This window comes from Nothobranchius furzeri, chromosome 13, assembly GCF_043380555.1.
Source record: "Nothobranchius furzeri strain GRZ-AD chromosome 13, NfurGRZ-RIMD1, whole genome shotgun sequence".
Taxonomy (NCBI): domain Eukaryota; kingdom Metazoa; phylum Chordata; class Actinopteri; order Cyprinodontiformes; family Nothobranchiidae; genus Nothobranchius; species Nothobranchius furzeri.
In genome coordinates, this window is record NC_091753.1 from 21,224,827 (window position 1) to 21,296,915 (window position 72,089).

At 42.7% G+C, this 72,089-nt stretch overlaps 2 protein-coding genes and 1 long non-coding RNA gene across 3 annotated transcripts; 1 reads left to right on the forward strand and 2 right to left on the reverse strand.

Annotated features, from left to right (window-relative positions):
- Positions 1–18,581: 18,581 nt before the first annotated feature.
- On the reverse strand, positions 18,582–20,186 carry linc.pou2af1 (lnc RNA pou2af1). The gene is made up of 2 exons (XM_054742915.2): positions 20,022–20,186; positions 18,582–19,557 (listed from the first exon to the last, which is right to left on the reverse strand). The coding sequence occupies exons 1-2, from the start codon at positions 20,184–20,186 to the stop codon at positions 19,216–19,218; spliced, it is 507 nt and encodes a 168-aa protein (XP_054598890.2). The 3' UTR covers positions 18,582–19,215.
- Positions 20,187–21,215: 1,029 nt separating this feature from the next.
- LOC139062471 (uncharacterized) lies at positions 21,216–23,616 on the forward strand. The gene is made up of 2 exons (XR_011516013.1): positions 21,216–21,346; positions 22,470–23,616. It is a non-coding gene; the product is annotated as an uncharacterized lncRNA (long non-coding RNA).
- Positions 23,617–24,100: 484 nt separating this feature from the next.
- On the reverse strand, positions 24,101–44,030 carry pou2af2 (POU class 2 homeobox associating factor 2). The gene is made up of 5 exons (XM_070543390.1): positions 43,845–44,030; positions 42,789–42,889; positions 35,262–35,301; positions 34,650–34,954; positions 24,101–25,461 (listed from the first exon to the last, which is right to left on the reverse strand). The coding sequence occupies exons 1-5, from the start codon at positions 43,852–43,854 to the stop codon at positions 25,024–25,026; spliced, it is 894 nt and encodes a 297-aa protein (XP_070399491.1). The 5' UTR covers positions 43,855–44,030; the 3' UTR covers positions 24,101–25,023.
- Between the last annotated feature and the right edge of the window lie 28,059 nt (positions 44,031–72,089).

The following is a 72,089-nucleotide window of genomic DNA, read 5'->3' on the forward strand; positions in this document are numbered from 1 at the left end:
CACCTCCAGGCTCTGAAGAGGACCTCTCCTGCCCCTGCTCTGAAGAGGACCTCTCCTGCCCCTGCTCTGAAGAGGACCTCTCCTGCCCCTGCTCTGAAGAGGACCTCTCCTGCCCCTGCACTGAAGAGGACCTCTCCTGCCCCTGCTCTGAAGAGGACATCTCCTGCCCCTGCTCTGAAGAGGACCTCTCCTGCCCCTGCTCTGAAGAGGACCCCTCCTGCTCTGAAGAGGACCCCTCCTGCTCTCAAGTTCCCCAGTCTCAAGTTCTCCAGTCTCAAGTTCCCCAGTCTCAAGTTCCCCAGTCTGTGTCCCCTCAAGTCCCAGAGTCTGTGTCCCCTCAAGTCCCAGAGTCTGTGTGCCCTCGTAGTCTTAGTCGTGGTCCAGTGTCCCCTCGTAGTCTTAGTCGTGGTCCAGTGTCCCCTCGTAGTCTTAGTCGTGGTCCAGTGTCCCCTCGTAGTCTTAGTCGTGGTCCAGTGTCCCCTCGTAGTCTTAGTCTTAGTCTTGGTCCAGTGTCCTCTGTCACCACACTCCCACAGTCCCGGCTCCTGGTTCCCCGTCGCCGGTCCCCCAGACCCTTCCGGCCCTCTTTCCTGGTCCCCCTCCTCCCGCCCTTCTCTGGCCCTCCTTCCTGGTCCCCCTCCTCCCACCCTGCTCTGGTTTCCTGTGGGCGTCTGGTATCCGCCCTTGAGGGGGGGGGGGTTCTGTCATGACTCCCATCCTTCACCCTCCTCCACTTCCTCATTATACCTTCATTCAGCTCACCTGGTTCCTCTCACCAAGCTCCAGCCAAGCCCTGCTTTCCCCAGCAACCTGTCAGCTTCAATCAGCTCCATTCATTCCACCTGCTCCTGTAATCAGCCTCATCCCATTCACCTGCTTCCCCTGCTATAAAAGAACCAGCCATCCAGTCAACAGAGGCCAGATTATTACAGCCTTGCCAGTAGTTCTCCAGCCATCCACCCTGCCTGATCTTTGCCTCTGGAGCTTGTTTTTTGCCTGACCCCTGCCTTACTCTCTGCCTGCCACTTTGACCTTAGCCTGCCTCTGAACCTGCCTCAGCCTTGCCCTCCAGGTACCTCTGCTTTCAATAAAGACTTTTTAATATATATTTTTACTGTGTTGGCGTCTTCACGGGTCTTCTGAACTCTGTTCTTGACATTGGGTGCCACAGTCTCCCACTAAAGGAGCTGCTCATAGCTGTCAAAGTCACCTGCATGGGATGGGAGATATTATCCAACATGGATGACAGTTTAGCTGTCATTCTCCTGTCACTCACCACCTCCACAGGGTCCAGGGGGCATCCTAGAACAGAACTGGCCCTGCGGATCAGTCTGTTCAGTCTCTTCCTATCCCCCGCAGAGATGCTGCTGCCCCAGCAGACCACACCATGAAAGATGGCCGAGGCCACCACAGAGTCATAAAAGGTCTTCAGGAGAGGGCCCACAACTCCAAATGACCTCAGTCTCCGTAGTAGGTACAGCCTACTCTGCCCTTTTCTATACAGGGCATCTGAATTATGAGTCCAGTCCAGTTTATTGTTCAGATCGACCCCAAGGTACCTGTAACTGTCCACAGTCTCAATGTCCATGCCCTGTATGCTCAATGGTTGAAGCGAGGAAAGCTCATGCCTACGAAAGTCTACCACCAGCTCCTTAGTTTTGCTGGCATTAATCTGTAGATAGTTCAACTGGCACCAGTCCACAAAATCCTGAGTCAGTCTCCTGTACTCCTTGTCATCCCTATCCTTGATAAGACCTACAATCGCAGAGTCATCCGAGATCTTCTGCAAGAAGCACTGAGTAGAGTTATAGGAGAAGTCCGCAGTATAGATGGTAAAAAGGAACGGAGCCAGAACCGTTCCCTGGGGGGCCCCCGTGCTGCAGGTGACACTATCTGACACACAGCCCTGAGTCCTCACATACTGTGGTCAGTCAGAAAGGTAGTCCAGAATCCAGGTAGCGAAGTGATGATCCACTCCAGCGTTCACCAGTTTGTCCTTCAGAACCGAGGGAAGAATGGTATTGAAGCCACTGGAGAAGTCAAAAAACATGATCCTCACAGTACTCCCAACAGTCTCCAGGTGAGCGAGCGAGCGATGCAGGAGGTGGATGACCGCATCATCAGCACCAATGCCAGTTTGATAGGCAAACTGAAGCGGGTCCAGTGAAGAGCCCACTAGGCGCCGAAGTCAAACCAGAACCAACCGCTCCAGAGTCTTCATCAGATGGGATGTTAGAGCCACCAGCCTGTAGCTGTTAAAATCCTTGGGGCGTGAAGTCTTTGGCACCGGAACTACACAAGATGTTTTCCAGAGCTTTGGGAATCTTCCCAGCCTCAGGGTCAGGTTGAAAAGGTGCCCGATTACCTCACACAGTTGGTCCGCGCAGGACCTGACCACCCATGCGCTGATACCATCTGGAGTTGCAGTAATCAAGCCTAGAAATTACAAAAGCATGGAGTACCTGCTCCAGGTGGGCTATTGACAGCATAGGCTTGATTTACAGACATACAGTCCACGAACTTTGCAACAGTTTCTGCATCCAGGGCTCTGAGCCTAGTAGCTGGAGCTTCACGTACAGGGACAGGACATGGCAACGTAACATCACAGAGTATAGGAGAGTGGTCAGAGAACACAGGAGGCAAAGTCTCAAAGTTCATGACAGGGAGACCAAAAGAGAAAACCCAGGTCCAGGGTGTGACCCCTGGCACGAGTTTAGGACGATACCCATTGAGTTAATTTGAATAAATCTAGCAAATTCAGAAAACCTTTAGCAAGCACATTGTCAGGACAGTAGATATGGATGTTAAAATCACCAAAAAATAGGACATAGTCATATTTTAGGATACAGTCTGCCACAAGATCACATAAATCATTAAGGAAGTTAGTCTGTGTTTGGAGGGCGATAAATCAGCACGACGAGCAGGCGGGGGGAGATGCAGAGTTCAAACAGGCACATTTCAAAGGAAGAAAATGACATGGTGGGTGTAAGCTGTTTACAAGGAAAGCTGGATTTTAACACAACAACCAGCCACCACCTCTGCCCGATCTAGGGATATTAAAACAGGAGCAGCCAGGTGGTACCAGCTCCAGCAGGGCGCTTGAGTCACCAAACGGGATCCAGGACTCACAGATGCACAAAAAACTCAAACCATGTTGAATAAAAAATCCCGAAAAATAAAAGTTTTGTTGGGACCTGGCACTGACCAGACCAAACCGGGTCTGCGGCAGGGCCGTAGCTCCGGGATCGCGCACGGGCACCATCTCCTCCAACTCAGAGCCCATAACCAAGCGCAGATTCTCCCAGCAAACCCCACTCTGGTGAGGTCCTCAAGCTGAATGGCCGTGGCGTGGTGCCAGCTCACCCTCAGAGCTGGCCAAGTTCACAAGGCAGGGTGTAGAGTAATCCATCAGACGTCTCTGAGCCCCCGGGTCACAAGCTGGGCCGAATCGGACCAGTCGCTTCTTCAGGGATCCAGGAAGTCCAGCCCGACGTCTCCCGTGCCGGCTACCTTGCTTTCCCTGTCTTCTACGATGCTTCCTTCTCAAGCTGGGGCGGACAGAAGGCCAACACATCACGGCCGGGGGGGGGGGGGGGGCACGGGCAGTCCAAACAGCAATGCCATCCATTAGGTTCCCAGCACGCAGGGCCCGCTACATCAATAGGAGGACGAAGCCTCAGCAGCGCAGCTCAATCATAAGTCACCAAAGAAGCCACACCATTCAGAAAAAGCATCAGAAACAACAAAAGTGCATAAAAGCCATCATAAAAGCCAGTAAAACGCAAGGTTCCAGTACGCGAAGAGGACGAGCAGCTCACTGCGTGCACCCGCGCGAGCACCATCTGAACTCTCTGGCAGCTGCTTGGACCTGCCTGATGAGAGACTGCTGTGAGGGGAGCAGCAGCGCTGCTCCCGCTGCTCAGTGAGAGAGCAGGAAGCTGTGCGCTTCATGTCAGAGTCTCCAAAAGCAGCGATGCTCACGGCCGCCTTTGTTTACTAATTAAAGGAGGATACCACAAGCTTCTCTGCATGTCATTTGCCCCACCAAAATGTTATGGTCTCTGGAAATATTACCACCTTCTGCCTCTCACTAGGGGGTGTGATCTCTGTCCATGCATGTGGCTGGCCAGATGGTATGTCCCGTCCATCACTGCATGAGAGCTGAGCAGGTCCTACTGTTGAGTGGATCAGCGTTCAACAGGGCACAATCAACAACCTAATCATGTCCATGCTGAGGACATGTAATGCACTGTGTGAGGAAGATGATGGCTTCACCAGTTTCTGACCCTCATTAACTCATTTGACTTGAGGTGCTTTTCCAGAACACTACTCAGAGTAACTCAAACCGATGCAGCTCAGCCGGACCACTGTTCCCAAGGGCACGGTTCGATATTTTCTCTCTACTTTCTCCTCTATGTTGAAGTACATGACATGGCTGAGTTGGGCTGGCATCGTGATTCTGGCCGCTGATTGGCTAGGGGGCGGAGACACTGGTTGCTCCAGAATTTTTTGCCTTCTGCTTCACTGCCTGCAGCCATTTCCTGGTTCAGGGTCCGACAAAAAGGCATAAAACTGAACAAAATGTCCAGCAGCACTACCGTTTTTCAGCTGAGATGTTTCTGTGGAGCATACAAGTTACCTTACACTGTTCACATCATGTTATTTTGTCGTGAGTAAAAATCGTCCGCCCCCCACTCTCACAACTGCCGCGGGACCCCTTCTCCCTTCCCCCTAGACCTATGGGGGTCGGCACCCCGCGGCTCTAGAGCCGCATGCGGCTCTTTAGTGCTCTCTAGTGGCTCCCTGGAGCTTTTTCAAAAAGGTTTGAACATGGAAAAAGATGGCGGAAGGAAATAAATTTTTTGTTTTAATATAGTTTCTGTAGGAGGACAAACATGACACAAACATTCTTAACGTTTTTCAGTGCTGTAAAAATGTGTAGAAAAATATTAAATTTCAACATTTCTGTCAACGAAGATTTGCGTCATAGCCTGCGACACACGTTTCTATCAGCCGGGTGGGATGCCAGGCAGGTGGCTGTTGTAAACAAATCGGCAGCTGTGTAATGGGCCATGGATCCCAAAGGGAAAAAGAGAAAAATAACTGAGGAGAACAGAGGATTCAACGTTTCTTGGACCGAATTATTTGCATTCATTGCCAATGCGGAAGGATTGCCTGAATGTTTGCTCTGTAACGAGAAGTTGTCAAATAACAAAAAGAGTAATGTGGAAAGACATTTCCAGGGAAGGCACGCTACATTTGCAGCCGAGTATCCAGTTGGGAGTAAGAGAAAAAGTGCGATTGCATTACTTCTGGAGAAATTACAGGAGCGCAAAAATAGATTTAAGAAGTGGATTGCATCTCCAAACTCCACTACTGCTGCAAGTTTTGTTGCAACCCGGGAGATAATAAAGCGTGGAAAACTGTTCACAGATGGTGTCTACATGAAGGAGTCGTTTTTATAAATGCAGGCTGCGTTTTATTGAACTGTTTGTTGCCCCGATGAGGAGCACGTTATGCACGTTCCATTTTGTTGTTTTTTGGAATCCTAAAAATGAAAATGACATCAAAAATCGGATGTCTTTATTGCATTTCTTTAATTTCATCAAAGCAATGAAACATGATTCATTAATATTGTAATGAAGTTAAACTTGAGGCGGCATCGTACAACAGAGTAGTCACGTGGTGCGTCATTCTCTACAGGATGCGCTACAGGGAAGATAAACATTTATTCATGAAGGCCCATTTTGTATTTGTAGCCAACTTAGTCATTTTGATAGTAGGCCAATATAGATACATACAGCATGTGTTACCTTCATTATAAGGCTTATATAAGGCTTTAAATTATTTGTGGCTCCAGACATATTTGTTTTTTTGTTTTTTTGGTCCAATATGGCTCTTTCAACATTTTGGGTTGCCAGCCCCTGCCCTAGACCTATGGGGGGCGCACCCACTTACTGTCGTGGAGCTGGCATGGAATCAAAACTACACTCAGATGGACTGACTCAAACTACGCTGTACCAGGCTGAGTAGTGCTCCTGGAAAACCAGCTTTAGTTGTCCTGCTTATTTTGTTGTGATTTGCAGATTTGGCTCCTCTTATCTATCGGCGTCCTTGGTGAGGCAGGTAGAAGAACGACACAGGATATGTAAAAGGTTTGAAATAAAAAGTTTCAGTCCAGATTTGGTCAGGTGAATCCCATCTGTCCATCTGTTGTGTTCTGAAAGATTTTTCATTTTGCTTCTTACAATGGTTCTAAAATACGTACATATTTGTGCTCTATTTGTTTTTATCTTTGTGCATCCCTTTGGGTATACGTGGCTGGTGGCTGGGAAGTGCTTTATCAACAAACAATTGATTGGCTGATTGATCTGTGTCACGGTGTGGAGGGAAGGTGAGGGAGGAAGAGCGTATCCTTCAGACAGGTAAATCAACCCAGGCCAGACAGCAGCAGACATTTGGTTCCTCTTTAATGGTCAGGAGTGCAGACGCGACAGGGTAGACAGATGTGAACACAAACTGACATGTAACGAGTACGAACCGACAAAACCACAAGCAACACACGAGGCTTATGTACACACTGGGATGGGTAATCAGGTAACAAGAGGCAGGTGGACACAATTAAGGAAAAACCCAAGATACAGGGGAGCAATAATGTGACAATCCTTGGACTCCGTCATTCTACAGGGGAACTTTATAGCAACAATAAGTTTAATTCACTTGAAGCTATTCCTTTAAAAGTGAGTTTTGATGATTCTGTGGGCAGAAACTTTACCAACTTCACCTTCGACAGCACTCAGCAGCCCTCTGCTGACCAGAAGCTGCACGTAACAGTTTTCTGGAAGAGGTAGGTTCACTAGAGAGAGCTGTCTGCTTTACGGGTATTTACTCTGTCAGTAGTTCATATAAAGGCTAGCAATTAGCTTTTTCAGTTTGCAGACAATAAAAAAGCACAAGAAAAAAAATAGAAATTTTGTTATTTGTTGGCATCATGGAAGTAAATGTAAGAGAGTCGTGTCTTTAGAGGTAAAGCAAAGACCTAAATGCAGAGTGAACATCAGTGCAACCTACACTTTACAGTTTGAAGGAGATGAAGGATGCTATGAAAGCAAAAACTGATGGTGACCTGGCTTTGTTAATACAGGGATTCTAAGTAAAAGCTGTTTTTTTACAGTGGTGTTTTTACTTTGTAGCTTATTTAGTATCAGTTAGCTTGTAGCTCATCGATGGTGCTAGCTACAGCAGGCTGTGGCAGGTTTGTTAGCGACAGTAATTCATTTTTCAACCAGTAGGATGGAGAAGCAGCAAACTGTTTAATGCTGCTTTAATGGCGTAAAGAACACATTAGCTGGAATAAGGGGAACAGCTTCTCAGACCCAAATCAGGGTTTTGTTTTACAGCTGGACTTCTGTTCAAGACATGCATTTGTCCTTAAGGCACCCCTTACTACATTTGCCAACATTTAGAAATAATTTTTTGCATTAGTCTTAATTCTAATCTTCAGAAATACTGAATTTGGGACGTTCATGAGTAGTCATAAAAATCAACATTAAAAGAAATTTACTTTTTAAAATACTTTATTCCAAATGAATGCCACGTTTTGAATTGAATTACTGAAATAAACCAACTTTGTCATGATATTCTAATTTTATGACGAGCACCTGTAGTGGCATATGTAAAGTCACAGGTAAGGTTGGTATATTCATTCAATACGCTGTCATTAAACAGAATTGAAATTATGCAAAAACATTTCAGCCTTTTCACCCAAAGGCCTTCCTTTATGCATTTGATGCCTAGAATTTGATCATAAACTTGAAAAGGAAATAATAAAACTGATCTGTGCAGGAGAAGAAACATCAGCAGCAGGAGTGGTGCTGGAACGAGTTGTGTCAAGCTGAGGCCTGTTCCTTCAGCTCCCAGGAAAAAAAAATTCAAGTTTATCCCCAAACAGTAGAAGACAGAACAGATCAAGATAGCAAACTGAAGTTCAAGTGTTTCAAGGGAACAAAAATGTCCTTTTTTTAATAATTTCTGTCATATTTTTCTGTCATATCTCTACAGCTATCTAATTGGGGTGAAGCAGGTAAAGTTACAATCCCAGGAAGGCTGTAGACAAAACTGGGACAATGACAACTCACCCTGATTCACGTACATTTTGGGAACTACAGGTAACAATAAAACATCACATAAGGATGTCTTTATGTCAATAATGATTTCAGGATCTCTTTCTTGCACACACACACACACACACACACACACACACACACACACACACACACACACACACACACACACACACACACACACACACACACACACAAAACTGACAGCATCATTAGCATCAGAGGTGTCTTACCCTTACCCATCTTGTGTTTGGTATGTATACAAGGTTTCCTGTCACTTTCTCGGTAGATTCACATGGTGTGTGACCTGCAAGCTCCCCTGTTCTTATCAGGACTGATTGTGTGTTGGGGTTATGTGCTGAAAATGAGTAAACGTTCCTTTTATTGATGCAATAAAAACACAAAGCCTACATTCACTCAACTGAAGACCTCGCTTATCAGTTGTTGCATTGCTCAAGTCAACTTTTCTGAAATTGTGATAACGTTACATCAAAGTACAGTGTAAGGAAACTTCACCCAGATATGAAACGTGTTTTTATCTCTGCTTTATTCAACAACTGCAATATTGTTGATGCAGCCTGTCAATATTTCTGGAACGTTTGAAAAGGCGTTGGTTAAAATATTAACAAGTACAAACGTAAGCTGCCTCTAGACTCTAGACACAAACGACATGATAGATAAAACCTTTTTTTCAAAACTTCAATGAGTTTCGTGACTATGTCCAGCATCTGACAGCAACACCATGAATGGATTTCTATTGTTTTCTTTGTTGGAGCTTTAAGTAGACGTATTGTTCTCAGTGTTATTTTGTCTGAAGATCCAAAGATGTGGTCTAAAGTTCACTGGACAAGACACTTCACATAATTCAATTCAATTCAAAGATACTTTATTAATGCCAGAGGGAAATTAGAGTTTCAGCACACACAATTCTGAGATCAGACATACACACATAGGCAAGGACACATGACAAGAAATGGTGACTGCGGTCATTCGCAACCCGAGTCGCGCTACCTTAATAGAGATAAGAGGGTTTATATGAGGATTGGGTCTGGTGGAGAAAAACAGGCACTTCAGAGTTACTCCCCACAGGGAGGGCAGCTTTTCTATGCAAAAAACACCTCAGACAGAAATGCAACAGACTTCAGACATTACACAACATAAGTGTCCACTAGGTGGGGAGGTAGGATTGTGGACTATCCTCGCATCAGTGCATGCAGCCGCGATAAGCAGCGCTCGTCACCTCCGTTTGGACAGGGGAGGGAGGTATTTGGGTTAGAGAGCACAGTGACTCCTAGAAATGATTCAATGGCCTTCACCGGTCGCAGTCCCACCCAGGCTGGGATAAGGAGACAGAGTTACCATAGCGACAGCAGCATTCCACATTTCTTCTGAGGGGGAGTAATCACTTCAGCCTCACAGGTTCAAGGGCACCAGATTCAGATAAGAACTTGTTTTGGGGCCAGACAGAGATAATTTCCTCTCTGTCTTAAAGTTCTGTTGATCTCCAACCCTTCTGCATCCAATAATGGCATAATTAATCTATCCCAATCCGTGCTGATCCGTCAACTCTATCCTTGATGGCATCAATCTTCTGTGCCAGAACCTGAATCTCAGCCAAAATTCCAAGCTTACAAATCATCTCGACAATTATATGAGTTTGTGCATTCACAGCGCGGTGTAACCCATCCCTGAGCTCCGGGATTGAGCCAATATTCCTCGACAGCTCATTAATTTTCCGGTAAGCCAGGTAACAGCTCAGGCCAGACAGCACAAAACCTGACACCAACACCACGAATATCCAGATGTCTTCAGAATCCTCTACAGACAGTTGAGAGAGGCAGATCAGGTTCCACTGTTTCCAGGAGTCCATGATATACCCAGCTGGTTCTGTCCCAGAGGGGCATCCGGGAGCCCCTTCTCCCGTTCTCATTGTTGAAAAAATGTTGTCGTTGAGAAACCAACTAACCAGGTCCATTTGAATAATTTCCGGTTTCCAGAAAAAATGCAGAAGCGCTGTACACCCAAAGACAGACAAAGAGCCTTGGGATAAGATAGGGAGGAGAGGAGGAAAAAAGCATCTGAATTCTCCAAGAGCCGGAAGAAGAAGTTGTGAATGGTGGTGGTCAGAGCAGCCTTGCGTCTGTCAGTGCACCCAAGGGCTGCTGTGGCTACGATGTAGCTCATAGTGCATGAATAGGTGAATCTGTTATGAACCGCCTCACTTTTGGGTAGTGAGAGCTTTAACCCTCCCACTGTCCTAATGGGTGTGACCCCGTGAGAAAAGTTGACCATTGAGCAGGGTTGATGGTTTTTCCCCTGGGTCCATGTGGCAGGGGTGAGGTGGTGCTCACTCTTCAGCCCTGCCACGTGGACCTCAAGGGATAAACCATCAATCCTGCTCAATGGTCAGCTTTCCTCGCGGGGTCATCCATAAAGACAGTGGGAGGGTTAAAGCTGCTTATTTTCTTTTCCTTCCCTTCGTCTTCGGCAGCAGCTCTTCTAATTTCACAAATGGTGGTAGTTTTGGTGACATCTACCAAAATAGTTTTCTCTGTTACAACCAATCAGGACCGCAAGTCCCGCACAACGACTCTACTGGGCTGTTTACGAGTACATACCTCATATCTCATTTCAGGTTGGTCCCTGAAATGGACCAAAAAAAGGGTTCTCTCGGGCCAGTCCGGTGAACTTTAGTTACGTGTATGCCGTGAAGGTCTAGTAAAATTACCCAGAAGATACTATAATCATCAAGACCTGCCTACAAACTATGAATATTCTGAAACGTGTTGGCTTGTAAGGTACATTAATCAGTTATCCATAATATTATTTTGGTTCACCATAAATAGTTAAAGTCTCGTCAGTCACCATCCAACACTGGTGAAATTACATCTCCCTGTTTGACCCATCCCTGTGGGGAGTGGGGAGCTGCAGCTGTGGCTGCGCTCAGGGCCCATAGTGACCAGGAAGTTGGTGTATTTGCTGCTAAAGCATCTTGAAAACTGACTTCAAAAAAAGCTATGATTCAGCAACACTTAGACCTGATTAAATGCATCAGACACCAATGAACTCACCATGAAGTCAGCAGACAACAAAGCTCATCCAGCAGCTCTTCTGGTGAAAATGTGATGCTTGTTCCTCCATGTGAATAACAAGCTGCGATAAACTAGAGGAACTGAACTGCCAGAGTTTACTGGTTTATTTTCTCAGACACATTATATATAAAATACCCATCTCACCCTCCACTGGTGGTCTCATTCATCCAAGCTCGGTCCTCCACCGGAGGCCTGGGAGCTTGATGGTTCTGCAGTATCATAGCTGTTCCCTGAGCTGCACTTTTCTGGACTGAGATGTCTGATGTTTTTCTGGCATCTGCTTCAGCCACTCCTCCAGTTTGGGGGCTACTGCCCCGATGACCACTCATGTCTTCACTCTCCAGTTTTTCTCAAGACCTTAAAGACCTGCACAAGTCGTTGATTGTGATCAAACCTAAATACCAGTAAGTAATGAACCAGCGTTTGCCTGCAGGACAGAAATGTAACAGAGTAAATGCATCAGTGTGAAACTTTGTCTCTCCCCTCTGGCAGAGAGAGTGATTACAACAAAAAAAGGTTCCTTTCCTTTAAACTTAAAGAGCATTTCTGTAATCTTTACTTTTACCTCTGACAACGTTCTTTCTATCTTCTTCTGTCTTCTGATTCTTAGAAACGTTGTTCCTTGATGCTTGTTCCTCGAACCTGTTTCCTCGCCATTCTATTGGTTAATCCTCTCCAGTTTATGCAATGATTTCTGCCTGGATTACAAAAATTTTACTACTGAGAAACAAAGACACGCAGTCACTGGTGCCTAACTCCAACAGACAGCAGGCGAGAGGTGGGGACACCCCGGACAGTTCTCCAGTTCATCACAGAGATAAACCACCAGTCACCTTTAGACCATTTAGTTTTCAGTTAACCAGCTGTGCATGCTTTTGTCTGTGGGAGGAAGCTGGAGAACCAGTAGAGAACACATTATCTCCAAGCAAAAAGGCTGGAGCTGGGATTCAAACCTGCAACCTTCTTGCTGCAAGGCAACAGTGCTACCAACTGTGCCACGTAGCCTGAAAATAATGACCCCACATTTAAAAATATTTGTTACTCTTTTATTGAACATGCAAATCAATAGACAATTTAAAGTATTCTAAAAGTATTCAAAAAGAAACCTATACATATGTATGTGCATATATATATATATATATATATATATATATATATATATATGTGTGTGTGTGTGTGTGTGTGTGTGTGTGTGTGTGTGTGTGTGTGTGTGTGTGTGTGTGTAGAACATGTTCAATAGGAAGGGAAAGAAGCTCTGGTAGCTTATATAACCCCCCCCCCCCCCCCCCCCCCCGATCAAATTTCAAGAAAGATAAAACAAAAATATATATATTTTCCCTACACTGAGTGTCATTGCCATTTTCTTATAACATGTTTTATCCTCAATTACACAAACAAAATTTACATTTTTAACCCCCCCCCCCCCCCCCCCCCCCATCCAATATTCACAGCTCCCAGTTCACCAACACTAGACGATTACAATCAAATGCAACCCCCCCCCTGCAAATATGAACAAATCTGTCTGTGACTTTTAATGGTGTTTTTCTTTTTTGGACTCTGATAGTTTGTCCTAAAGTTGAAATGGTAGCAGCAACAACCACCTTATTCACTTTTTAATTTATTTTATCTCCACAATATATTTATAGCTAAATGTTAGAACGTTGTTTAAAAGTTTTAGTCTTGTTTGTTTCCAAAGCTAATATAACAGCTTCTTGGGGGGGTATGGTGGAAGGTGCACCTGAGTGCTGTGGTTTCAGGAAACATCACAATCCTAATCGTTGATGAAAGTGTAAAAAAGGCGTGTTTTATTCTGTAAAAAGTGTAAAGCAGACAATCTGAGTAATATGCAAGTCTGCAGATTTGGTTTGCTCCGTGTTGTGGAGTGTTGCTGATCTTGTGATCATTTGATTTTAGTGTGTAAACAATCATAAATAAACTGTAATAAAGATAACAGTGTCTGGCTCTTCACACAGTCGAGCAGCGAGAGGGGGGATGTTTTGCCATCTTCTGATAACCGGTGACTATTTAGCATGTTCACACTTGTATGTGAAATTGTTTTAAAATTTAAAATAAATGTTGCAGCAAAATGAAAAGTGATTCATGAATGTGTCAGTGATCGTCTTATAGGACAAAAGATCAGCCTTTTTCACATTTTCATTTTTTTCTCTGCAAGTGTCACAAATTCATCATCATTTTGAATGGCTGGTTACCATGGTGACTCCAACAGGTTTTATCTGCCTAACGCTTTCACTGCTGATTGTGTGTGTGTGTGTGTGTGTGTGTGTGTGTGTGTGTGTGTGTGTGTGTGTGTGTGTGTGTGTGTGTGTGTGTGTGTGTGTGTGTGTGTGTGTGTGTGTGTGTGTGTGTGTGTGTGTGTGTGTGTGTGTGTGTGTGAGACCCATCCATTAGGATGCGGACAAATGTAACACCAGGATCTATGGAAATACAGGATAAGACAAATGAAGAAGAAGAAGAAGAAGAAGAAGAAGAAGAAGAAGAAGAAGAAGAATTCTTTTCTGTAGCGCCTCTCAAGATAAAAATCATTGAATCTTTCACTTTCACAGTTTGAACTTAAAACAAACAAAACTTTTCGTGCTGTTTTTGCATCAATTACAGATAAGAGCTGATGTTCCAGAATATGAACCATTTATAAATTGATCCCATGTTCCTTCGGTTGGGAAACCAGGAGCAAAAACACTGTAACGGCTTAGCGAGAGGCCTTGGTGGGCCAAAAAGAACTGGAGACCACTAGTAAGAAGTTATAGGGCTTTTATTTTTGTATGTTTTCTTTTTGGTCAGAAAACAATAACGTGGTTTTATGTGCTAACAACAGATTACGTCAGAATCAATTAACTCCATGAAAATAAAAAAATCCCCCTTCTGCAACATCCGATGCAGCAAACCTGGTTGAACGAGTAAATAAATGAATGAATCATTTATTCTGATACGTCAAAACAGTCAGTAGAGGACACGTGAAGGTCCAACAAGGCTACTCAGAAAATGCCACTAAATTCTGTTTAATTATTCACTTTTTTGTTGCACAGACTCCATTACTCCCACATTGGCAGAGGATGAGTCACATAACTTTATGATTACTTCAGTTCTGTGCCTCCTGTAGATTTTCTTTTGAAAGTGCAAAAACAAGTTGGTGAAGTTTGGTTTGTGGTTTTGCTCGGATGCCAAAAGGAGCAGAAACTATTTAACCATAACGTTGAATCAAAGATGAATCTAAAGATGCACCACCCAGAGCTAATACAGAAGAAATAGTTTGTTAATATTTGTTCTTTTTTTTCTGTGGTCTGCTAGAAAGATGAGAAAAGAAAATCACAATCCACTCATAGTTTGGTTCTTCTGAAAACGTTTTGAACAATTCTCACAATCACACACACTTTTAACACATCTAACAAGCATGCAGTCAGCTGCCTTACAAATCCAGCTCTCACAGACCGCAGGTCAATAACTCAGCGAACAAAGGTCTGTTGGACTGTTCCTGTAAATGAATTAGCAGTTTTTATGGGGATGTTTTTTCTCTTTTTTTCAAATGCAGGTCGATAAAAAACGACCCATTAAACATGTGTTGGGCGGCCCACTGAAAATGTCCCAACCAGGAAATAAAAGCTGATTCAGGCGCTTTGTTCTCCCTGGTGTGGGACTTTCTTCTGCCTGAGCCTCCAGTGGGGGATTTCCACAAATTCTGGCTTAACTGGTACCTGTGGGATGGATGCCAACAGGATTTTCTGTACACATGCTCATTATTCAAGCGCAATGCCCAACATCACAGCATGTGTTTGACCTTTGTACATTTGTTTCCCTCACACTTACTTATAAAGATCAGCCAACCTGACACCCAGGGTCAGTCACACCATTAAAAAACTGTTTAAGGTGTCCGTTTTCCAAACGAGATGCAACTTGTTCTTATAAAACAAGAACGATGTTTCGGTCTCAGCTGTTCCCGCTTTTCCGTTTCAGTATGAGCATCGATCCATATGAAGCTGTAAACAGAACTAGCAAAACCAAACTGCTCTGTGTGGAGCAAAAGATTACAACCAATATGATCTTTTCTGCACTTTACTCCTTATAAATATCCAAGATTCTGCTTTTTTCTGACTAAACGTGTATTTAAACGAAAAACTCTTTTGTAAAATTGACTGGCTGTATGTACTCTCACCACCCCTCCAGCACCCTAACAAGAGAACGGCTGATCCACGGTTCAGCCAGGGCAAAAACCGCCTTCTGGCCCCTGGCTGGGGAACTCCTCCTCAATCTGAGATGCATCTATCGACTGGACCCTCCGCTTCTCCAGTGCATGAAGTACACCTCTCCAGGGAAGCTGAGGAATAATTGTTGCAATAACAGTAATAACGATTGGTTGCTCCAGCTTTTAAAAGTGTAACCATCATCTACGGCATCAGGGAGAAGAAACTGGAGGCACAGATCCTAACGGTCCCCACAACTACAGGACCAACAGTGATCCCATTGGGCCAATGTGCTTAGTTACACATGAATAGAGGTGTGGACTCGAGTCACGTGACTTGGACTCGAGTCAGACTTGAGTCATTATTTTAATGACTTCTGACTTGACTTGATAAAATCTATAAAGATCTTAGGTGTGTTCTTGCTGTGTCGTTCTTTTTTAAAACACAGAAACGGTTTTGTTACCTGTTGACGCTACGTTTCACCGACGGCTGCCGTCTTCTTCAGGCTGACGCTGATGGCGGCGCGTCCCTTCCTTCTCCGTTTATCTGCGGGCAGCAGAGGTCCTCTGACCACCATCAGCGTCAGCCTGAAGAAGCCGGCAGCCGTCGGCGAAACGTAGCGTCAACAGGTAACAAAACCGTTTCTGTGTTTTAAAAAAGAAAGACAACATGGAAAATCTATAAAGACTTACGACTTGACTCGGACTTGAATGCCAATGACTTGCAACTTGAATCTACTTGCATCTGCTGACTTGATGATGACTTGAGCATATTTGATATTTTAGCACAAAAGTGACCCGACATGGACAAAAATCATAAATCATTCTTGGTTCTGGGTTTGATCTTGTGCTGCTAAATGCAGCAGCACTTTGTTTATAATCAGTTTCAGTTGCTCTTTCTGCTTGTTGGAGCAAATAAATGAAGCTTTAAGAAGCTTTATTTCTGGAATTTATTTATTATCATTGTCATTAAATTGAAGTTGGACAGATGACTTGATTATGACTTGAAAATTCAAAGTTAAGGACTTGGACTTGACTTGGACTTCCACATCATTGACTTTGGAATCGACCTGGACTTGGTTGTTTTTGACTTGGACTAGACTCAAGACTTAATTGGAAAGACTTGTGACTTACTTGTGACTTGCAAAGCAGTGACTTGGTCACACCTCTTTACATTAATGTGATCTTTCTTTTCTGTGTATTCAAACATGGAAAAGTGTCTGCATGTCTTCTACTCAGAGGGTTATCAGCATAACCAAATAGCTCATTTCTGGAAGGTAAATGAGCGGAGAAGGATGCGGAACCAGCAGGTTAGGATCCGACTTGGGCCTGTATGTGTCATGATCCACAAGCCGAGGTGAGTGCTCCTCCTCACTGAACCATCTTTGAGGTTCTTTTCCACAGGTGAGGAGCGGAGGGGACACCAGCGGTGCTGCATTCGTAATCAGAGGCTCTGGTATAAAAGGAGGATGGAGACACCACTCGACGCCGGATGATTGCTACCGTTTTGGTTAGCTCCAGCCACTTTGCTTGTTCACTTGTTTGACTTCTCGTGTTTGGATTATTGGATTTTTGACCTCGGACTGTTTTCTTGGATTACGACTTTGGATTGCCCTCTGAACCCCTGTCTGCTTGCCCTGTTTAGGATTACCATCATCTCCTTCACCTACTCCGCCGAGAACCCCGGATCTTCAGGACCACGTCCCATCCTCCTCCACGGCTCATGCTCCTCTCCTCTCCGCTTCCTCACCATCCCCGCTCCGCTGGACCCCCGCCCTCGCTCACCTCAGCTCATCACCTGCCCCGCTGCTCGCTGAGCTCAAACTCCGGACTAACGCCTCACGGCATCCTACTCGCTGGACGTTCAGTGCACCTTTAGTTCCCGTTCTCCAAATAAAATACTTTATTTTTACTTACCTCCTGAGTCCCGTGTTGATTATGCTTGTCTTGGGTTAGACGCCTCCCGCAAGTCATGACAGTATGATAGTAGCTGCTGGCTAGAAGGCCTTGCTCTCAAGCTCCTGAGAGTCCTGACCTTTCTGATGATCCCACTCTGTTTGGTTGCAGGTTTGACCCCCCACAATACCTCTCCGTTAGTTTAGGCTTAAAAACATAAGCACTATCATTTAGCCTGTGGCGGTTTCATCGTTTTGAATCAACATTCAAAGCAAAATTTCGTTTAGTGATCATGGTGTTGACAGTTTAATCCATGTCTGAGACTGAACACCATGATTGTGTTATTTCTTCAGAAAGAGACCGTTCCAGCTGTGTAAACTGCTAATTATTATTTTCATTTAAGTCCTTTCAGCATTAATCTCCAGTGCCTTGTTTCATTTTATTAAACAGCTCAAGTACAGACATGATCTGATCGTGTTGAGAGCCCTTGGCGTCTTTCACCTGAGCCGTCGCCGCTGCTGTCAGGTGATCTGTTCTCAACCATGTTGAAACGCTTCGAATTGAATCCTCCAGAGCAGCTGATCCAACATTTGGCTTTTAAATGAAACAATGAGGAATGAAAATGGAATGTTTCCGCGCATTTTTAACATTCCGGAAACTTTAGGAGCAAAAATAAATGTAATAAAGAAATCTTAAAAGTCAGAATTTTATGACAGTTTCATAAAGAAAGCTGAGAATAAAACTAACAAAATATTGAAACAGGTCTAAATCACATAAACATTCTCTTAAACTTTTTAGTCAAACATCAGGCTTTGATTATTTCTTCATTCTGACTTTTTTCTAGGTTCAACAAATCCGGGTTTGATCGTGTTTCTATGAATCAACCCAAAAGTTCAGCTGAGCTCCCTCAAACAAAACCTAAAGTAAGGCATCAGTGTTCAGTGAGAGGGAACTTTATGTCCATCAGAGTCTGGGAACATGACCGTGAGGGAACTAATGATAAAACTATTTCCACAGATGCCACCACTTTTTGTTTTACCAGCTCCTGTTTTATCTGTGCAGGTCAACGCCAACTGTTAAAATATCAGTTTGGTATCCTTTAAGGTTTTTAAGACAAGACAGAACAAGAAAACACACACCTGGTAGATAAGAAAACATGGTTTTTATACAGCGCCCGGTAGAGTCCCAATGTCTCATCAAAGCATGCAATGATTTAATTAAAAATGTCTATAAAATATGGAGCTGTTTCAAAAAAGGCTCAACATGATTTGCATATAATTGTATTAACTTTAATATTAAGTTAATTATTTTTACATTATGATTGCCCTGCATTATAACGCGACATTTGTTGAAACTGAACAAAAAAATAAATAAACATGCCAAAGGAATGTTTTATTTTTCTTTTCTTGGAGCTTAGGGGTTTGTTCAAAAAGCAAAGTGAGTCTATTATTAGACTAAATACAGCCTTAATCTTGGTATTTTATGCTTCCTGAAGCAGTTAAAGAGTGAAGGTGATGAAGTATTTTCATTTGTTTACCTTTTCAGACAGAATGGGAGGAAGGCATCTCCATGAGGACGCCTGGCACTTGTCACCCTGGACATGCAGGAGTCGATTCATTTATTAATATTTCCACCACACAGACAGAAACACAAACTTTTACCTGCCTGTGCTTTTAATCACACACTTTTGTTTTGAACATCAGCAAACATTGATATGAAAATAAATCTAGGTTGTAAAAAATCATACAAAAATACTTTTCTGTGCATTCCTGAAACAACAACGAGGTCCTCAAAATCAGCAGAAGTCAGTCAGAGCACAAACTGAAATGCCAAGCAGACCTTAGGAAATGCTGCAAAATCATATTTACAGTCAGGACACAACGTAATACTGCAGCTGTAATATTGTGTATCATAGCACATTATAACACATCTCAGGGCTCCCTGGGAAATCCTTCCTATAGCTCTCCATCACAGGGTAGGCGCTGGGATAGTCCGAGGTGTTGTAGTAAGGTGTGTATTCAGGGCCAGAGAGGCTCTCCTGCTGGCAGCTGGACATATAGTTCTGATGGGGGTTGTAGAGCTGCTGGTGGTGGTGGTAGGGGTCTGAGGGGAAGCTGTGGTAGCTGGACTCCATCCTGGTGGGTGAGTCGTAGCACGAGGAAGAGGAGGAGGAGAACGAGTCCTGTGGAGAGTAGCTGTTGGGATCCATGGGGTTGCAGAGAGTCAGAGACTCCGATGAGGAGCAGACAGCCTGGAGGAAGAAGAGTAATTAAAAGGACATGTCTGCAGATGTCCTATCAGCAAAATAGAGCTCTTTGATGTTTCTGTGTTGTTCTATGAGTGGTTGTAGCCTCTGGTTGGGTTCAATAATAAAGAAAAAAGACAAAATGTTATTTTAATACAGATTTTCAAATTTATGCAATCAAGTCAAGATTTTTTTTGTTCTCTAATCATTTAAATCAGTAAAGTAATATTTTATTTTTTGACAGGAAAATAAATGGAAGTTTGGAGGAATTTTAGTTAATATAAAAGTTGCACCAAGGGACCACATTCGTCCACTTTCTTAACAAAATAAATAAATAAATAAATAAAATACATAGGTAAATAAAATAAAATAAAATAAAATAAAATAAAATAAAATAAAATAAAATAAAATTAAATTAAATTAAATTAAATTAAATTAAAGGACATTTTTACAGTGGAGCTGGAACCTACCATGCCGTGTCCGTAGAAGTCTGCATCTGAGGAGAGCCCTTGGCTCCAGGGCAGCGGGGAGGACGTGGGGAGCGAAGGCAGGGAGGTGTTGTAGCTGGGATTGTAACTGGGACACACCACGTCCCCGAACTGCTGCTGCACGTCGTTAAACGTGTCAACCTGCATCTGAAGGCTGCACGAGACGTCAGGAGTTTGGAAGGGGGGTCGTGAGCCTCCGCTGCACGTGCTGGTGGGGGTCACGGTGAAAGAGGGGTCCTCGTTCCGACCTGGCAGGAAGAGATTTAAAATATTATTGCAGATTTGAGTAAATGACAGAGATAAGCAGATTTCTTCCGGTTTGGGACAAACAGGTAGTTAGTGAGCTCTGGGTTGGTGTGAGAATGTGTTTTGGCTCGGAGCTGTTAATGAGAAACCACGGCTGCATTCCTGGAGCCTTTCTTTCTGTTGTCGCGATGGGATCTTGTTGCAGAGGTCAGGGCAGGTTGCAGCCTGTCTCCTCGCTGGGATGCGTTTCAGCAGGGCTCTGCTTGGTTTTGGGTGAATTGGTTGTTGGAGATGACTGCAGCTTTAATTTGGATCGGTGAATGGGTCATGCAAATTCTGAAATGGTGTTTGCAAATCGTGCATCGCAGACATGCAGCCGCGTGTGATTTGCTTAGGTCAGACTGGCTGGAGATGCGGATATTCTGGTGATAATGAGGCTGGACTTACTGGAAAAAGTGGACGCGCAAAGCTCCTTGAGCTCCAGATAAACCTGAGGATGGATCAGAGAATAAAGCTGGTTATGATTTGATTTGTTATTTTTACAAGGGCAGTGAAACAGTTTGCGTCAACAGGGTAAAAGTGGGGGGACTGGTTACCGTTTGGAGTTTCTTGCTGCTTGCCTCCCGGGCTCGGTGCCTCTGCAGTAGCTCTTTGACCGTGGTCTTCACTCGGACGCCCTGGTACACTCTTGGTTTTTCTGCATAGACAGGAGAATTCCTGTTCCGTTCACCAAACACCCAGAGAACAAAGGTCCCGGCTGCACCACACCCCGAAAATCACACATATTTGATGTTATGGGAATAAATCTCGTCATCCAGTAAAAGAAATTAGCTACGAAAAAGTTATTTCATCATGAAATGTTCAGAAACTGCACGGAGCGTTCAGAGCCCGCCGTGCGTAAAGGCTCTCCGGCGCTCCTTGCGCACTGCGGCTATTTCCTGACCGCGTTTACGAGCGGCATCACAGAGCTCCGCGATTCCTTCCACACATCTGCTTTCTTTCGCTCCAACGATCTCCCGAATCCAGGTCAGGGCGACAAGGAATAAGAGAAATGCGCGACAGTAAGTATACTTCTGATCACAAACGTGCGCGGAACGTTTTTAACGATGACGAGTTTAAACGCGTCTAGGGTTGTTTGGTGGAGCTGGATTATCCCCCTGCAGCCGCGTAAATCTCACTAACACATTATCTGAAGGCTTCCGTCATTCAGAACTAAGATGGGCTCATAAAAAGAAGTCAAACCTGCAGAGGTGTTGGGTTTTACCGTCAGTGAAGTTTGGGCAGAGCAGCGTACGTTTTTATTTATTTATTATTTTAGCACCAGATCCGACTTTAAAAACATCAGATTAGTGATCAAAAGTTGTTGCCATTGTTTCATGTCTGGATTATTTACAGTCAAAGCCCCAAACTATTCTCTTCTGTCAATCTAACCAAATCACCCTGCCCCGATCTTTAAATGAGCGACAGTCATCAGAGCAGCGAAATTATTCGGAAAACAATTAGGTGGGTTTTTATTCATGAAACTGTTAAAGAGTCCACAAGAGCGCTCCGCATTGGTGCGCGTAATTTGGGCCTAAAGGCGTAAATTAGTGTGGACTCAGGAGTGGAAAATACGATTTGATTAGAGGAGAAGGCTCGGCTCTGAAAGCCTTATCTGATAAATATTCATATAGTTAAATGCTTCAGTGTAGTTTGTGTTAAATGTGGAGAATGGTGGGCTAAAATCCCAAACAGACACATCCCACTCAAACGCCCTGTTACGCACAAGCAGTCCGGGCAGAGCGCCTAAGTCTTAAATCTTACCACCAGTGGCAAAACACCTGATCAAAAAATGTCTGCGAAACGAACATCTACAAGTCCTGAGGTGCGTCAGTTCATAAGAACTAAACGTACTGTAAACCCAGTAATAGTCAGTAAATCTCAACAAGAAAGTTCCACAAACCCGAGTGGCCAGAGGCTCCTATCAGCAGGAAAAGATTATAAATAAATAAAAATAGTTTTAGTTTAAATAAAAAGCTTATAAGAAATCCGTAAGTGATTCTATAAATGTTTTAAAAGTGCAAGACAAGCGGGCATCTGAAGGGAAATAGACCCAGCACGTCCATGCTGACTCCAGCAAGTCTAGTCACAATCTCCAAACATTATATTTATAATACTTTTCTTTTTTCTCTCTCTGTTTAACAGGACAAAAATGTCAAAAAATATTATCTGAAGAAAATCCGGGATTAAACTTACCAGACATGTTGGCTAAGAAGAGAAGAAGATCCCTGAAGAGGACTTCTGGAACTCACAACGTTCTTTTCTGCCTCAGCAAAATGGCCAAGAATGAAATTTGAGCAAAAGTCTCCAAAAACTTCAACACAAATGTGTTTCAGTGGGGTCAGAGTCTCCAACAATATTGTAAAATAGCTGGGGACATATTAGTTTGAGATTTTCTTCCTCCATCCCTACTATTTAAAACCCCTAGAACTCAATGATTTGACAATGATTTGATTGCGCGTTACTTACAATTTGAATATTCAGAAGCAACTCTCACAAATCAATTTTTTTGTAAAATTTACTACGCATAGACATTGTATAAGCCCTACTTTAATGATATATGTTAGTATTTTATAGTTTGCCCTTAAAAAATCACACTTTTATCAGTTTTATCCTCCTTTTGCCACATCACAGCATCACAGCCCATAATAAACCCTGCAGCTCCGGATGCGTCGTTTACGCAGCTTTAGGAGCGATTTTCACCCTAAATCTACTATTAGACGGTTATGGGTAAAGTATAGACATTAACCATTCAGGCTATAATATATAGTAACTTTTAAAAACGGATAAAACGCATTAAAGTGGGTTAGAAGGGGGCGTGGCAAAGATCGGCGGCCATCTTTGCAGGCCTTCAGCAGGTCCCAGGTGCTCTCACCTGCTGCAGCAGGCTGCAGGTAAATCAGTAGCACAGCGCAGGAATAAAGCTTTAAAGTTGTTTAAAAGGAAAATAATAATTAATAATTTCTCATCCTCACCACTGAGAACATTCAGCTGTGCTTTATGAATTTAGCTATTTATATTTTTTTAATCAGATTATTAATTCCTTTAGATTTGGTTCTAACTTTTTTAAATAATAGTTATTTATAATGAATAACTTTGTATTGACCCCTTTAGAGAATATTTTTAATGATATAAATAAAATCTGATGAAATAATAATGTGAATAAACTAAACGTGTGATTTATGTTTAACTCTTATGTCACCGAGTCATCTTAAAGTCTTCTTGTAACCCGAAATGCAGAATTAACTCCCACTTATTAATTAAAACATTTTAATAAACGTTATTAAAGAACTATTAGTTGTTTATTATTTTTTCCACTCAGCAAAAGAACATTTTTTTATATATTTGTGTTTATTCCTGCCATGTTATTATATTTTTGCACACGACTAGCTTATTACGTTTGATTCAGATTATTCCATGTATATGTTTCTTTGTCTCCTGTCCTCCCGAAGTTTTCCCGACTCGCGGCTGCTCCTCCTGGGCGCAGGCTCCTCTGGCAGCTCAGCGGCGCCATCTGCTGGACAAAAACATCTCCTGGATTCTGAAGCTGATTTTACCCAAAAGAGGCTTTACTTGGTCAATTAAAGTTCCAGGTTAAAATGTGTTTTACTTATTTTATTTAAAAAATGAAATCCAATAAACAATGAGATTAAAACATGGTAATGCACGAGTACCAGGGATCAACAGACCGCTCTACATAAGACCAGACTTTGGACGTTTGCCCCTGTCTAACATTGTTAAGACATGCAGCGTTTGTTGTGATGTTTAAACCCGTTATGCTGCAGAGACCAGACAAAACAGACTTTGATCAAAGAAACATGCCTCAAATATTTAGGTGACAACTTGATATAAAGAAGGGAAAAGAAACTCCACACAATATAAATGCACAAGAACTCAGAGAACACACAAATCTTTAAATAAATATCAGCGTATAGTTAAGAGCTGTGGAGGTCTGAGATCTAAATGCTTAATGTGTTAAACCACCAAAGGGGTTATTGATGTTATTAGAGGTTAAATTAGAATATTAAAGTCATTTTCTTTAACTTTTTATAATTTAAAACCAAACGAATGATCAAACTTCTCCCGTTCCCCTTTAATCGTGTCCACAACAAAATGCTGACCTGCAGTTCCAGTATAAAGGATAAAATCTGTTTTATTCCGTTTTTCTAAACACTAACAGCATTTTGTCCTGATTCTGGAGAATCTGTTACAGGATCTGTCTGTAGGTCACGGATAAAGTGAGATTTTAAAAACGAGAGACCAAAAACTCTATTCAGTATCAGATTTCTGTCTATGTGTTACAATAAAAAGCAGATATAAAATAGAGTTTGTCTTCAAAAGGCAGCATAGTCACATGACCTTTAACCCTCAGTTCAGACACGATAATAGTGGATTGTTTACTTCATTCTTTAATATTTTTGTTTTAGTTTCAGTCTTTTATTCAATCTTGAGTACTTTTGGTTGTGTTTCAGCGCCACGGTGTCCGTGTCTTTCAAAACCGACTCATCTCCGTGTCTTTGCTCTATCACCAGCTGGTGGTGTTGGTCAGCTGGTGATGCTGTTTTATCAACACACCAAAGAATAGACTCATGAGGAAAAAAGCAAAGCTTTGTCCACCAAAGGGCCTCTCAGAGAGCGGGTGTGTGCTGCCTTTGTTTTAATGTCTGTGAAGTTTTCTCTTCTCTGTCGTTTGAAGCAGTCAGTAAGCCCTCCGGATCTCATAGGGTGACCATGCGCTCACTCCGTCCTCCTTGCCCCAGGACGAGTGGGCCTCGGTGCTGGTAGGGAGGCTGCCGTGGCCTTCGGACACCTCCTCCGCCACCATCTTGGACACCAGGTCACTGACAGGACTGCTCATGTAGGGGGGGCAGGGGAAGGAGGAGGAAGGCACAGAGTAGGGGCTGCTGGAGGTTAGAGGGTGGTAGTGGACATCCTCCAGGGGGTGAAGAGTGTAGGACTGGCTGCTGGCTGAGGGGACCATGGAGGAACCACGGCTGGGTGAGGGGTACTGGGAGGGGCTGCCTGGGGGTTCCGGGCTGGGCATCGAGGGGGGGACGCTGACAGGGGCCAGGCCTTCTGGACAAAGAGCTTCAACCTGGGACACTGGCTCAGGACCAGACTGCTCCCACGAGTCCCTCTGAAGCAGAAAAAAATGAGCAGAGAGGAAACATTATTCACTTGTTCGTTTCCTCATTAGATGACACAACACTCACCCACAGGAGATCTTTTATGACCAGATTATTTACTTTTATGATGCATGTCTGGTTTTCACAGCGTGCAGTTTTATGGGCATTCTGTCTAGTTATTATGAACTTTTCCACAGAAGACAGACATGTCTGTTTGCATTTACCCACTGAACTGCTGAGACTCTGTTTATCATCTTTGCTGTGTTTGTGTGGCTCAAGAACAGTGGGTATCTGGTTGTGTTCACCATTTGCCTCACACCGAGCATCACACATCCTTAGATCAGACACGGTCAGGTTATTGATGGTGGTTGCTGGTTATGAACACGCTGTCGTACATATGCCGACCCTGAACTTCTCAAACATGCTCAAAGGGTAACATGACCAGTGTGTAGGCTGGCCATGCAAGAGCTGGGATGTTTCCAGGAACTGGGTACAGATCCTTACAATATGGAGCTGTGCATTATCCTGCTGCAACATGGGGTGATGGTTGTGGATGAATGGCACAACAATGAGTCTCAGGATCACTGCGGAGGCCACGGACAGCTCCATTAGCTGCAGAGCGACACTTTCGAGATGTAAAACAATGCTTTCGTAGGTCATTTCCTCCCCTCTGCATTAAGAATGTATAACTTCACAGTTTAACTAGTACTGGCATTATCCTGTTACATACTAACATGCAATTTTATGTCTGTGTTCAATACTTGTACAGTACCAGGTGCATATTAGTATGTCTGTGTCCCTTACAGTATGTCGCGAAGTTCTGGAAACCCAAGTTTCCTTTTTTATGTGTTGTTTTTAGGGGTTGAAGGTTACATTAATAGTTTAGTGTGTGTTTACCTATAAACTTATTATTATTTATCTCTTCCTTTTGTGTAAGTGCTGCTGTAACAAGTGAATTTCCCCACTGTGGGATTAGTAAAGTCTATTCTATTCTATTCTATTCTATTCTATTCTATTCTATTCTATTTCTGTGCATTCAAAATGTTTTTGTGTAAAATGCATCCTGCACATACCATAACCCCACATCAGCAAACCAGCACAACTAAGAATGACTTAATATTACGACCAGTCTAGGACATGTACGGTCATTCTGTCTAATCAGCATCTTGGTGGATTATCTCAGTGAGGGGGTTCTGATTAACCCAGACTGTAAACAACATTTGAGAGAAAGAGGCCTTTTGAGCACATAGAAGCAGTCAGAGATCTTTCACTTCAGCTCGTATCAATGGAGGCAAAAACAAAAGGTATCTGTGATTATTCAGTTTTATAAACTCGTAAGGACAGTACAGCAGTTGAAATGTAAAAGAACCTAAATAAAATTGTTTTCTGGAAAATAATTTGTAATAGTCTTTATTCATTGTTTTCACACATAGATTACATATAAAACAGTCTGATGCAGGATGAGTCCTGAGTCTCTGAGTGCAACAGCAGCAGCTCACACTGACAGTTTCAGTCCACATAGAGACGATCTGCTCTATCTCTCAATTGCTGCACACAAACATTCCATGTTTTAGTTAGGCTTTTTAAACAAACACACACACACACACACACACACACACACACACACACACACACACACACACACTCGCACTCGCACTCGCACACGCTCTCACACTCGCACTCGCACACACACACACACACACACACACACACACACACACACTCGCACTCGCACACGCTCTCACACTCGCACTCGCACACACACACACACACACACACACACACACACACACACACTCGCACTCGCACACGCTCTCACACTCGCACTCGCACACACACACACACACACACACACACACACACACACACACACACACACACACACACACTCACTCACACACACACACACACACACACACACACACACACACACACACACACACACACACACACACTCACTCACACACACACACACACACACACACACACACACACACACACACACACACAAACAGTGTCCTTGTTCATAAAGGTGAGCACGATTGTCAACACAGAGTTAGTCTGTTGATGTGCTGTTTCTAGGAAATAATGGGAAGTACCTGTCAACAATATATCTATCTATATCCATATCTGTATCTCTCTCTATATATAATAAAAAAAAAATCCCATCTCACCATCCACGGGCGGTCTCATCTTTCCAAGCTCGAGTCCTCTGCTAGAGGCCTGGGAGCTTGAGGGTTCTGCGGTTTCTTAGCTGTTCCTAGAGCTGCATAATTCTGGACTGAGATGTCTGATGTTTTTCCTGGGATCTGTTTTAGCCACTCCTCCAGTTTCAGGGTTACTGCCCCAAGTGCCCCAGTGTCCACGGGCACCACTGATGTCTTCACTCTCCAGGATTTCTCAAGTTCTTCTTTGAGACTCTAGTTTCTCGTGTTCCCTTTTCTCTATGTTTTATCACTTGGTATTGCCACATCAACCACAACAGCTTTTCTCTGTTGTTTGTTCACCACCACAATGTCCGCTTGGTTCGCCATCACCATTTGGTTGGTCTGGATCTGGAAGTCCCACAGAAGCTTGGCTCCCTCGTTCTCAACCACCTCGGGGTGTTACCCACTTTGACCTTGTGGCTTCCAGTCCATAGATGTTTCTGTACACGGTGCCAGCCACTTGGTTGCTACACCTTGCAGTTATGTGATGGATTGTCTCAGGGGCCTCTCTGCATAGCCTACACCTTGGCCCTTGTCTGGTGTGGTAGATCTTGGCCTCTGTTGCTCTGGTGTCCAGGGCCTGTTCCTGTGCTGCCATGATGAGCGCCTCTGTGCTGTCCTTCAAACCAGGGGCCTCATTTATCAAGTTTGCTTACGCACAAAACGGGGTCGGAAAACTGCGTGAGCAACTTTCCACGCAAACTTTGGGATTTATGAAAAAAAAGTAGCAGAAAAATGTGCGGAAAAATGTGCGCAACTTTAAGTTGACTTACGCACATGCTGGACATGGAGAGTACCTGCAGTGCTGCAGCTGAGAAGGATACAATTGTGAAATCCTGCAGCATTATCACTTGTACCGCTTCATTTTCACACAAAACAAGACCCCCCACATGCACACACACACGCACACACACGCACACTCACACAGCCTGAAGCGCAGAATACGGAATGCAGAATATCAGCAGGGGGACAGATTGAGACAGACTGTCATGTGACAGTGTGTGTCCTGTCACTTTGACCCAATTGATCATGCGCCCTGCCTACTTGGACCAGGGAGATCTCCGTTTGGCTGACTGGTTAGCGCGCCTGACTTTCATCTGGGAGTCTGGGGATTGAATCCCGATTGGACCATTTTTTTAATATCCGCCACAGATCTCTGAAGAACTCAGCATTGACGGCTTCAGCAACGCTGTGCCCCTCCGGATTTTCTCTTATTTGTGTTGCAAAAGCACTTCCTTTAATTTCTCCACCTCACCCACAAGTACCTCAACTTCTGCTTTTGAAATAGCGCTTCCTTGATCTGCGGTCGTGACCGAAATGCTGCAAGGAGCTGGCTTATGAATATGCATGAGATCTACAAGGCAGTTTGCATTGACCATTTATGGCAGTAAGTGGGCGTGGTGAGGGCGGGATGTGACTAAAAAGCAGCTGAGAAACATTCTCGTTCGTCTCTGATTTATGAAGCAGAGATTGCGTGCAGCTGTGCGTACTCCCTGTTTGATAGATCACAAACCTACCTGGAGTAAGTAATTTTTTTTTGCTGAGCTTAAGTAGGGTTTTAGTAAAGATTCTATGCAATGTTTGATTAATGAGACCCCAGCTCTTTCTAGCCATTGGTAGGATTCCTTGATATCAGCCACTTCAGTTATATGTCGGTGGTACGTCCCATGTAGGGGTTTGTCTTCCCACGATGGTATATCCAGCACCTCCTCCTCTGTTGGCCGTTGTCTGAGACATTCACTAAGCATTTCATCTGATGGACAATTATCCTTGATGTACTTATGGATCTTTGATGTTTAATCTTAGACAGTGGCTCTCACAATCACTAGTCCTCAGCCTCCTTCCTTACGCTTAGGGTGCTGGACTTGGGATGGAACCCTCCATGCATGGTTAGGAGCTTCCATGTCTTAAAATCTGGGGTATGTGTTTCTAGCTTATTGCCAGACTCCTCCTCTGTTTAATTCTGCACAGAGAAAGGGTCTGGGAACTCTCCTATTCAAAAAGCCCCACCCCCTGAGAATTCTAGCTGAACCAATCAGCGCTGAGTAGAGTACGTCACACACCACAACACTGAGTTTCTCTTAAACATGGCGACTGAAGTGGAGTTCGCTGCGGATCTTTCCTTTGTTCTAAGTGACTTGAACATGTTTTTAAAACCACAACAAGTAGAAGCGCTAAAAGCTTTTCTTCTAAAGAAAGATGTTTGCGCTGTCGCCAGATGCCATTTTTGACTACAGCTAAAAAATACAGCGTTGCACGATACAGTCGGCATTTCCGTCTTTTTTCTGACTGGTTATTTTTGAGCTGGCTAGTCCTGCCCCTCAAGTGCCTCTCTGCCTTTGAGTAACCAAATGTACTCTGCGCATGGTGCTGATTGGCTCGGTTAGAATTCTCAGGGGGTGGAGTTATTTGAATAGGAGAATTACCAGACTCTTTCTCTGTGCAGAATTAAACAGAGGAGGAGTGGTGGTTGTAGTAATCAGGCCCGGCGTCAAGGCCGGGCCTGGGTGGGCCCAGCCCGCCCATTTGCCGATCTGGCCCGCCCAGGACAGATTACAGCACCGCATGCAAATGTATTGGCTCGAGACGATCAACAGAGGGCGCTCTAGGTTACTAATCGACAGTTTTAGATGCAGTAGAAGAAGACGCTTTGGTACAGTAGCTTGCTAAAATGGATATCAGAGCTTGGTTTAGCAAACAGATAAACAATGCTAGCACAAGCAGGGATGACGCATCATCAAAAAGGCCAGTGCAGTCAGAAGTTGCAGCTACAAGCACTTCTGTTCCTCCTCTCTCCGTGCCTCCAGCACAGTCTCAGCAGGCAATTGCGCCACCGAGTGGCAGCAGCACCAACATAAATCGCTGTTCAGATGACCTCGGGGTGGATAAGCCTAATCAGGTGCGCCTGGAAAATTATCCAGTTCGACTTTTCTCTGGGAAAAAATGCAGTTTTTCTTCATCATGGTACCAAAATAGAACATGGTTGGAGTATTCAGTGAAAACAGATGCAGCATACTGTTTCCCCTGCAGACAGTTTAGTTCTCATTCCTCATCAAACTCTTTGTTACCATTTTGAATTCAGAGGTGTCTGCTGTCCTTTTTATTCAAATGTTTTAAAACGCATATTAAAGTTGAAACTGTTTTTGAACCATCTTAAATACAGGGTTGTCTGTTCTCTTTTTTAGAAAGAAAACACTAGATTTTCTAAATATTGTTTAGAAGACCTAGGTTACACTTCTTACCAGCTGGTAGCAGTAACGCACCAAGTCAATGTTTACCCAGAAGAAGAAGCACGCAGCCAAGAAGTAGCATGCTAACCTGATGCTAACTAGTATTTGTGATGTAAACATTATGAGAAATACGTGCAAAAAAAAGAATTTACTAAGGTATCAAGCTGCAGGGCAGGATTTGGAAGAAGACATTTGGACTAAGTACGTTATTGGAGAACATTAACTGGACATTAGGATTGTTTTGAGATGGTGACTGTGGTGCGCAGGCGCAGCTAAGAACGGTGAGTTGCAAGTATTGGTTCAGTAAAATTGGTTACTTTGTCTTAAGTTTTGATTGCATCTTTGATTGGCATACATAATCGGAATAAAACAATGAAGAATCTTAGCTTTTCAGTTAGTTATGTAGAACAAGTTGGTGACACAAAATGACGGATTTGACCCGGAAGTATATGTATGTAATGTCCACCAGACAGATTATAAACATGCAAAGGGGTTGAAAAAAACACGGTTTATTACTGGGCCCCCCCCAGAAAAACCCACTGCCCCTCCAGGTGAAGTCCTTGGCGCCGGGTCTGGTTAGTAATCATTCTCAGTGCTTCGTCAGGATCTGGCTAGGACTGAGCAGACAGTAGCGTGAGTTTGGATATGGAGTGGTGTTATGACCCAAGCGCAGAGTGAATGGCACTGGGTGTGAATATAGTAATCGTGGCGCGCAGCTTGAAAGGAGACGAGAGCGTGCTGCGGTTCCAGAATAAAGGAACAGACTTACAGGAAGTAGACAGGCTGAATGATTCAGTTGGTCTGGTCAGGAAACAGATGTGGTCAGATAAATCCGGACAAGGTTCCAGGAAGAAACAATGACTGAGCCCTGATTAGTGATTTAGACTTCCTGAAAAAGCCCGGGAAATGTTAAGTGGACCAGAAGTCCGGGGATGTACATGGTGGGAACTGGAGTCTGGAAGGTGGAGTGAGGGGAATGAAGGCTGGAATTGGAGTTATGAGGCTGGATTGGGACTGAGGTGGGCGAGAATTGAGGAGATCAGAACAGGGCCGTGACACCATCCACAAAGGATGATGGTACATCACTCAGCAATTGTAGTTGGCGTCGGGGTTGCTTGGTGGTTATTCGCGCCATTATTCTATCTCTCAGGTCAGTTGCTGCCTCATTCAGAGTTTCACTTATTGGTGCTTTGTACTCAATCTCTGTATGGGGAGTTGATGTTAACTCCCCTCTGACCTTGTGTCCTGGCTTCCCTTGAGACACTGTTCTACAGCCAGAATCAAGTCACTACTGGATCGCCTAGATGAAGTTAGATCATGGATGGCCTCCATCTTCTTACTTTTTAATGAGGGCCAAACAGAGGTAATTGTTTTAAGTCCAAGCGCAAGTTATGCTTCTAATCAGGATGTTGACTTCTCTTTGTCCCCCCATTTAAAAAGGAGCCAGTCACTGATCTGTGTGTAAAGATCGTTGGATCTCTAAAGCTAGACTGATATAAATGAAGTAGTGTGCTCTTGCTTTTTCCATCTTCGCCGCAAATCAAAGATCAAGCCGTTAGTGTCACAAGCTCATCTGGAGACCGTAGTCCATGCTTTTATTACTTATCTTCTAGACTATTGCAACTCCCTTTACTCTGGAGTTAGCAAGGCTGCACTTGCTCGGCTTCAGCTTGCACAAAACGCTGCTGCTAGATTCCTGATCAGCACCAGAAACAGGGAACACATCACACCTGCATTGGCCAATCTGCACTGGCTTCCATTATAGTTCAGAGTTCAGTTCAAGATACTTGTTTTTGTTTTTAAGTCTCTGCAGTACTGTACTCCAAGTTATCTGTCTGACTTACTCACCCGATACAAACCATCTCGTGTGCTTAGGTCATCACAGCAAAACTTACTATTTGTTCCAAGAGTAAAATGCTCGACTAGAGGAGGATGGGCTTTCTCAGTTTTGGCCCCCAAGCTATGGAATGGCCAAACAAGCACCCTCACTGCTGGTGTTTAAGAGTCGGAAGAAGACTCACTTCTATACAGTGGCGGGGGGCTCAGCATATGAGCTAGCCATATTTTTAGACAATTTAGCTAATTTTTATCAAGTTATATTTTACTTATTTTATCTTGTTCTTTTAGCCACACACACACACACACACACACACACACACACACACACACACACACACGCACACACACACACACACACACACACACACACACACACACACACACACACACACACACACACACACTGCCCAGCCCAGTAAAAGTCTCCACCTAGATTTAACTAAGCAATTAGGTACACGCGTCATATTGGATAATTAGTTAATTTCAGCTGTTATTTAACCCAGCTGGTGCAATGAGCTGCTTCTCATTTCTTAAACAACTATGTGGAAAGACACATCTGGTGGTCGTGGAAAAGATGTTAGTCTGTTTCAGAAGGGTCAGATCATTGGCATGTATCAAGCAGAGAAAACATCTAAGGAGATGCAGAAACGACTAAAACTGGGTTAAGAACTGTCCAACGCATTATTAAAAACTGGTCTAATGAGTCCAGATGGACCCTGTTCCAGATTAATGGGAGCATCAGGGTAAGAAGAGAGGCAGATGAAGTGATGCACCCATCATGCCTAGTGCCTACTGTACAAGCCTGTGGGGGCAGTACTATGATCTGGGCTTGCTGCATTTGGTTCAGCAACAGGATGTGCTCCAAGAATGAGGTCAGCTGACTACCTGAATACACTGAATGACCAGGTTATTCCATCTTCTCTGATGGAACGGCCATATTCTAAGATGACAATGTCAGGATTCATCGAGCTCAGACAGTGAAAGAGTGGTTCAGGGAGCATGAGACGTCATTTTCACACATGGATTGGCCACCACAGAGTACAGACCTTAACCCCATTGAGAATCTTTGGGATGTGCTGGAGAAGGCTTTGTGCGGCGGTCAGACTCCACCATCATCAATGCAAGATCTTGGTGGAACATTAATGCAACACTGGATGGAGATAAGTCTGGTGACATTGCAGAAGCTTATCGAAACAACGCCACAGAGAATGTGTGTGTAATCAAAGGTAAAGATGGTTGGTTCATATTAATAAAATATTAGAAATTGTAAAAATATGAGAGTATGTGAACTTTTATTTGGTGAGTTTTCTTTTGGCCATGCAGTGTGTATACGACTGACACGTTCCACCAATTAGTCTATTTGACAGTGAAGTTGAGTGAAGCAGGACTCACTGCTGCTGTGTTCATTTCTTTTTACTAGTGCGGGGTGGAGAGTGTCCGAACATTACAGTCTGGTGTGTGAGCTGGTCTGACGGCCTCTTACACAAGCAGAACTAGAACAAGGAACTTAATAATGGACTCTACTCTATTCGTGCCCCTTTCCTCAGGCAGAAGGTTGAGCAGCCTTAGAGCCCACACTGAGTATCATGACCTCTGACCTCTGTACTTAACTCACTTCTGCAAGATTTTCATTATTTAACTCTTTGTTCTAAATCCACATTAGACCACATCAAGCCTTAAAGGATTCACACGAAGTATCAGGATTAGTGTCTTCATCAGAAACCTGCCACATCTAGTACATGTCCACTGCCCTCTGGTGGGGTTCTACAAGTGGAAATGGCCAATTTTATTTATGTTTTTTAACTATATAGTAAAATAAAACACATTCACTTAGCCAATACATAAACACCAGATGCTAAAGGTTACTAGATTTTAAAATATATATATTTTTCAGGCTTTAAAGGGAGTTTTCTTGAGCCCTACCAGATATAAATGTGATGATTCTCCACTGAAAGGTGGCAACAGGGACGATATGGCCGACGAGGGCAGAAATGAACTTCCAGAGCTGGAAAAGGTGGCGGCGCTGCGGTAATCCCCAAAGGTTTCTGGGTAGTAGCTGTCGATGAGGGAGGAGTAGCTAGTCATGGCAGAAGATTCACAGCCCAGAGGTTTCCCTCCAAGAGTGGAAGAATAAACATCAGGGGGGAACTGCTTAGTGGACGGGCAGAAGTCTGTGTCGGATAAGAAGGAACGTCTCATGCTGTAGTAGCTGGGTAGCACGTGTGTTCCTGTTGGATAACATGAGACAGTAAGGATTACTGACAACCTACATTTTCACTTCATCCATGCTCCTTCAGCGTGTCCTCAACCTTTTAAAGATCGGGTTCTTTTTTAGAAGTTGTAAAAAATGTAAATATCTGATTTTCTGGCTTTAGTGTGACCTGTTTCAATTCAGTCCAAATACCAAAGCTAAGATTTTAAAACCATGATGCAACTTTTCAACAGAGAAATTTAACAAAGTGTAACCAATGACAAAACCAGTTTGGATTTAAACGTGTTTTAACAATAATGAGTCTTTGTTCTTCTGAAACTCACCTGGCATCTGAACAAATGAAGGTGGGGTGGTAGATCCTCCCTGTTAGGAAGACACAACAATTCAGATTCATTCAATTTTAAGTCAGTTGGATTTTAGCATATAGACGTAAACCCAGCAGCCAGAATGTCACAATATTCTGGAGGAAATGTTCAAGTTTCAATGCTTGGATCACGGTTATGGTTCCTTCTACATCAGGGGTATTCCATTCCAGTCCTGGAGGTCCAGTATCCAGCACGTTTTGGTGGTTTCTCTGATTCAACACACTTGAATCGCCTGTGCAGCAGCTCGTCAGGCTCTGTAGAAGCCTGTTAACCACCTACTGATTGAAATCAGGTGTGTTGAAACACAGTTAAAACTAAAACGTGCTGGTTACCAGACCTCCAGGACCGGAACTGAATACCCCTGTTCTACACCATATGACTTTATTAACTGAGATATGTTTTTTTTATTCTTTCTAAACCTGTTGTCTACACGATCTCTTTTCATCTTGCGGTGTGTTTATTATGTGAAGTGCCTTGAGATGACTCTTGTCGTGATTTGGCGCTGTATAAATAAAATTGAATTGAATCTTCATAACTTCAGACTCAGACTGACTTTATTAATCCCTTAGGCACTGTTGGTTCTAGGGACGAGGCCACAGAGGCATTGGCCCCTTGCTGAAATCTGATTGGCCCTCTGAAGTGCTCTTGTCCTGTCACTCATCTGTCCTTTGGTGATAATCAGGTAGATGCAATTCCAAGTCCAAACACTAGTGGTGCTAATGAGCCAAATAGGAATATCCAGCATTAAACCGTATGTAAGAATGTTGGACTAATTGATAGATTCTTAACTAAAAATGAGCTTTTAGAGTTCAGACAGAACAAACTTAACAGTGGCCCTCAAAGTCTCATTCACTCTGGCTTCCTGTTATTTCTGGGGGACAACAAGTTGAGACCATTATTAAAAGGTTGGGTTGGTCACTGGATCAGGCTGCAGAAGCCCTAATGATCCTCACCAGAACAAAGCAGAAAGAGATTCGTGCAAAGTGGCGGTGACCTGTGTGCAGACATCCTGCAGGACACACACACGGTCCTGCAGGACACACACACGGTCCTGCAGGACAGAACGACAGGCTGGTTTGCATACTGCTAACATGAAAGAGTTGATATTAAGCCTGTGTCGGCTGGGACGCAGGCAAATTTTGAGGGCAGAATTTGAATGTGATTTGCCCACGCCAAGACTTCCTCATGTGCCCCAGGTATGGCTCAGTGCATCTCCGAAGGCTGTGTATGAAAATCAGCGAGCTCAAGCTCAGTCAGATAATATGTGTTTGTGTGTGTGTGTGTGTGTGTGTGTGTGTGTGTGTGTGTATACGTGTGTGTATGTTTGTCAGTGTGTGTGTGTTTGTGAGTGTGTGCATGTGTGTGAGTGCGTGTGTGTGTGCGTGCATCCATGCGTGCATATGTGTGAGTGTGTGTGCGTGCGTGTGTGTGTGTGCGTGTGTGTGTGTGTATATGTGTGTGTGTGTGTGTGTGTTTGTAATTGTGTGTGTGTGTGCGTGCATGCGTGTGTGTGTGCATGTGTATGTGTGTGTAAACGTGTGTGTATGTTTGTCAGTGTGTGTGTGTGTTTGTGAGTGTGTGCATGTGTGTGTGTGCGTGTGTGTTTGTGAGTGTGTGTGTGTGTGTGTGTGTGTGTGTGTGTGTGTGTGTGTGTGTGAGTGTGTGTGTGTGCGCGTGCATCCATGCGTGCATATGTGTGAGTGTGTGTGCGTGCATGTGTGTGTGTGCGTGTGTGTGTGCGTGTGTGTTTGTGAGTGTGTGTGTGTCTGGGGGGGTTAAGTGTGTGTGTTTGTGTGTGTGAGCTTAAGTTTGTGTACATGTTAGTGTGCAATTGCACATGTGTTAGTGTGAGTGCATGTTTGTGTGTGTGTGTGTGTGAGTGTGTGTGTGTGCGCGTGCATCCATGCGTGCATATGTGTGAGTGTGTGTGCGTGCATGTGTGTGTGTGCGTGTGTGTGTGCGTGTGTGTTTGTGAGTGTGTGTGTGTCTGGGGGGGTTAAGTGTGTGTGTTTGTGTGTGTGAGCTTAAGTTTGTGTACATGTTAGTGTGCAATTGCACATGTGTTAGTGTGAGTGCATGTTTGTGTGTGTGTGTGTGTGTGTGTGTGTGTGTGTGTGTGTGTGTGTGTGTGTGTGTGTGTGTGTGTGTGTGTGTCGTGTGTGGTGAAATTGTGGGTTGCAGTATCATGGTGATGGATTTATTTACCCATGTTTCACACAAAAAAGCGCTTCCTTCCTATGCAAAGTACTTGTTGTATCGAGTTACACAATTTTGTTTTACAAAACTGGACAAAAAAAGATTTCCAATCTGTATTCAGGACTGTGTTACACTTATTTGTGTTAGCTTTTAAAAAAGACAATATCAGCTTCAATATGTCTGTTTATTTTTTATTATTTATACAGATATGATTTATTCTGTTAATTTAATCGTTTCTTTCCATTAATTGAGATTGGTTTTAAATTACAACACTTTTTTTCTCAACTCACAACCAAAGATCCTAATTTAATATCATTTCTGCTTAACTGTTAAGAGACATAGACCACAAAAACTCCTCATAACATTTAGGCATCACTGTGCTGTAATAGCAGCACACCTGGTTAGACGGGGTAACCGGCTCAAGTGGGACATCTTTGTGAGTTCACTGTAGCTGTTCGTGTCTCAACATGAGCGTGATTGCTCTGTGGTCAGCGTTGGCTGATGCTCAATGGCCTTTTTATTCCCTGTTATAAAAGATGGTAGCGAGTAACATGAGGACAAGGGCGGCTTTAGTTACTGTAGCCTTTGGTCATTATTAGCTCTTCAAGCATCGTCCATAAACAGCTATTGTATCAGAGTTTTTATCAATCTCTGTGAGCCGAGCTTCCATTTGATGTAGACACCATTTAATGTTGTTTATGCAGTTTGATTTGAGCAAATATCAACGTTTGTCTCCCAACATCACGTATCTGCCTAGAAGTAATCGAAGGCATTCTCGAGGTGAGGCTACAAGGTTAAACAGTTAAATCAAGATATGATGTGCCAATGCAACAGCATTAATAATAATAATAATAATAATAATAATAATAATAATAATAATAATTCTGCATTACAGCCTGTTTTCACAATTTATCTTATAAACATCTTGTTCCTGATGAACTTCTAACCAGCATCTCTCTAGACTGTCTGAAGCTTTTTCAGGGTTTATTTATTTACGACTCTTTTTTCAACCTAACCTATTTTAAATGAGTTTTTTGGTTTGATCGTCCGTTGAAGTAATTCTGGTGTATTAAACATTCAAACACCAAAAACGGTTCATAATGGAAATAGCAGTCTGAAGGAATACAGATGGAGACAACTAGAAAGCCTGACTTAGTCGTTAGTGAGGTCACCGTTTAGAGATGATTCTCTGCTCCATCCTGAGAGACTCAACAGGTCCTCAAAGGCAGCAGGCAGAGGTTTATATGGTCATGAAAAATGAAGTAGCCTAAATGGCCATTTCAGGAAAATGTTTAACTACTTTTTAAAACAGATTATTTTTTTGTTTAAATGGAATAGCAGCTTCATTTGTGAGGACTTCACTCCTGGTGGGTTGCTGATTGAAACCCAGGCTCCATTTGTCAGTTGTGTCCTTGGGCAAGACACGAACGGTGGTCAGAGGGGCCGATGGTGCCGATTATGTGGCAGTCTCGCTTCTGTTAGCCTGCCCCAGGCTACTGTGTGTGTGTGTGTGTGTGTGTGTGTGTGTGTTCTACATAAAAAGGCAGCAACAAAAACAACAGTGTTGTTAGTTTATTACTTCAGAGCTTCTGTATTTATGTTTCATGTCTGATCCATCCCTCCTCCTCAGGATCACCTCTCCCGTTTCTAAGAGGCAGAGCTACTCCTGCTCAGGTCATCGGTCCAAGTCAGGGACAAACAGACAAACTTATTAACCTAACATGATTACTTTAAAGAAAGCATGTAAACTCAACAGTCAAGGTGTTGAACCTGGGACGGTGCAGCAAGGAGTTGCAGCACTGTGCACTCCATGACACTTCCTCACCCTCACTTGGGACTCCACATGTCAGCTTAAAGGTTGGTTTATGCTTGACGCGTCCGCGAGGTCCGCACGGAAAAATTGCCTCATTTTGCTTCATTTTAACAACCACGCCCCTCCACCGCGCCTCCGCACGGCCCAGAATTTCCGCAACGCGCACCTCGGAAAATTTCTAACCACGCGGACGGACAGACGCGGAAAAACATGGCGGACTGGCAAGAACTAGTATGGCAGAGGTTCGTAAATACAGACATTTGTATGATTCAGCTCTCAGAGATCACCGTGATCAACATGTTGTTAATAATTCTTGGAGAGAAATACCGTAAATCCTCTAATACAGGCCGATATTCAATTAAAGGCCGGGTCTCCAGTTTTGGTCGGTGTCGGAGTCAGCGGAAGTAAATAATAGCCGGTCTCTTATTGTGGCCGGATGGAATGGACCATGGAATGTGGTAACAAGCAAGTATGAGCGCCCCAGCGGCAGGATTATAGTACCCAAATCAACCAGCAGGAGGCAGTAGAGGTTCACGCAGACCTTTATTAGGCTTTTTCTTCAAAGCTTTGTAACGCTACAGACACGATCCTCTATCACGCTCCTACCACACAGAGTCACGGTGTCAGTTAACCATGCTAATTCAACCTGCTCCACAGAACGCACATCACCTTCCCTGTGGCTTACAGAACACTCACACAACACGCAAATCAGCACATAGGAACTAGCAGAACGATAGGAAACACATATAACACAATACCCAGAATGCACTTGGCTTACAACCCCAGCCAGGTCATTACACTATCAAGTTCAAAGAGAACGTGCTGATTATGCTGCAGAACACTCTGGAGAGCAGCAGTAGGGGGTGTATGAACTACAGTAATCCCTCGTTTATCGTGGTAGATGCGTTCCAGACCTGGCCGCGATAGGTGAAAATCCGCGAAGTAGGGACTCCCAGCATGCCCCTCGCGGGGATTCCCTCCACGTCGCACCTACGTCACAAACGGCGGCTATAAACGGAAGTCGCCTTTCCAGCTCACCACTCAGTCATCGTTTCTTCAGATTCATGATCAGAGTTTCCAACCTACCAATCAATCCAAGGAACTATCAGCTCATAGTAAGTTATCTTACTTACTTCTGGAAAGCCCGGCATTTCCGTGTCACTTCGTTGACGCTCGAACGCTCGGGGGTTTCCTAGAGCAGCTGGCGTTTCACCGACGCTCTCACTTCCGCGTCTGTGAAACCACGCTCCCTATTGAATTATGGTATGATCACATTCTCTGTGATCAGCAACGCGCTGTGCCGGACCGTAGGTACTGACACGCGATCGTTCATGTCGGTTCATTTCCTTTAATGTTTTCTGTCTTTTATTTGCGCCTGATGTGTATCGCTGCTGTGGAGCGGGGCGCATCAACTGATCACTGTTGCGGCCGGCAAGCAGGGAGCGCTCAGCTGTTTTCGCGGTCGGTAGATCTGCCTCCTGAGCACGGCCACAGTAACAATCAGGTGTCGCCACCTCAAAAACTAATTTAAAACGTGATCGTTCATGTCAGTTCATTTCCTTTAATGTTTTCTGTCTTTTATTTGCGCCTGATGCGTTTCGCTGCATGCTGTGGAGCGGGACGCTGCGGGCATCACCTTGTCCTCCGACGCACTGATCACTGATACGGCCGCCAAACAGCGAGCGCTCCGCTGTTTTTGCGGTCGGTAGATCTTTTAGAACTGCAGTTCAAAGGTAACTCATAAGGTGAATATATATGAACCCAGGTAGCAGTTTCTCTTTAGGATTAAGAGGAGATGCAGGAAGATAATAAACAGGCAGGACAGAAAAATAGTCAAATAAAAACAAGTTAGTTTTTGTACCTGCTGTTTCAACAAACAGACACCATTGAAGGTAATCAGAAGTGAGGAACAGAAAATGAAATAATTATTTTAATGTTTAGAGCAGCAGGAACTCCAAGAGGCTGCAGGCTCATCAGTGAGTTTGCAGCCGCTGCGCAGGGGGAGGGGGGAGAGGGCTGAAGCAGAAACTACCGTTGTTAAAAGAAATGTGTTTAACTTTGAAAATGTGGGCGCAATTTTAATTGTCAAAAACTCCAGCGAACCATTAGTTCATTTTGCTCAAATAGAAATAGAGGCCTGCCTCTAATACTGGCCCTCCTTCCAATAAAGGCCTGGAGCTTGATGAGCTTGAGTCAAATACAGGCCCGGGCCTGTATTAGAGGATTTACGGTAGCTCGTACTGTCGGAAAAGATGAGGACGCTGTTAAAAATGCTGAAATGCCATGTTGTAAACAACAGTAATTTCTACCTCTACTATGGTGTAGTGCTGGATGCAAGCTGTAGAGCTCCATGCTGCCCCCTACACTTTTGGAGAATATTGGCTCACCGCAGAGACGAGCCGCATGAACCATAAACGCTGCGAGTTGTGAAGCGCGTTCCATCCGCGAGCCGCATCACCAAGCGGAAAGTGAATGCGTCAAGCATAAACCAAGCTTTAGACAAGAAGGTAACTCAGTCAGCCCCATAGCTTATTTAATCCTCTGCCTTCAGAAAATGTGTAGAAATAAAACCTCACAGCTTTGACACAAGACTGTTCTCCCTCTAAGAACGTTCCTCTATCAGCTTTCTGCTCAAGTTACAAACCTCTCCATCAAATCAACAGCTGGACATTTCATAATAATCACATTGCCTGGTTTCTTCTTTTAGGGACTCCCACCTAATCCCTGTTTACCTGCATGGTGAGCAGCTTGTATATCTGGAGGGGACAATGAAGCCTCCACACAGAAAACAGAGTAAATACTGGCCTGAAAAAGCCTTTTGACAGCAAGTTTGCTGTGATGAAAAGCCAGTCTTGCTCGTGCATGCAGACGTATAAAACGCCGTCAGATTTCTCTGACTGTGTATGTGTAAGTATTTACGTTATTGTGTGCGTGTGTGTGTGCGTGTGTGTGTGACAACAATAGGAGGTTTGTTTGGAGCCTGCTCACAGCAGAGCACAATATCGGCTGGCAGGTGTGTGAGGATCAAACTTTGCATAGTGTGACTCCTCATCAACCCATTTTCTGCCTCCTCTATGCTGCCTGTCCTCCCACCCCACCCCCACCTCCACCTCCAGGGAGTTTTTGGGAGATCTGGCTATTGGCATTGCATGCATTGTGCAAAGATCCCTTTGTGAGGTAATGATGGGACCCTGCACTTTGTCTGCAGCTACCTACAGTGTGCTCAGCTATTTACAGACGGGCTTTACAAGTGCTTGAGGGCAGCAGAGACAGAAGGGGTGGTGAGGGGAGAGGCAAGTACAGGTGGTCAATAGATCAACCACCGGCTCGTCGGAGCACAAAACAACACAAAATGTAAACAGAGACTTTTAAAAGCAAGCCCTTAATTGTGAATGGACAGAATGTCAACTGTGGCTACAATGTTTGGTTTGAAAGAAAAAAGAAGTGGGGAGAGACGGAGGAGAGATGATGCTTACGTTGTATCTGGGCCCGTTTGTCTGTCGTGATCGCTTCTCCGCCAGCAGGTCTTTGACTGTGTGCTTGACTCGGACACCTTGGTACACTCGCTTAGCGTATTCTGGAAAGAAAAGAGAAGCAGTCGGGGATTCAGGACACAACACAAATCCAGAAACCGTTTCACCCGTAGCTCAACATCATACAAATTTTCATCCATCCCCACAAATGTGAGTTCATTTGAATGCTTCACAGTTTTATGCATATAGCTGAACTACTCTTTGGGACTGTGTGTAAATGTCATGGAAATATCCTCTGGTTTGGTCAGTGCAAATGAACTGCTAAAAAGTGGTAATTAACTACAAATATTTACTGTAAACATAATAGCAGCTAAACTCTGGAAAAAAGTGATTTACGGACAAAAAATATTTTAAGAAATATAAATCAATTTAAAAAGTTGAACTTTTATAATATTTGCAGCTGATGTGTATAAATCTCACTTTGGTGCAGGTGTGATTTGGGGACATTCCTGGGAAGTAATGCTGCAAACTCAATGAAAATGCAAACTTTATCATGCAAACGGATATTGCATGCAAAAAACAATATGTAAAAGCCTTTTAAATGGATATTTTAGATGAGGCGAAAATTTTTACAGAAGCAAGAGGAATGAAGTATGGAACGTTGCATTTATTTATCTATAGTGATTTTTATTTTTATCAAACTGTCATTTAGGACGTTTGTTCATTGTTTGATGGATGCTATAATAAATGTTCCAAAATAAAATTGGTTTAAATAACAGAAATCAATTTAAGCTCTACTCAGAACCTTTTATTTTTTTATATAATTTTTTTAAAATTAAATAAATATTTAGACTTGCAGCTGCTGATGGGGTTCCTCTCCACAACTGGATTCAAATAATCCCAAAAAGCAAAATATTAAAAACAGAACAATTATATTTTTACTTTTCAAAGTAAAAGCATGTCTACATTAATTATAAAATAAGCAAACATTTTAAAAAGTATTTTATAAACAATACTAGCAAGGAAAATAGAAGAGCATGAGTAGGAATGATGACTTACCTGTGTCCATGATGCTGAGGGACACACACACATACACACGCACATACACACACACACACACACAGAGGCCGTTCTGTTCTCTCTCTGCTCTATTTGCCTACAGTATCAGTCCCACAGAGCAGCACCATACTGAGTGGCGTGCCACTTACAGAGCTTTAACCACACTGTCAGGAGGGCAGGCACTCGTGGAACATGCCACCTCACTCTGCAGTCGTGAGGAGAAAGCTTTTCAAAATGACCTTTTATCTATTTGTTTAAATGCAAATATTTGGTGGGGACGTTTTTTAGACTATTTGCATCTGCAGTCAAGATTAGGGGTTGAGAGCATCAGCGAAATGAAAATGGAGCCGAGAAGCTTCTTCTCACTCTTCCTTTGGCTCCAACTCAGTTACAGAAATGAAAGGAAATGCTGCTTCCACCTTCAGATGTTTGTTTGGGATGGTTCCTACTGGTTTTTTTAATAGGCTGACAATAATTCGGATGTGACAAAAGGCATACATTTTTAAGATTAAGCACCTTTTTCTTTCTCTCAAATGTGTTTTCTTGAAGTTGTCTAAAACACTTAGAGCCAAGTAAAACCAAATGAGTGGATCCAGCTTTGTGATTAAAGGAGGAGCTAGAATAGCTGGGGGCATGTTTCACTAAACAGTCTAACGAAACTTACAGATGGCTTTTTAATTGTTTTCTGCCTGAAACCCAGCGTGTCATGGTGTAACATATGTGAGTGACCGATCCACGGTGTCCTACGTGATAAAAACCGAGCCTGGTCACATTTTGTCACAGGTGATTTCACAACTACAGCAGCACCACAGAGATAAACTAGCTGAACATTAAATTGGAACTACTTATTCCAGCTTGGATTTGCATGCTGTCAGCTCTGACAGTAAAAAGAAAGAAAATTGGATTACCGAGAAGTCGGCAGAAGCTTTATTCCTGCTAATGCCATGCGTGATCTGATCATTGATAGGTCATCCTGGTAGCTAATAATACTAATGAGAACGCAAATACCAAGGTGTGTCCTGCAGCAGCTGCCTCTGTTTATTATTAGCTCACTGAGACAAACTGAGAGGTTTGTCCAATACAGTCTTTTAACTACATGTGGACTTCCTGATAGTAATGAATTACAGTAATCCAGTCTTGAGGTACTGAGTGCATGGACTAGTTTTTCAGCATCACTCCTGGGCACGATGTTTCTAATATAATTTTATATACTTTACCTCATGTACCCTTCTTCAATTCACATCAATAAAGTTTCCCTTCCTGCCGACATAGAGTGGGTATGTAAAATATTCAGACCCCCATGAATTTTCCACTCTTTGTTATATTGCTGCCATTTGCTAAAATCAATTAAATGTTTTCCTCTTTAACCATCTGGAGGCAGGCATTGCAGATTTGCAACAGTTAAAACCTACCTACCTGGTTACTCCACATACGTATTTCATGAGCATTTGTTAACTCAGAAGTACCCGTGAAGGACTTAGTTGTTCGTCCTTTTATCAAAACTTATTTTGAGCCTGAGTGGGTTAATGTACACACAGCACCCCATATTGTAATTAAAAAAAGAAAAACTGAAATATCACCCTGACCCTAAGTATTCAGACCCTTTTCCCAGTATTAAGTAGAAGCACCTTTCGAGCTAATACAGCCACAAGTCTTGTTGGTAAAGATGCAACAAGTTTCTCACACCTGGATTTTGGGATCCTTTGCGATTCCTCCTTGCAGATCTTCTCCAGTTCTGTCAGGTTGAATAGTGAACGTTGGTGGACAGCCATTTTTAGGTCACTCCAGAAATGCTCACTGGGGTTAAAGTCAGGGCTCTGGCTGGGCTATTCAAGAACAGTCACAGAGATGTCGTGAAGCCACCCCTTTGTTATTTTAGCTGTTTTTTTCAGGGTAATTGTAGTGTTGGAAGGTAAACCTGCAGCCCAGTCTGAGGTCTTGAGCAATCTGGAGAAGGACCATGTCCAGGACAACACTGTACTTGGCCATATTCATCGTTCCCTCGATTGCAACAAGTCGTCCTGTCCCTGCAGCTGAAGAACACCCCCACAGCATGATGCTGCCACCACCATGCTTCACTGTGGGGAATGTATTGGACAAGTGATGAGCAATGCCTGGTTTTCTCCACTCATACAGCTTAGAACTAAGGCCAAAAAGTTCTGTCTTGTCTCAGACCAGAGAATCTTGGAGCCCACCAGTAAGCCTGCAGTCTGAGAGCGAAGTGCTCGGTTAGGAACATATGGAACAATCAGATCACTGATGTATGATGGAGCTTAATAATTAAGAGCTTTATATGTGAGAAGAAGGATCTTAAAATCTATTCTGAATTTAACAGGTAGCCAATGTAGGGAAGCTAAGACAGGAGAGATAAGATCTCTCTTTTTAATTCTCATCAGAACTCCAGCTGCAGCATTTTGCACAAGCTGAAGACTTTTACCTACATTCTGTGGACTCCCTGATAATGAATTACAGTAATCCAGTCTTGATGTAATAAATGCATGAACTAGTTTTTCAGCATCACTCCTGGAAACATGCTTCTAATCTTAGCAACATTTCGAAGGCAGAAAAAGGAAATCCTACAAACCTGTTTAACTTGGGATTTGAATGACATGTTCTGGTCAAAGATAACAAAAGGTTCCTTACTTTGTTCTCAGAGATTAATGTAATGCCATTCAGGTCAGGTGATTGACTAAGCAGTTTCCTTTTCTGAATTTCAGGTCCAAAGATGAGAATTTCAGTCTTGTCTTGATTTAAAGGCAGAAAGTTTAATGTCATCCAGATATGTATGTCTTCAAGACAAGCCTGTAATCTAACTAACCAATTAGGTTAATCAGGGTTAATGGATAAAAATAGCTGAGTATTGTCACCATAACAGTGGGTGTTTATCCCATGTTTTCTAATGATTTTACCAATTGGAAGCATATATGTGGTAAAAAGAACTGGTCCAAGCACTGAACCCCATGGTACTCCACAAGTAACCCCGGAGTATGAAGATTTGTCATGTACATTGACAAAATAAATCTATCAGACAGGTAGAATTTAAACCAGCCTAGCGCTATTCCTTTGAGCCTTACATGTTCAAGCCGTTCTAAAAGAACATTGTGATCTACTGTCAAAAGCAGCACTGAGATCAAACAAGACTAGAATGAACAGACACAAGATTCTTATCTGAGGCCATAAGAATATCATTTGTATCTTTCACTAATGCAGTTTCAGTGTTGTGATACTCTCTAAAACCAGACTGAAATTGGGATTGGATCTAAAATGCAATTCGAAGGTTTAGATGAAGCTAAAATTTAAATTGCAGGAAGGAGGTTCAGGGTTCCATTGGCCAAGAAAGGTGTCTATAAGAAATTATTTGTTCCCACCGCAATTACAATTTTGAATTCTTAGTTTTTTTACGATGATAACATTCTAATACCTTTTAATTGTCTTTTTATGTATTTGTGTGAATGCGATATGGATTGTATTGTAAGGTGAGCCATGTCAAAGGCGAATTTCTGCTTCAATTCGAGGTGAACAATAAAGTTTCTGCCTCAATTCGAGGTGGACAATAAAGTTTCTCTATCTATCTATCTATCTATCTATCTATCTATCTATCTATCTATCTATCTATCTATCTATCTATCTATCTATCTATCTATCTATCTATCATCTATCTATCTATCTATCTATCTATCTATCTATCTATCTATCTATCTATCTATCTATCTATCTATCTATCTATCTATCTATCTATCTATCTATCTATCTATCTATCTATCTATCTATCTATCTATCTATCTATCTATCTATCTATCTATCTATCTATCTATCTATCTATCTATCTATCTATGTTTATGTTTATGTGCTTAGCAGACGCTTTTACCCAAAGCGACTTACAATTTTTTTTTAACCTATAGGGCATGTTGTGATCTGTGGGGGAAACCGGAGTACCCGGAGAAAACCCACGCATGGGGAGAACACGCAACTCCACGCAGAAAGGCCGCAGCCGAGTTTCAAGCCTGCGGCCTTCGTGTTGCGAGGCCACAGTGCTAACCACTGCGCCACCATGCAGCCTATCTATCTATCTATCTATCTATCTATCTATCTATCTATCTATCTATCTATCTGTCTGTCTGTCTGTCTGTCTGTCTGTCTGTCTGTCTGTCTGTCTGTCTGTCTGTCTGTCTGTCTGTCTGTCTGTCTGTCTGTCTGTCTATCTATCTATCTATCTATCTATCTATCTATCTATCTATCTATCTATCTATCTATCTATCTATCTATCTATCTATCTATCTATCTATCTATCTATCTATCTATAACTCTGAATGCTCAACTGGATCAAAACAGTTCAAACACAGATGAGGTTCTACAGTTACCTCTGATGCTGCCTCACTTACTGAGGAAGAAGAAGAAATCACATTAGGGAGGATGCTAATGATTTTGTTTCTAATATAACGAATTTTACTTGTGAAAAGTCCCATAAAGTCGTTGCTGCTGAGGGCTAAGGGAAAAGATGGTTCAGAGCTATGATTCTGTGCAAGTTTGGCAACTGTACTGAAACGATATTTAGGATTATTCTTATTATCCTCAGTTAGCGATGACAAATATGCAGTTCTAGCTTGTCAAAGCTTATTTTTATAAAGCACAGGACTATTTTCCAGGATAAGTAGGACTCATCCAAGTGTGTAGAGCACCATGTTCTCTCCAATTTTTTAGAGTTTTGTTTTACAGTTCGTGAATGAGAATTAAACCAAGGTGCCAACTTCCTGTGCTTAATTACTTTCGTTTTTTAAGGGGCAACATCATCTAATGTCACACGTAAAGAAGAAATAACATTATGAACCAAATCATCAATTTGTGAAGGGCTAAAAATGAAAATATTGCCCTCTGCTACATTCCTCTGAAATTCTGAGGACAGTAAAGATGGAACCGTTGATTTAAAAGATGCTACAGTGTTGTCAGATAGAGACCGACTATAGTGAAAGGTTATCAAAAGGTGGTCCAAGAGGACTGGATTATGTGGAAATATCGTTATTTCCTCAAACTCTATGCCATAAATCAGCACAAGGTCTAATGTATGATGGCAGGATAGGGTGGAGCTATGTATTCTTTGGGTAAAACCAGTTGAGTCTCTAGTTTCCCTCTGGAATTAATAAAGTATCTTTGAATTCAATTGAATTGAATTGATATTACTAAAGGCTACATTGAGGCTATCCTTTTCAATGTCCACATGAATGTTAAAATCCCCCACTACAATGACCTTATCAGTATAGAACCAAATCAGATAAAAATCAGAGATCAGATCCAAAAACTCAGAGTAAGGGCCTGGTGGACGATACAAAGCTACAAACAAGAGTGGTTTTACAGTTTTGCAATTTGGATTAGGAAAACTAAGAATTAAATGTTCAAAAGAACTGTAACTATTAATTGGTAAGGGATAAATTAATAGGTCTGAATGAAAAATGGTTGCTACTTCCCCTCCTCGCCCTGTACTTCGAGCAAAATGATGATTTAAATAGTTAAAATGAGTCAACTCATTTAAACTAACATATTCCTCTTGCTGGAGGTGTTTAGTATTCCCTCTTCTCCCCTGGTAGCTCAGTTTGACTGAACGGCCTGCACTAAGAAGGGTTTTAGTCCCAAACGCCTCCCAATTATGGAGGCCACTGTGCTCCTAGGAATCTTAAGTGCAGCAGAGATCTTTTTGTAACATTGGCCAGATCTGTGTCTTGCCACAATTCTGTCTCTGAGCTCTTCAAGCAGTTCTTGGTCTTATATAGACAGGAGAATGGCTTTCCTAATCAAGTCCAATCAGTATAATCAAACACTGCTGGACTCCAATGAAGATGTAGGACCATCTCAACGGTGACCTGAAGAAATGGAAAGTGCCTGAGTTAAATATGAGTGTCACAGCAAAGGGTCTGAATTCTTAGGACCAAGTGATGTTTCAGTTTATATTTTTTAATAAATATGCAGAAATTTCCCTAATTCAGTTTTTTTTCTTTCAATATGGGGTGCTGTGTGTACAGTATTAAGGGACTAAATGAATGTAATTGATTTTAGCAAATGACTGCAATATAACAGAGTGAAAGAAGGTCTGAATACTTTCTGTAACCACTGTAATGGACATGGAGTGTTTCTCAGTGCAATGGACCCTTGCCTTGATATCTTGGTCCCGCCTCAGTTGCCTAGGAGATACATCGTCAGGAACCGCAAAGGCATGTTCCAATGTTCATGTTCTACCAAGGCAACTGTTCGCTGTTTGTTAGCCGTTTAACTAGCTGAGCAAGGATACACGGGAGGTGCCTTGTAGCCTGGCCCAAATTGAAACTTATATGTATAAAACATAACATGACCTCACGTGTCACGTCACGTGATGTGACCGCTGCAGTCACATGATGCAAGTCCGTTCCATTTAACCATTTTCTTTGACCAAGAAAGGACAGTGTCCTCTTAAGCAAGGTGACTGGCCTAGCAAGACATCACCTTGCTAGGCCAGGTCTTGCTAGGCAAGGTGCCTTGACATTGAAAAACACCAATGGTCTTTGATTGTGCAGAGAGAACAACACATGCAGGGCCTGTTTGCATATATTTACATATTTATATGGTGGTGTGTCAATAGGAGGTGTTTGGTGTTCCCTCACACACATGCTCAATTCAGTGTTTATTGGGATGTACAAAGGAAATGTGCTTAGACTCATTCACACGCAGTTTAAGCTATCTAAATATGTTTGTAAGCCCTTTTCAGTGAAGTTTTCCAGGCATGTCCAACCAGAAGGAGACCGAAAGGAAGACCCAGGTGTTACGTGCCTTGCCCCGTTTCGGCCACAAGATGGCCTCAGTGGCTTCTGCCTCATTTGTCTCCCAGTGCCCAGCTGTTTCTAATCATTAATGAACATTTGACAGCTGTTAAAAGCTGCTCTCCTGCCCTCGGTCTGGGAGAAGGTACAGGGAAGTGTGGGCACGAAGGTGTTCATACTTCTCTCTACTCCTCGTGTGCTTGTGTGTGCTTAGCTTTGCGATACTTCGGTGATTTAGTGGTTTAGACTCTGATAATTAGGATTTCTGGTAACTTCGACTTTGGACTGGCCTTCGACTCAACCTTTTGGATTTCCCCCGAGCGTCTCTGCTTAACAGGACGTCTCTTGATTAGTTTAGTGTTTTGTATATATATTGAATATTTTAGTTAGATATTTTTCCTCCTCCCAGCCCTTTTGGCTTGGCGCTTTATGTTAGTCTTTTTCCCTTTTGTTTGTATAGGCTCTTTGTGCTTGTTTAACAAAATCCTTTGTTGGAGACACATTTACTCAGTTATTATTCAACCTACACACGACATCTCTTACTCCCTCTTCCACATATCTCCTAGTGAGCTGAGGGAAGTAACAACAGGACATGCTGGAGGTACTATGTTTCTCAGCTGGCCAGGAAACACCTTAGGAATCCCCCGGAGGAGCTGGCCCAAGTGGCTGGGGAGATGGAAGTCTGGGCCTCCCTGCTTAGGCTGCTGCATCCTAAGAGGGATGGATGGATGATTACAGTGTCACACTCAACCTGTGACAAGAAGAACTGTGAGAAAATGGTCACAGGACGCTGAAGAAGCCCTGCAGGGTTGTTTTGAGACCACAGATTGGATGACTCTCTGCCAAGGATATGAAGAGGACATCAATGCCATGACTGGATGTGTCACTGACTATATAAACTTCTGTGTGGACAATATAATACCCACCAGAACAGTGAGATACTTTGCTAATAACAAACCCTGGATCACCAGTGAAATGAAGAACCTGCTAAATGCGAAAAAAAGAGTCTTCAAGGAGGGAGACAGGGAATTATTGAGGCGTATAGAGAAGCAACTGAAGATCAAGATCAGAGACAGCAAGTAGGCATACAGGAAGAAGCTGGAGAACCAACTACAGAGGAACAATATCAGAGATGTCTGGTCAGGGATGAAGAAGATCACAGGCTTCAAGCAGAGGAAGGATTGCACAGTAGCCTGGACACAGCCAATGAACTGAACAAGTTCTTCTATAGGTTCTGTAACCAACCCTAAAATGACATCTTCTTTTGCTTGTATTTTAATTTGGCACAACGTGCCTTTATGTATTATCCATTTTAATTAACTTCCTGTTTGAATGAAATGCTTTTATTTTGAAGGGTATATTTCCTGTTCTTCAATAGATTCAGTTCAGGAACAAACCCAGCATCTTCCTCGCATGTCCCCAGCCAAGCAGACATCCCATCCTCCTCTGATCCAACATTTTCCTGTCACATGCCAGCTCTTTTGTCCTCTAATGCAGTCATGGACTCTTCTGGTTCTATAGATCTGTCTTCAACCAAGTCAGGAGATGCAGCTGCCCCATTTACCTCCCCCTCCCACCTATCTGTCTCTAGAAGTCAGGTGAAGAGGCAGCTGGAGAGACTGAACAGGAACAGGGCTGCAGGCCCAGATGGTGTCAGCCCCAGAGTACTGAAGGCCTGTGCAGAGCAGCTCTGTGGGATTCTGCAGCACCTCTTCAACCTCAGCCTGGCCCAGGAGAAGGTTCCAGTCCTGTGGAAGACATCCTGCCTTGTTCCAGTTCCAAAGAAAGCTCGCCCATCAGTCAATGACGACTACAGACCGGTTGCCCTGACATCCCACATCATGAAGGTCCTGGAGAGACTCCTGTTGGCTCACCTGAATAAGCAAGGTAGGACATATCAGGACCTGCTGCAGTTTGCTTATCGCCATGGAGTTGGAGTTGAAGATGCCATCATCCAGCTGCTTCAACCAACCCACTGTCATCTGGACAGAGCAGGCAGCACTGTCAGGGTCATGTTCTTTGATTTCTCCAGTGCATTTAACACAATCCAGCCTGATGTACTTTGCCAGAAACTCCAGAAGACACAGGTGGGGGGCCTCAATTATCGCCTGGATTAAAGACTGCCTGACAGACAGACCACAGTTTGTGAGGCTGAAGAACTGCACATCAAACCAGCTGATCAGTAACACTGGAGCACCACAGGGGACTGTACTCTTACCATTCCTTTTCACCCTGTACACCTCAGACTTCCAGTACAAATCAGAGACCTGTCATCTACAGAAATACTCAGATGACTCTGCAGTTGTCAGGTGTATCAGAGATGGACAGGAAGCTGAGTACAGCGAGCTGATGGAGCCAGTGGCGGAGCTTGATATGTGCAACATGTGCGGCCGAACAGGGCGGCAGTCTGGAGGGGGCGGCATTTAATTTCTTTTTTTTTATTATTATTTTTTTTTCTTCCATCAACCGATACATCAACAAAACATAGAAATCACATGTTCTTCATAATAATAATAGTGATGAGTGATGATAATAATAATATTTCTGTAATAAAAGCACAACAAAGTCATTGTTTGCGTTTATATTGGGATTTTATTGCGCCCCCTTGTGTCCGCCGCGCCTCTGTAGTGCGCTCTATAGCGCCCTTCATCAGGTGGGGGGCGGAGGGATCTCGGAGAGTGATGATGGAGGGATACAGGTACCGTTTCACATATCACCACTCACAAACATAATAGAGAAGAAGCGGTCGAAGCCATCTGGTGCCCAATTTCGGAAAAAAAGAAAAGAAGAGGAGGAGAAACGAGGAAAAGATGCAGGTATGCATGTCTTTATTATTTAGTTGGTATTTTTCCCGCCTGTCCCCCAACTTATTGATTAACTAACCTCTCTAATCTGAACGTTTTGCATGGTGCTATGATGATCCCTTCAAATGTCTTTTGCTAGCTTCTTACGTTGCATGTATTTAGAACTACTTCCAACCGCTAACTTTTTCTTTGTCAAATGAGCTTTTATGAAAAGCTAAGAGTGGGAAAACCGAAAGGCTGATAACCAAACGCTATCAAATTAAAATGAGTCTTTGAGAATTTTGCTGAAATACATTGACGGCGGGCGGCAGGTCTCGCGCCGGCGCCATTCGCCTTTCTTTTTGGACTCGGGAAATGAGCTACGTATTATTTACCCCACGAAAAACGGAGCGGCAGCGGGCCGCTGGAGGTGCCCTGCTAGTAAGATCCCGTTCATACTGTAAACTGCCATAACATAAAAACTATAATAGCTAGAGGGGTCTTTTTTTTAGCTGAAAGTTGAGACTGTCTCGCCTTTCAGCACTGTACAAGTCGATGATGTCATCGTGTTGCGTTAAGTGTGCTGCACAGCACACCGCGGCTATGTTAACTCACAGTGACCTTGAAGCAGCGTGGGAGAGTTGAAGAATTTAACCAGTTAAAATGGATTCATGGATATTTAATCAATAGTTGTGGCTCCTCTGGTCATTTAGTTCTTTGTGTGCTGGAGACATTTGCTGAATAAGGAAATAAAAACTTAAAATGACAAAAAAATTAGGGAAAAACACTTGTTTTGTATTTTATCAATTATTAATGATTAATTGATTGTTGGTATTTTAACTTTTGGTAAAGGAAAACACACAATTTCCAGGCAGCCCCAGTCTGGAGAAGTGATGGTGACATCAGCCGTTAAAAATAAATAATACTCTGAGGTTTTTATGAATAATTAGTACTTTTACTTGAGTATTTCTCTAACACCAGTGCTTTTACTTGTAAATGAGTAATATTTTAGCAATGTAACAGTACTTGCATTTGAGTACAGATTTTCAGAATTCTTTCCACCACTGCTGAAAACTGTAAATGCTCATTGTAACATGTTAATTAAAATGCTTAAGCAACAGACGTGACATGAAGATTGTATTGTTTGTTTTATGCAACATCAGGAGCCCTACACAGATATTTTGGGATGACATCAGCTGCCACTGAGGAACAGCCATCTACCTCCATTGCTCATACCAGTAGGCCAGTATTTGAACTCGAGGAGGGACAGTCTGCTGGCACCACATCTCCCCAGGAAGATACTTTAGGTGGGTTTTGCACACGTGTGTGTGTCCAGCAAACATTTAGCCATAGACATTTAAATAGTATTTTCACAGAATATGGGAATTGTTCCATATAGCAATGTGGTGAGTTATGCTTCCATTTTCTGTCAATAGAGAGTCCTACCAGTATATGTGAACTTGATGAGGGACAGCCAGCTGCCACGTCTCCCCAACAAGATATGTCAGGTAAGTTTTGCACAAGTGTGTGTGTGTGTGTGTGTGTGTGTCCTGCAAACATTAGAGAAATTTGAATGTCACATATTGTATTTTAATAGAATATGTGAAATGGTCCACATAGCAATGTGATGAGTTATGCTTCTGTTTTCTGTCAATAGAGAAGCCTGAACGATCAACCAATGAGTCCCATTGAAGGTGATGATGAGCCTCTTTCTTCAGACTCAGCCAAGTGGCCATCACCAATTACTGACGGCATACGCACAGAGCTAGTTCGAGGAGGACCTACCAAGGTGCCAACTACTTTCATATTTCCCAGGAATGAAGGTGATGGCAGGTGTTGTCATCATCACTATTTCAGTAGAACTTTGACAAGTGGTGAGAAGGTGGCCAGGAGCTGGATGTTGTATTCAGTTAGCAAACGTTGTTATATATAATACACTCCACGCAATTTGAAACAAAGTTGTAGGTGTAAATTTTTTTCTTGTGTGTGTGTGTGTGTGTGTGGGGGGGGGGGGGGGGGTCACAGGGGATCTCGCACAGGGCGCCATTTAGGCCAGCTCCGCCTCTGGATGGAGCGCTTTGTGGCATGGTGTGGAAACAATCATCTGATCTTGAATTTGAGCAAAACAAAGGAGATGATTTTAGACTTCAGAAGAAACAGGGTGGAGTCAAACACTGTTTCCATCATGGGAGAAGAAGTGGAGGTGGTTGAGGAACACAAATACCTTGGAGTTCACCTGGACAACAGACTGGACTGGAGAAAGAACAGCGAAGCTGTTTACAAGAAGGAACACAGCAGACTGCACTTCTTGAGGACGCTTAGGTCCTTCAATGTCTGTAGCAAGATGCTGCAGATCTTCTACAAGTCTGTTGTTGAGAGTGTAATCTCTTCAGCCATCATCTGTTGGGGTAGTAGCACCAGAAGCAGGGACCTGAAAAGGCTCAACAGCCTAATAAAAAAGGCTGGTTCTGTTCTGGGGACGACTGTGGAACCACTGGAGGAGATAATGCAAAGAAGGATTCTCCAGAGATTCGAGAAAATTATGGACAACCCTGAGCATTCTCTTCACAAGACTGTCCGACAACGGAAGAGTGTCTTCAGTCAGAGGCTTCTTCAGTTTAGCTGCAACACTGACCTCTACTGGAGATCCTTCCTGCCAACAGCCATTGTAATATACAATAACTCTTTGATGACTTGATTATTATTATTATTCTGAGCTACTACAGCAATCAATTTCCCTCTGGGATTAATAAAGTATTTTTGAATTTGAATTTTAATTTAAGTCAAGAATATGGAACATTTTCACAATATTCTAATTGTAATTTGGGGCCTTCATGAGCTGAAAGCCATAATTGGGGCAGCAGTAGCTCAGGAGGTAGAGTGGGTTGTCCAGTAAGAAGGTTACAGGTTCGATCCCGGTTCTGGACTGAGAGTTCTGGTGTAGTGTCCTTGGGCAAAACACTTAACCTGCCTTGCCTGCTGGTGGGGGTCGGAGGGACTGGTGGCGCCTGTGCTTGGCAGCCTCCCCTCTACCAGTGGGCCTCAGGGCAGCTGTGGCTACATTGTAGCTCATCACCACCAGCATGTTAATGGATGAATGATGCACTGTAGTGTAACATGTTTTGGAGTCCTCTGACTCTGAAAGGCGCGGGTCAATTATCATTATCATAATCATCAACATTTTAACAAATAAAGGGTCAGCTCGCGGCTGGGACGTAATTTTGGGGGGGGACGGGTGGGACATGTCCCCCCCACTTTTTCAAAAGGCAGTTTTGGTCCCCTGCACTTTTTTCCGTCCAAAAACAATGTTACGCTCCATTAAATGGATTTGGTTGAGCACTAGGACCGAAACGGAAACCGGTTTACTATTAGACCCGCCCAAAAGCTAATCTATTGGCTCTGCTGATACTTGCTAACGTATTATTGGCTGTTGCTGCTGTCACTCAAGTTGGAAACAGTCAGAACGTGCTCACGTTGTTTTGCTAGTTTGGAACCGCTAGGGAACACCGGTACTGAGTCACATCGTCAACTAGACGCTGTGTATTATCAGAGCTCAGCTCAGCTTCCATTATATAACATTTGAATAAGTGTTCATTTGTGAGTCTTTGGTAGTTAGGCACAGCCAGGAGGCAGCATGTCAAGAAAACGAAAAGTGGATATAAGAGACTTCATTCAAAGTCAAAACGTAAGTTGGACATGTGACACCCCTGCATTAAGCTCAGACTCACCTCCTCCTTCACACACATACTCAAAACTAACTTTTACAAACTCATCTCCTCCACATAACTGACTCCTCAGACACATTTTGTTCGTATTATTATAATTATTTTTTTATTATTACTATTATCATCATAATTATTATTACTAGTAGTAGTAGTAGTAGTAGAAGTGTAACTTCAAAACTTTTATCATTTAACTTTATTGTAAACTTATCTATTGCAATGTATATTTTCACATTAAAAAGCTCTGAAAAATGAACAGTATCATCATCGTCAACAGATTTTTTTAAGCTTAATGCAAATTTGTACACTTTTCATTAGATTTATCTTATTTTTTCCATTTATTTTTTGTGTGTTGAAATGCAACAACTGTTTAAACACTTTTAAGGGAAAAAACATATTTAATATGTTTTTATACACTCAAATGTTAGGGTGATGATCATGTGTAAAACATTAGTTCAGCATGTCCTCTAACACAGCAAATGAACAAACGGCCAGATCTCAGGAGGGACCGTTTATGTATAAATAATTTTTATACTTTTGAGTAGGCCTGGGAATGTAACAAATTTTGCTGGACGATATTTTGTCCAACAAATTGTTGATGATAAACGATATTGTCAACATTATCTAGACCAAAATAACCACTAATATAATGTTAATATATCATAATAATGCAAGTACACCCTTTAAAATGCAACAAATAAACCTTCATTTAACATTGAAATGTCCAGAACCAGAACTTCTAAATGAATAAAAATAACAAACAAAAATTGAATAAAAAAGGAATCTCACTCCCTGTTAGAAAATGTTGCACCAAAAACAATAAAAAAGACCCAAAACAATAAATACAATGGCCTATCCATTGTCAACAGCCAAAACTGCACTTCAATAATGAATGAATGAATGAATGAATGAATGAATGATCAATTTATTCAGTCAGTTATCTTAAGATAATGTACATTAACATGTCATACAATTAGATACAAATACCATTTCTCACTAACATATGCCTTGTTTTTTATATGGTGTCTATTTGGTATATCATGACTGAATAGGTTTAGGCAGAAGCAATAGCTTATATAATTGCCTAACCTACTTACAAAACATTTTTTTAATTTCCCGCAATGAACCAACAACCCAAATAAAAGTAAAACACAAATCCATCCATCAACATCAAATTAATACTCTTCAAAAATATTTTTACTGATAAGTTTTTTAACAACTGAAAGAGAAGTTGCTAATTTTAATTCTATTTTAGCCTCATTCCAAAATTTTACTCCCATTAGAGATACATCTCCTTTTCATGCCCTTTTTGGCTTTTTGTAGAACAAACATACATACACCTCTTAAATCATATTTACTTTCCCTCTTTACAAAGAACATTAGTATATTTTTTGGCAGAGCTGTTAATTTTACTCTAAACATAAATTGCATTATTTTATAATAATATAGATCTTCTAATTTCATAATCTGTGATTTTAAAAACAACGGGTCAGTATGAGCATAATAATTGCTCTTGTTCATAACTCGAATAGATTTCTTTTGTATAGTTTTTATTTCATGTATATACGTTTTAAAAGTTGAACCCCATATTTCAATACATTATGCCATGTATGGTTGTATTAGTGAACAGTATATTAGACGTAAGGCCTTATGGTTTAGTATGTCCTTCAGCTTATATAATAGACCCAAAGATTTGACAATTTTTCCTTTTATGTAATTTTAATGATGCTTCCAGGATAAGTTAGAGTCAATCACAACACCAAGAAATTTTATTTCAGACACTCTTTCAATTTCAGTATCTGAAATTGTTAATTTAAAGTCCCCATTTTTTACCTTCTTATTTCCAAAAATCATAAATTTAGTCTTTTTTATATTCAGTGATAGTTTATTTACATCAAACCAAGATTTGAGGATATTTAACTCTTTTTCGGCCTTCTTTAAAAGTTCTTTTATATCTTTACCTGAACAAACTAAATTTGTATCATCTGCAAACATTATAAATTTGAAAAAATCTGCCACGTTACATATGTCATTTATATATAAAGTAAATAATATAGGACCTATTACTGAACCTTGTGGAACTCCACAACTTATTTCTCTAAATCCAGATTTTATATCTTTAATTTGTACATACTGTTGTCTGTCTTGTAAGTAACTCTCTATCCAGGACTTCGCTATTCCTCGTAGGCCATAATTTTCCATCTTTTTCAATAATCTCCTGTGGTCAATGGTGTCAAAAGCCTTCTTTAAATCAACAAATATGCTAATAGAGAGTTCTTCGCTTTCACTTGCTTGGGCTATTTCTTCTACCATCTGCATTATCGCATAGGTAGTGGTTCTGTTTTTTCTAAATCCATATTGACTGTCACTTAATAATTTATTTTTAGTAATATATACGTCTAGCTGGTTCACAAATAATTTCTTGAGTATTTTTGAAAATTGTGGAATAATTGCTATTGGCCTATAGTTTTCCATAGAATGCTTATTTCCAGTTTTAAATGTTGGGATCACTTTTGTTATCTTCATAGTTTTAGGAAAATGACCTTTTTGTAGTGATAGGTTATATATATATGTCAATGGTCTCACAATAGAGAATATAACTTCTTTTATAATTCCCATATCAATTTCATTTATATCTGTGGATTTTTTGTTTTTAAATTTTCTTACTGTATTCACAACGTCAGTCTCACTTATCTCATGTAGAAACATTGAGTTGATATTACTATTTATCAGATTATTAAATGTATCTGCATCAGGTGGGACTGCTATCTCATTTGCTAATGAGGGCCCGACGCTTACAAAAAATTTGTTAAATTCTTCCACTATATTTATTAGATCATTTACTTTATGATTTGAACTATTTAGAAAGTAGTTTGGCCATTCCAAAGTTGTCATCCTTTTTTGAATTATATTATTTAATATTTTCCACGTCCTACGAGTATCGTTTCTGTTTTTATCTAAAATTTCATCATAATATTGCTTCTTTCTGATCCTAATAGCTGTAGTTAATTTATTCTTATATTTTTTGTAATTGTCTTCATTTTCACTTGTCCTATGTTTGATGAATTTTTCATATAATACCATTTTCGTTTTACATGCCTTTAACAGACCTTCTGTCATCCACAGCTTTCTTTTATAATTTTTCTTTGATAATAAATAAAAATAATAATAGAGTTGTACATTTTTTAACTTTGATATATATATATATATATATATATATATATATATATATATATAGAGAGAGAGAGAGAGAGAGAGAGAGAGAGAGAGAGAGAGAGAGAGAGAGAGAGAGAGAGAGAGAGAGAGGATGGAAAAATTATTGAGATGGGCACGTGACGTGTCAAGGGGTCTTTACATAACACCCCCCACCCCAAATCCGCACAAGCCTGCTGTGTCCCCCCCACTTCTGAAATCAAAATTTCGTCCCTGGCTCGCGGATAAACGGAGAAGGAAGTACTCCACCAACTCCGGCAGTGCTTCGAGGAAGGCTACAGAGTTAGCCATTGTGCCACCTTAAAAGGTAAAAACAAATCTTCTACTATGTTGTCTTTAAAAAAATGGAAGATCTCCTTGAATATGGTCAAGTCATGGGAAAAATTCAGTTGTTCCTGTGTCTTAAAACAAGTCCTCTCAGGACATAAAGGGTTTTAGCCTAGTTGCTCTAACTTCTCTTTTCAGTAAAGCTTTTGAAAAACTGATCAAAAGGAAGCAGGTTGAACTAAACATGTTACAGTTAACCTACAGGTGGGATAATGGGGTTGAAGATGCACTTTAGACACTTCATACTTAATCCAGATCGACTATTAGCTCACAAATGATCCAGTTGCAGCATGTCCAGGTGAATGCTCCTACGAGGTTTTTCTTCCATTGGTTCTTGGGGTTTTGTTGTGACTCCTTTATTTATTTATTTTTGTACCCCAACAATTGCAGGAGTCATTTTCAGAAAGACACATTTTACAGTTTGCAGATGACACAATTGCATTGGTTTGAATCAATCTTTACTTGAGTTTTCTATACAAATTTGCCATTATTTGTTGTTGAGCAATTGTGTTTTTGTGTTTTCCACCCAGCAGCCAAACAAACTCCCCTACGAGAAAAGTTAAGTAATACTGAGCTCATTGGTATCTGTATCTTTTACTGGTGTGCTTGTCTCTTTCAGAGACTAACCTTTCATCCAAACAAGAGCACTCCTGTGTCATGTAGAAGATTATTAAAACATCTCTCTTCTGGACAAAATGGTAATAATGAAGATATTGTGTTTCCAGGGTGTTGCTGCTTTATGAAACAGCACAGCTGTGATCAGTCAGGCCTGGAGCTTCCACTGAATTACAGGAGCACGCTTCCTGGTTACCAGCTGCACTGACACTCCCCATTAGTTTGTGCAACAAGGTGAAGTTCTGTCTGCTGCTTGCAGTGTGGAGTTTTTATCAGTTAATGACAGAGATAAGAGGGATGCACAGCTCACCTCTGCAACGGACTGGTGAGCCAGAAGAGGAAGGAAGAAATCCAGCTGTGCTGCATCCAGCCGCCTTAGACGGAAAAATGTGGCTGTTCAGATGTGTTATTATGTTATGATTTTAAATATTCTCTTTGTGTGGTCAACAAAAACACTTGTTCCACCACTAAAGCCTTTGCATTTGCTTTTGTAAACAAGATTCACTTGGTTTGTCTGCTGTTTCCCGGGGAATTCTTTTAGAGTACAGAATGAGACTTATCTCGAGTTTGAGGCCCGTTTAGGGGCTCAGCTACTAAGCCTCTGCTGTAATTTAGGAGAGAGAAAGTAAATAAATACTAGTCTTCTGCTATAAACATAATTGGGATTACTGCTTGGCTTACTTTAATCCGAGAGACAGAAATCTCAGGGTTTCCCTTACATAGGCGTAGCCACGCCTACAAGATCCCAAGTTTTTTTGTTTTTGTTTGCGCTGTTTCCCGAAGAAGCAGCTGGAACTACTATGTTGTCACTTGTGATCACAGCAGGCAGCAAGGAGGAGCAGGCAGGGCAAGGTGAAGTTACAGCATAAGTTACTGAGTTTAAAATTAGAAAGGTAGCAGTGGATATAATGCTTTTACGTTTACATGTTTCAGTAGCATTAAGATAAATAAGTGTTGACGATATTGACACTTTTCCCTCCCCCAACCAGGCTAAGTATCACTTTTTCATGTAAAATTTATTTATTTTTTCATGTCTGACTTTAACCGCATCTAATACTGTATTACGGCGTGAACGCAACAACGACAACTTAAGATCGATGTGTGAGCAGCCTGAGAGGTCGGGTGTTTTCATCTGAACCCTTAAAACCTCCAGCAGGCTACGCTGCACTATTGACGTGTTAGCGCGCAGTGCTAACAACTTAGCGATGTGACATGTCTCGGAGAAAGCATAAAAACACGTTGGACGCTTCTTCTGAAGCGGGAAAATAACACCTCTTCTTAAGCAGAGCACGATGTCACCTCGGCTCGTTCACCCTCTGCCGAGCCGGACTGAGCTCGGTAACATTGACCCAGCACAGCCACTGGGTCGTTGGAGCTGCCCCGTGACTGCCTGATTGGAAAACCAGCGGGTTTCATCAGACTCGTGAAGTTTCTTGTTTTTGCTGGGGACCTCCTGTATTTTACCGCTCCCTCCTGCCCTCCGGCCCCACCGCCACAGCTGGAAAAATTCCTAAGGGAAACACTGAATCTCATTCACTGTTTGGTTTGGCTGGGGAAAAAAATCCCTTTAATGCACAAACAGATGAAGAGAGTCATCAGCAGTGGCCTCTTCTCCATGGGCTGCACCACACAGGCAGAACCCTGCAGGACACAGCCTGGAGCGAAACAGAACAGTCAGCACCAACATGACTCACCTCAAGCCTCAGCAGAACAGATCACAGAGGATATTTCCACTGTGGAGCAGAAACACACACCTACTGAATCATTCCTTTAACATGTTTATTTCTTGTCCACTGCTTGGTGCAAAAAATGTTCCTACACAGGTGAAACTCAAAAATTAGAATATCATGCAAAAATATTTTTTCTGTTGACCTCTTCTCTGCAGTCTTTTGAAACAGGTTGACCAGCTTTATCACGTCATGCACGAGTAGATGTGCAGACCTCTTCTACGCTAAAACGTTTATTGGTAACAAGATCGTCATTTAAGAAAAGCAAGCCTTAGGTGAAGATTCTTGTGCTTGTTTTATTTGGCTGTTTGCTGGCAAGCTACACATAGCTGCGTGCTGTTAGGGACAGCAGATCATCTATACAGGGCAAATTCCCTAATTATTCACAAGCTGTGCCACATAAAACTAAAATATCTCAAAAACTAAACCTCAGATCTGTCATATTTGGCATTGTGAAAGAGAAGAGATGAAGCCGACGAGTTTGATGGGTAATATGTGCATAATGTGCATAATATTGGTGTAGCGTAATGGTTGATGGCTCTTTTATGAAAGATAAACCATTCTACATAATAATCTGGAATATTAATTTTTACAAATTAATAACCAAATGTTATAGAGATAAGAAGATTCAAAGGTTGTTTTCATCGATAAACTGACGATCATATCCGTTTGTCTGTGTTTCACTTCAATGAAAAGGCAAGTTCAAAATTTAAGAGTTTTAATTCTTCAATTTAAACAAACGATTTGAAATGACAATCATAGGAAAAACAATCAACATTGGCAACCTTGTTGGACAATCTTTAACAGTTGATATTTTAAGCTTGCTCAAATAGACCTTGTGTTGGATGTGCTAAGATTGAGGATGATGTAATTATGAATGCGTGCATGTGTCTGAGATTGCTTCAGGGAGAGAAAAGGTGTCTGAGTGAAAAATGATGTTTGCAATTAACTTTAGTTCTTCTTAGAAAACCAGCATCAGAACGCTATCTATTGTGTTCTGCCTCACCACACTTAGGACCCTCTTTTAGATCCGGACCTCGAAGGAGGATGTTTATCCAGGTCACACCTTGGCTGACAGAGAAGACGAAGGTGTGCTGACGGTCCAGTCCAGAGTTGACCTCGGTACACGTTGCTGAAGCGTTTCGGCAGATGCGCTTTCTCAAGTTTAAATTAACTCAGAAACCAAAAGACTCTGGGACGAGTCTGCGTTAGCTGGTTGCATTCAGCTATTCTGTCTGGCTTGACAGAAATAGCGTGGTGGGAGAAAAGAGCCGGCAGGGCTCTTTTCCCCGCGGTGTTCGTTCCGCACTTCCTCCCTCTTTCGTTCCCACTCTCGTTCTGACTAACTTACCAAAACCACTTCTCTTCCCAAAGCAAACTTGTTGTGCGTCAGAGCAAATGTGTTTTGAGTTACTGTGAAGTGGGACCTGTGTGAGAAGTGTGAAGGTCATCGCTAAACATCTTCAAAAACATTATTTAATTAAGTACTGATTCATTATAGTTCATTATGATTACCCAAAGCATAATAATCATTCATTTGATTAAAATACATTTATAATGAGCAAAGTGATCAAATGGTTATTTAACATTTATGATGAAGAAAGTTTAAGACTCTGTTTATTATGACTAGACTGTGGAGAAGTCCTTCTTCTGAAGCTGCAGGTGTTGGATATTGTGGAGTCCTTCAGACTTGCTGTCGGCTCAGGTCTTAATCTGTGGGTGAAAGTGCTGGTGACCCAGCTCTGACCCAGCTGGGCAAATACGACCTTTGGCACAGAAAACCCATACTTCCTCACGTTACAATCCCCCCCCCCCCCCCTTTCACGACGACATGATGGTCAAGTGAAAACCACCTGACGTCGAATCAGAATCAGAATCAGAAAACTTTATTGGTCCCCATGGGGCAATTAATTTGTAGCTTACCACACAGAATAACTCGCTCATAAAAACAACCAAGCAAACAATCCATTTATACAATCACACAATCACACAATGTGTGTCACTACCAACAGGCCGAACACATCCTAAATGAAGGGTAGAGGATGAGCAGCAGCCCTCCAAAAATGGCACATGCTTAAAGCCGATGATACTTTGCTGTTATTTCGCCACCCCTCCCGGCTCAGAGTTAAGCAGTTCAATAGCTGATGGAACAAAGGAGTTGGCAAAGCGGTTTGTTTTTCGAGAAGGTACATAATAACGACGTCCTGAGGGCATAAGAGAGAACTCAGAGTGCAGAGCATGGAGGGGCTGACCAAGGACACATTTAGCCTTTTTTCGCGCCCTCTCCTCCCAAAGAGACTGTAAGTCTCTTTGTTTGGCGCCAATAATTTTGGAGCAGATTTTTACAATGCTCTGCAGCTTCTTTTTGTCCTTCATGGACAAGGCTTTGTACCAACAAACCAATGAAAATGTTAAAATGCTTTCTATAAAACAGCTTTAAAAGTTGCAGAGAATCCTTTTATTCACGTTAAAATAGTTCAATTTCCTTAAAAGATAGATTCTCTGCTGAGCTCGTTTAAAAATGGAGTCCGTGTTTGTGACAAACCGCAGCTTGTTGTCAATCCAAGAACCAAGGTATCTGTACTCCTCAACCACCTCCACCACTTCACCGTGGATGATGCTACTGCCAAGGTGGGGTGGTGCGGAGCGTCTAAAATCAATAATCATATCCTTGGTTTTTTTGACGTTCAGGTCCAGGTAGTTACTGTCACACCATTCTACAAAATCTGACAGCGCGGGACCATGGTTTATTTCAGATCCCGAAAGTAAGGACATCAAAACAGTGTCGTCCGAAAACTTAATCAAGAACCTGTTGTTCTGAGTGACCCTGCAGCTGTCTGTGTACAGGATAAACAACAGGGGGGACAGAACACATCCCTGAGGAGATCCGGTGCTGGACATTAATGGGAGAGAAATCTGACCATTAACCAACACCCGCTGGGTCCTCCCCGTAAGAAAGTTCAAAATCAGTAAGAGAAGCTGATCGGGCAAATTAAAAACATTGGCAAGTCTTTCAATCAGGATGTGGGGCTGCATCTTGTTAAAGGCTGAAGAAAAGTCTGCAAACAAGAGCCTTACACAAGTCCCCGTTTTATCAAGGTGCCTGTAGACCGTGTTCAATACGCAAAGCACTGCATCTTCTACCCCCTTATTTTGCTGGTAGGCAAATTGAAGTGGGTCAAGTCTCCCCTCTGTCAGAGATAAAATTTCGGATTTTAGAATTTTTTCAAAAGTTTTCATCACAAGTGATGTGAGTGCTACTGGTCTAAAGTCAGACAGTTCCTTTGTAGTACTTGATTTAGGGATTGGAATTATAGTTGAAGTTTTCCACAAAGATGGAATCTGACCCACATCCACACATGTTTGAAACAATCTGCTAAAAACACTACTCAACTGGTTGGCACAGTGATGCAGGGTACGCCCACAGATGGCGTCGGGGCCCCTTGCTTTCCCCACCTTTACCTTTTTAAGTAAGATGGTGACCTGGTCTAGTGAAATTACAAACCCCTCACTAGATTTGAGGGCTTCCTTGCAGACCCCAACCTTTCCAATAAGGTCCCCCCTCTCAAACTGACTAAAAAATGAATTAAAAACATCTGGCAGGACAGAGTCAGGCACTCCTTTTACATTGATAAGTTTCTTATCCTCTTTTTGGTGATTACAAGAAGCCATACATTTGATACCCTTCCAGGCTGCCTTAAGGTCACCACCGCTATACATTTCTTCTATTTTGTCCTTGTATTTTAGTTTAGCTTTCCTGATCTCATCTCGTACTTCTCTAGATATTGCTTTTTTCTCAAGGTGGTTGCCACCAGAGGAATAAACCACTTTCTTTTTGTTGATGATTGATTTAAGCTCTTTGCTTACCCATGGCCTATTATTTGGATAAATAACAACAGTCTTTGAGTGGACCAAAGAGTCCACACAGAAAGTAATATAAGATGAGACTGTGTCGCACAACTCGTTAATATCCCCAGATGAGTTAAAGAAGCAGTCCCAATCAGTACACTCAAAACACGCTTGGAGTGCTGAAATGTTATCTTCTGACCAGCACTTCACTGATTTCACCTCCCGTGGTAGCCTCTTGAACACAGGAATATAGCGGGGTATAAGATGCACACAGTTATGACAGGAATATCCCAGAGGAGGAAGTGACAGTGATTTATATGCGCCACTCAGTGAACCAAAACACAGATCCAGGGTCGTATTCCTGAGTGTTGTAGTACAGGTAATGTACTGTTCATAGGTTTTTAAAGTTTCCTCCAGACGACAGTGGTTAAAGTCTCCCAGAATAAACTTCGGAGCCTCTGGGCAGATGGTGTCGAGGCGGTGCGTGATGTCATTTATCAGCTGTGCCGCAGTAACAGCGTTAGCTCGCGGATGGATGTAAACAACTGTAAAAAACAGCTGCTGGAACTCACGCGGCAGATAAAAAGGCCGAAGGGATATCGATAACAGTTCAATGTCTGGGGTACATATCCTTTCTCGGACAACAATAGTTTTACAGTACCTTTTATTGACGTAGCAACAGACACCACCACCGCGCTGTTTATCAGTTACCCCCTTGTCTCGATCCAGCCTCAACGGCGCTCCAAATCCTGGAAGCATCAGGTCTTCTTCCCGGTCCGACTCGCTGAGCCAGGATTCGGTGAAGACAAGGAGGCAGGTGTTTTTAATCTCCTGCCTTGTCGTAATCCAGGCGTCCAACTCGTCCAGCTTGTTTCTGATCGACTGAGCATTTCCGAGCAGGATAGACGGGAGAGCTCGCAGCCTGCGCCGATCCTGTAGACTCATGCGTTTAAGCCTCCGGTGTATTCCCCCCCTCCTGCCCCTTTTCCGGCGTCTCGTCTTTATCACCAGGCCGCGGAGCTCCTCGGGAATACTCGGTGGCTTCAGTGCAAAGCCCCTCCCAAGCGGTCGAAGTCTCATGAGTGCCTCTCGGCTGAAGGTGATCCGTGGGAGGGCTCCTTGCCAATGTGAGGTTCCTTCATCTCCAGGCTCTTGACAGATGCCAAGTACAAAGTAGAGTCCACCAAGCAGCCACAAAGTGGCCAATTTAAGCATCCACATTTCTATAGGTGGTTGACACAGTGGTTGACACACCAATCACACCCCATGAAAAACTAGCAATCAAACCACTTCAGTCCGGCAGCTACCCGAGTCGCACGCTGAGGAGCGTCCTCGCACTTCCTCGCTAGGAACGGTGGTTAAAATGACCTCAACAACGTGATGTACTCATGAAGGAAGACATTACAGTGTTCCAGATGAAGGCAGGAGCGAGGAAGCTTCTCCCCACGTCTCGTGAAGAAAGGATTATATCCTGATTAGATGATTAAGGCAAAACTGTTGCAAATTATTGTAAAGTAATCCACTTAGGACATCTTGAAAGCAGAGCCATTTCAATAGCAGTTAATTTCATTAGCAATAATGCAAAGGCATATTCAAAAGGATAAGGTAGCCCGTGTGTCCACACGGAGCTGCAGGTGATGTGGGCAGGCGAAGTCCAGTGAAGACCTCGATACCTCTCGAACCACGACATTGGACATCCCTATTATTTACTTCAGTTATTCCTTGTCTTTAGTATTTGGTTATGCTTAATTATTCCCTTCCTGTTGTCTCTGTGTTCTGCCTGCAGAACCCATAGTTCTGTGTTTTAACCCAGAAGAAGAGGAAGAAGAAAATATTGTTTCTATAGCGCCTCTCAAGATAAAAATCACGAGGTGCTTCACAAAACAAAAAAATGTAAAAATATAAAAAAGAATTTAGAAAATGGTTAAAAATATATTTAAAATGAGCAAAAATAGACAATTGTGATTAAAAAATGTTAAGAAAGAGAGAGAGTGAATAGGAAAGAGGGAAATCAGTGGATCCTGAGGAAGGTGGAATAGGTGGGGAGAGCAGAATAAAGAGAGAGAGGTGAAGAAGGTCATACAAAAGCCAGCTTGAACAAGTGAGTCTTCAGCTGCTTTTTAAAGGAGACCACTGAGTCCACTGATCTCAGACTCAGGGGGAGAGAGTTCCAGAGTCTGGGGGCCACAGCAGCAAATGATCTGTCACCTTTGACCTTTAGCCTGGTGCTGCTTTGGTCACTGGACCTCAGGGACCTGCTGGGGGTGTAGGGACTAAGAAGATCACCAATGTAAGATGGTGCTTGTCCATGTAAGGCCCTATAGACCAGAACCAGTATCTTGAAATGAACCCTGAAGTTGACTGGCGTAGCAATGTTCCTGAGATGGAAGAAGGAAGAGCGAACAAGAGAACTGACATGAGAATCCAGGGTGAGAGCTGGGTCAAAGGTCATGCCAAGATTCCTGACAGAAGGTTTGGTGTGGGAAGCAAGTTGACCAAGAAAGTCTCTGACTTTGGGAACCAGCTTGTCTGGGGCACAGATGAGGATCTCAGTCTTATCTTCCTAACCTTAACCCTAGCCCAGTGCCCCGTTAACTAGTCACACCTGCAACCGATTAAGCATCACACCCATTCCGTTTCCTCATCACTGCCTCAGTGTATTTGTACCCAACTCTGTTCATTAATCTCAGTTGGTTTACTGTGTGTGTGTGTGTGTGTGTGTGTGTGTGTGTGTGTGTGTGTGTGTGTGTGTGTGTGTGTGTGTGTGTGTGTGTGTGTGTTTCTGTGTTCCTTGTGCCCTCGCCTTATGATCCATTAAAGGATTTTTAACTGTTTCAACTGGCTCCTCCTGGATTACTGCACCCTAACCCCAACTCGTCATCATGACAGTTAACACAGTGTTACCCTTTTATCCAACAAACTGATCCTGACCTGTGAGTTTACATTAGCTCACATCAAACCACAACATGCTTTTCCAACACCTTCAGCTGAGTCACATCCCACTTCTGTTTTAGGAATACCTCACAGCAGTCACCAAAACCTTTCAGCAAAGTCTTACCCGTGTTTCTGGAAATGGCTCTTCTCTTTGGACGTTTCAGTTGGAACCAGAAAACCGATAAAATCAGATAGCTTTACTGATAGGGCATACATTTTACATAAACAGAAATTAGCTTATTTCTCTTGAGTTAAAGTACTAAATAAGCAAATAAGGAACATTGCTGTTGATCTGAAAGGTCCCAGTCAGCAACAAACCACCCACTACTCTCTTGGGTTTCAACTGCTCTGAATGGTGGAGGAAACGTGTAAGCATTACAGAACCATTACAAAAGGCTATTTCATTTGTATTCATCATTTTTAGATGTCCTGCTGCAAATGTCAAAACATAAAGCCGCTTCCTCCTGAAGCTGTCTATCAACGACAGGTGAGACTCAAAAAGCTAAAAGTTTGTTTATTTCAGTAATTCTACCTAAAGGGTGAAACGAATACATGAAACAAAATTATTACATGCAAACCCAGGTATTTCTGCCTTTTTTGTGTTAATGTGATGATTATGACTTACAGCTTATGAAAACTCCACATTCATAATCTCAGACAAGGAGAATATTGTGAAAAGCCTCTTTTATAAAATAATGTCGCCAATTTGCCTCAACGCCGAGCCGGCATCAGGGAGCCTTAGGTCTGTCACACCCTGTCCTGTCTCCCTGTTTAGTTCAGCTCTGTGTCTCGTTGATTACTCCCACCTGCCTCTTGTTTCCCAATCACCGTAGCTCCCGGTCCTCCTCTATTTAAACCCCGTCTGTGTTGTGTCCTGGGTCGAGTCATTGTTTCAGTGTCCAGCGTGTCTCTTTAATAAACTGATGTTAAATGGACTGACCTGTTTGCCTTCTTCCTCCCCGCGCTTGGATCCTCCTCTGATCACCACCTCGCTGCCCGGCACGCTTGTGACAAGGTCATTTATAAGTGGTCAGACCGTGGCGGTAATGTGGCTCCATCGTGTCCTTTTTACAAAAGATTAGGCGATGGCGGTATAATGGGGGTAAGTGGGCGGTCTCTGCACTGTCACAGGCTTCCGTTTAACTTGGACATACCTTCCTTTTTATTGCAATCAAAGCCATGCTCACTAGGTTTTCTGACAAGCCGCTCCTAAAGGTGTGTGTCACTCACAGTCCCCATCAACAGCTGGGTGATCTGAGCTCCAGCTCTAATGCAGAGAAGCTCCTGAAGCTCGACATCACTCCAGTTTATCATCTCAGCTGATAATGTTAACAAAAGCAGAACGTATATTTGTTTTTGCTTTCATTTTTAATCTGGATGAAGCTTGTCAGTAATTCCCAAATGATCATGACACCTCCCTCTGTTGTGCCAAGGTGTAATATGCATGCACAAATCCAGCTTTGCAGCAATATTACTAGTAAGCGTGGTGGCATGAATGATGCAAGATGATCGCACTGCCATGGCTCGTGCACCGTGGCGGCAGCATTACGCTGATTTGCTGGCATGGTTTGTCTTCTAAAAAGGGCTAAATTGTCCAATTTCAATCAGATAATGAATCAAAAACACCTGCAAAGGGTTTGTGAGCCTTTAGTTCAGGGGAACTCAGATATTATAATAAATGGCCGAGGGCCCCATTTAAAATTTCCTATGAGCTTGAAGGCTGGTCTAAGGGGGTTGCTGCTGTTCAGATGAATGACTGAACCAGTGATATGACAGCTTTGTAGTGTTCCTATTATAAATGATTGAAAGGTCTGACTGAGTGGTCCAGTCTGGGGGTGGCCGTAGGGGTTTCACATCTGGTACCGCTCGGCCCGGCCCGCATTGCATACATACCTGGTACTTTTCCCTATCCTACAGGGCGGTTTTTCGGCCCTTATCCTCAGGTCTGGTCTGGGCCAACATGCTCACTACAACTCAAATACACGCCTACCGTTAGGGACAGCCTCCAGTTGGTGGATAGAATCAACCAGCGGGGGCTTCCCGCATGCCCCATTCATTATCATTCATTACCCCCCCCCCCCCCCCCCCCCGACTGAAGCTGCGGCAACTCTGTCTTTTGAAAAAAAGTCATTAAACTGAACAAAATTTCCAGCAACACCACCTTTCTTCTGCTGAGTTGTATTTCTGTGTAGCATGCAGATCACCTTACACTATTTACAGATTTCCTCATGTTATTTTTGTGTGCAGTAAAGATCGCTCTCCCACCCCCTTTTGCCCCGCCTACGTGCTC

Excerpts from the sequence above, each read along its gene's own strand:
- linc.pou2af1 (XM_054742915.2), bottom strand. The coding sequence starts at position 20,186 with ATGCAGGTTGACACGTTTAACGACGTGCAGCAGCAGTTCGGGGACGTG. Across the intron at positions 19,558-20,021 it reads ACTTCTACGGACACGGCATG|GCTGTCTGCTCCTCATCGGA; the intron begins GTAGGTTCCAGC and ends TTCTTCCTCCAG.
- pou2af2 (XM_070543390.1), bottom strand. Across the intron at positions 35,302-42,788 it reads CAAACGGGCCCAGATACAAC|GGAGGATCTACCACCCCACC; the intron begins GTAAGCATCATC and ends TCTTCCTAACAG. Across the intron at positions 34,955-35,261 it reads TTCATTTGTTCAGATGCCAG|GAACACACGTGCTACCCAGC; the intron begins GTGAGTTTCAGA and ends GTTATCCAACAG.